At 51.7% G+C, this 55,309-nt stretch overlaps 1 protein-coding gene across 2 annotated transcripts; it reads right to left on the reverse strand.

Annotated features, from left to right (window-relative positions):
* Positions 1-2,209: 2,209 nt before the first annotated feature.
* On the reverse strand, positions 2,210-40,386 carry SCUBE3 (signal peptide, CUB domain and EGF like domain containing 3). Of its 2 annotated transcripts, XM_019660830.1 has the most exons (23): positions 40,302-40,386; positions 26,670-26,792; positions 25,492-25,617; positions 22,851-22,985; positions 21,742-21,867; positions 21,439-21,555; positions 19,378-19,425; positions 16,979-17,095; positions 15,181-15,303; positions 14,565-14,681; positions 13,959-14,084; positions 13,552-13,668; positions 13,306-13,410; positions 12,905-13,021; positions 12,412-12,570; positions 11,956-12,171; positions 11,437-11,598; positions 11,064-11,231; positions 10,399-10,560; positions 9,779-9,976; positions 9,153-9,305; positions 8,953-9,032; positions 5,149-6,337 (listed from the first exon to the last, which is right to left on the reverse strand). In XM_019660830.1, exons 1-23 carry the CDS (start codon positions 40,384-40,386, stop codon positions 6,188-6,190), a joined length of 3,030 nt encoding a protein of 1,009 aa, XP_019516375.1. In that variant the 3' UTR covers positions 5,149-6,187. The 2 variants fall into 2 exon arrangements, with proteins under 2 accessions (XP_019516376.1, XP_019516375.1); XM_019660831.1 differs by lacking the exon at positions 19,378-19,425 and having other exon boundaries at positions 2,210-6,337.
* Positions 40,387-55,309: the final 14,923 nt, after the last annotated feature.

A 55,309-nucleotide genomic window follows, 5' to 3' on the forward strand; every position in this document is an offset into this window, starting at 1 on the left:
ATATATATATATAGTTTATAAAAATTATAAAAATAAGATAGAACTTTTCTCATAAACTTTGGAATAATGCCATGTAGTGGTTAGCTATATCCATTAGTTAACTTATTAAGTGATAAGTAGGATAGAAGGCACGTTATCCCCTTGGCAAATGTAGGTATGTGCTTGTGTGGAACTCTGATGTTTGGCTTTTGGGAGTGATTAAATAACAATCGTGTATTAAAATCAGAAATAACTCCAATAATTGTTAGACTTCATGATTGAGCTTTTTCTTATGTATTTAATAGAAAAATAAAGGTATATTTACTAGGAGATAATGGGTTGAGCAGCTAACAGTTTCATTTTTCCTAGTAAGGGGTAGAAAATAGGAAACATAAGATGAAATACGTAAGAGGATTGATTATAATGGGAATATTTTGATATGAAGGGAAAAAACAATGCCTCCTCTTCCCCAGGTTTTTATGCCCTGGCCATGCATTAAGATACAGTGTAGGTGAGGGATATGCCTTTTTTGTATATAGTAGGGCAAGGACCCTGGTGAAAGAGGAGGTAGCATGTGCATGAATATGACGGCTGGCTCTCAGACAGATTAGTTTTAGGGAAGATTTCTTATAGATGTTGAGAATCTGGAAATGTATTCCCTTAAAACTCTCCTCAGAGTGATTTCCTTGCCTAGGTACCCCTTGGAAAGTCTTCACATACCCTTGGAAAGAATTCCTTGGAAAGTCTCTGTTCCATTTTAAAGACTGCTTGATATATTTGTAGGCAGACCCATACTTCACTGGCTCTGACTATACACGATTCTGGAATATCATTGCAAGTGTCCTAGGAAGAAGGAGGAAGATTGGGTATTTTGGGAATATAACAAGGTTAAGAGAGAAGTCAGAGAGGACGGCCCCAAGCTGGTGTAGTCACAGTGGTCCTGCTACCGTCCTCAGCTTTGTAGTTCTAGAAATGTGATTATGTCTGTCCACACAAAGGTGTTCATGTTTTATCACACTAAATCAAACTCACTGGAAAGTAATGTATAAAATGGAATGCCAGTGAATTAATGTATACTCAGAGCCACCAGGTAGACTGGATTCTCTCTCCTGTTGGGAAACCTATGTGGAAAGGTGAGCTGTAATCAGGATCTCACACAAGGAGTGAGGATCTTGGGCGTGGCTCTTGTCAAGCTGTGATAGCCTGACCGCAGGATGCCTGGCACATACCGGGAGCTCCATAATTGTGGGGTGAATGCACCTATCTCCTTCACAGACGCTAAAGGGGGCGGTTCAGGATTCTGGTAGGCCATCCCCCTATGTTTTTGATAAGGTCAGTTTTTCCTTGATCTTCTTAAACAGCTACATCATGTAGATGTTAAATCCAACAAAATTTTATGTCAGGGAATTATATAATTGCAACAATTAAGATTTATCTATCATTTCTGAGCCTAGAAATTGGGGCTGTTCATTTATTGGAGATTGGAGATTGCGTCCCCGTGCCCTGCAGTCATAATGGTGGTCGTGGCTGAGTGATCTGTGTTTTAGAATATTGCTTGATGGCTAAGAATGTCCTGCATAAAAAGAGCAACCTTGGGTGAGTCTCGGTGCTGGTACTTTGCTAGCCGTGGGACATCTTAACTAGGGGGGTGTCTGAGCCACTTGTTGCCTGGCCAGATTTTGAGAACTGTACTGTGGTGAGGAGCAACCACAGGATATTGAGGGGCAATATCCTAAATTGCCCCTACTCCCTATGTCCCCCTCAGGGGTAATTCTTGATACTGCTTTTAAAAATAGACAAAAGAGACAAGGCTTTTCAAATTCTAAAACCATCAGGAGGGGCTGCTAGTTAGCTCAGTTGGATAGAGCGCAGTGCTCATAACACCAAGATTGCTGGTTCGATTCCCACATGAGCCACTGAGCTGCGCCCTCCACAACTAGATTGAAACAGCTACTTGACTTGGAGCCTGATGGGTCCTGGAAAAACACACTGTTCCTCAATTTTAAAAAAAGGGTATGGTTAAAATAAATAAATAAAATCATCAGGAAGAAGATGGACAAATGAAAAATTTGGGTAAGTCCTATGTGGAAGTCAGAAGACACTTTGTCTCCTCAAAGTTTTTTTGCAGCTCTAGGTTAAGCAATTGAGACAGAGAAAAAGATCCACGCTGAGGAGTTTCATTAGTATTTTAATAATAATAATAAAAAAGACAATACAAAATCCAAACATTTCTTTTTACAAGTTAAGATACATTTTTCCCCCAAGTGCAAAATATTCTATGAACTGCATCACTTACTGTTTATTATTGATTGTGTAGGAGATGATTACTATATTGGCAGCAGTGGAAGGCAGATATAAATACAATATTTTGAGAATTATTCTGCATGAAAATAAAAAGCCTCCCACATGAGAATGATTATTCTCTGAAACTTCAGTTCGACTCACACAGAATAGTTTTCGGTTTGTCCATACTGCTAGTCTGTGTTGTCTAGATAAACTGATAACAGAACTGCGGATTCCCTCTAATCATGTATTTTCTTAAAGGGTTCCTAGTCCAAACACTGGCCCAAGGACAGGGTATGCCACCATTGAGACAGGTCGAATTTAAAGATATCCTTGTGTTGTTGGCTTCATTTTTTTCTTACTGTTCTTAAAAAAGCCAAGCAGATTAACATTGTTTTCTGCTTACAGTCATTATACTTTGTCTTCTTCCCCCTACTTTGAGCCTCTTATATTGAGGTTAAGCAGCAAATACAAAAGTCTGAATGCTTTACGTTTTCTGACATTTTGAGACATGACCTCCTAATCCACTCCAGTCACCTCAAACATGCATATGGAGAACATTTTTTGGGTATAAAGTTTCCTTAGGGCCAAAGACCAGAACTGTATTACTGAACTTTCAGCAATAAATCTGAGCCTCCACCACCTCAAACTAACCCAATCCTGAGGGAGTCAGAGCAGTCATAGCTCAACGTCAGCCTCTGAGGATTTATAGGCCTGGGGCTGGGCAGCTCTGGTCAGTTTTCTCCTGACTCTGAGAATTCTCTTGGGTTTGGGGAATGGGCCTGGCTTATCATACAGAAAGAGGGAGGCAGAGAAGTAAAAGAGATTGTGTGTTGCTGAGGATATAAGTGCCTTTCTGATATGTATCACTTGGTGCTCAGAGCTCTTGCAGAAATGGCTTCCCAATCCCAGACTCAGATCAGGGCAGGTTTTGTACTAGAATAAATGAAGCCTTACAGCACTGTGGCCCTGTCAACACCCGTCCTGCAGGGAGGCCTCTGGGCTGATTTCATGAAGGGTTCCCATTTATATCGTCTCTCCACTTCCCCACACTGGTAAAATCCTATTTTTCTGTCTGACCTGTATAAGGCCTAGAGAGTCCCTGAGTGTTGACTCCTCATTCAGTCCATTTAATCCCTAGTTTGATGCCCCAGGGAGGCTTCCTCTATAGGTTCAGCAGCAGCTTTGCCTGGGTTCTTAACCCCCAACTTGGACAACCTAAATCGAATTTGGTGGACATTAGCAGGCCTTCCACCTGCTCACCAAGATCCGTCCTGACATCAATGAAGACGCCTAGTGGTCTATACTTTCCATACTGTGGAAGTCACGTGCATGTCCCAGAAACCATGGAATAAGTGAATGGAAGAAATGTGTTTATGTGTGTATATGTAGGGGGTGACAGGAAAGGAAGAGAGCAAGGAGAAGCCAGACCCTGAAGGCATACATTGGGAAGCACTCCGACTGGCTAAGAGAGATGCAAAATGGTAGGGAGAGAGGAATCAGAAAGTTATCCTAGTTTCTGGTGGACAACAGGATGGTCAAAGTCAATTAAAGCAGTTTTCATGGAATTTCCTGGGAAGTGTGGATACTCCTACTAAATGACCATTTCCGTGCTTGGAAAGAGACATTTTGGGTCTTTATAGCAGCACCCCCTTTGACACAGAGAGACAAAGGCAGCCAGACACTCTACCCCATAAAGGCCATGGTGTTGGCTCATGGATGTCAGAGGATCTAGCTGTGACATTGGCTACCTGCTACCTAAGGCTGTTTTCACTGCTGAATGCTAATTGGGGAAAGGAGGGAGGTCAGGCTCCTTTATTTAGTGTTGAGTTTCCTGGGGGAGTTAATTGGTAGCCTTTGATTGAATAGGACTACAGCTTTGGGGGAACTAGACGGAGCAAATGGAAAATAATTTTATAGGCAGCAGTAGCTTGAAGGTGGAGTGCAGGATCTGGGCTTGGGCATGGACTTGATTCTTCATCCTTTTGAAAAGCAGTGCTTGAGGAAGCTAGGCTTGAAATCAATTCCCAGAGGGAATGGTGAACAGGTAGGGGTGGGCAGAACGGCCAGGGTCAGGCAGAACACTTCATGCCTGGCTAACTGTCCTATTCTTGGCTCCCCCAGCCTTGTCTCTGCCCTTAGGGCCCTGAGTTAGCCCATCCCCAGGGGGTTTGTCCTGGTCCTCTTCCATGTGCACAGCAGGGGAAAATACGATGAAAAGCAGGGGAAAGATGGAGGTTTTCCCTACTTGGGGTGGAGAATCACTGACCAGTTCCAATTCCATTGGCCTCTACAATCGTGAAGTCCATGCTGAGTCCATGGAGAGGCAAGGGATAGCAGGATTGGTTTAGCAAACACAGGTCCCTCTCCTTCCTGCTCCATAAAGTCCCCAGAATTACTGTCCTACACATCAGGTGCCTCTGAGCTACAGCCCTGGGTGACCCAAGCCAGGGGCTCTAGAGGTCTGGGGGGCCACTGGTGGGGAGTAGAGACAGATCAGATGCTCCTGCACTCAAAGTTCATGAGATTCAAAACCTTTTTTCTTCCACTCCAAACATATACTCTTCTCTTTTGGGCAGCTATAAATAGGGTTGTTCTAATAAAGGAGAAAGAAACAAACAAACAACAACAACAAAAAAAGAACAAAACCAGAAGACAAAAACCCCTCCCTCTAGACAACATAGAAAGACTCAAAATGATTGCACTTATTAGATGTGGACAGGGTGGGCAGAAGGCTTGCCAAGTGCACACACATTCCTCTTGCTGCCCACAGCCTGGGGCCAGAGGTAGGTGGCTTTGGGCTGGCTACCGAGCAGGGTCCTTTGGTGGAGCCCACAAGCCATCTGTGGCTACAAGGGAAAGACAGCTCTGGGGTAAGGCCCAGGCTGGCTTCCGCTCGGCAGCCATGTTTCTTTAAGCACAACACTTAGCACGGGGAGTAGGGCTCCCCCAGGGAGCACTCCGGTAGGGGTGAGAGGACGGCTGGGCCAGGGAAGACAAGAAAAGGGATGAGTGTTTGAGGCTGGCTTCCAACTGTTCTGTAGTCTAGTCCTTTAGATCATACGTTTTTGTTCCTTTTTTTTTCTTTCTTTCTTTCTTTCTTTCTCTTGGCGGTGCTTGGAAACCTGGTTTCTGTCCTGCAGAGCTCTAGTGTTTCTCTCCGGGAGTGACAGCAGTGCATTCAACATGGTAATACCTGCTGTGCTTCCGCAATCAGCGGTGTCCACGGGCCCAGTGCTGTGGGCCTTTTGTAAGCCCCTATGGATTGGACCCCAGGCAGATTGTGGGGGAAGAAGGAGAGGAACTGTATAGACAAGGAAGCCGTCTGTGTGGGCAGCCCAGGGCTCAAACCACGTGCCCCAGAGGACCAGTGCTGGCAGTAAGCCTGTAAGTCAAAGGCTTCTTTGGCAGAACCCTGGGCTATTAGAATCACCTGGGGGGCACAGCCAGGGGACATTTTGGCTCCTGACTAGCAAGGCACAACCCTATAATGGCAGAAGCCCCTCTTTCCCCTGCCCGTTCCCCACTAGACCCACTTCTTTTGGTGGGCCTCTAGCACCCGTCCAAGCTGATGGGGTCAGGGCTGTGAGCTGGTAGAATGGGCAGTGTGGCTGGGGAGGGGCGGGAAGGGGGGATACTGTTCTTTCACCCCTCGGGGGGAATAGAGCCAGCACTGAATGGCTTTTCCAGGGAGCTTGTAGGAAAAGGGAAAACAGGACAGAGGGAAAGACAGAGAGACAGAGAGGCAGAGAGGGACAAGGAAAGGCAGCTAGAGAGAAAGAAAGGGAGAGTTCTTGGTCTGTTATAGTGATATTTTTGTCTCCAAAGAGAGAGGAGAGAGTTCCTCGTCGGAGGATGGGGGCCGCTGGCTCTGAGGGCTAAGGCGTCTGGGGTCTTCAAAACCTGGGTCTTGGGCCTACGGGCACTATTTGTAGGGCCTCAGGAAGCTGGACACTTTGGAGCGCAGCAGCTTGATGAAGGACTTGGGCAGCATCTCCTTGTGCTTCTCCGTGTACTTGAAGTAGTTCTGAGGGTGGGCCAGCACCTCAAAGAAGGCCTTGATGAGCTTCTTGTCCTGCAGAGGGGGGTGGGTGGCAGTGTCAGCCTCAGCATTGGGGCTGACAGAGAGCAACCCCAGCTTCAGTTCAGCAGCAGCCCCTCTTGGTGTGGAACAGGCATACCCAGAGGGGAACCCCGGATTCCCACCCCCACCATCTGTTCCTCCTTTAGAACTCTACAGCTCAGGCCCCGGCCTCGGCACCACCCTTGCCTCCTCTCGTGTGCTCAAACCACAGCAAATCCTGTTGGTTCTACCTTCAAAATAGATCCAGGGTCTGACCACTTCTCGCTGTCTCCATAGCTACTGCTCCATCCAAGCCACCATCATCTCTCACTTGGACCATAGTAAGAGACTCCTGACTGGTCTCCATGCTGCTACCTGCCTACCCTGTGCTTCTAGACTGTTCTCCCCACAATAGCCAGTGACTTTTTCGGTTTTTAATTAGAGCCTGTCCTTTTGTCATTCAAAACACCTCTGTGGTTCTTTTCCCTCGGTAAAGCCAAGCGCCTTGCATGGCCCGTCCTGCTCTCTCTCTCCTCCATCCCCCCTTGCCTCTTCCTCACTCTGCTGAGCCACACTGGCCTTCTCAAGGTCAACGGGCCACAGCTTCGTGCCCCTTAGCTTGGAACGCTCCTGTCTTGATGATCGAATGGGTAGTCCTTTACCTCATTCGGGTCTCCTCTCCTCGGAGGCCTTTCCTGACCACTCTGTCTGAAATAGCAGCACGATGTGGGGGAGCCTTCTAGCGGCCAGGCCCTGCGCAATGGGACTCAGACCTCCTGGCTTCTAGGCTGGTGTTCTTTACATTGCATCAGTGGGTTTTTGAAATAAGAGGTGGGGTTTCCAGCCTCTCATCTCCACTTTAATCAAAACAGCTTTGCATTGGAGTTCCAGCACATTTAAAGTAAGAGTTCAGACCCTTTTAAAAATGTTTGAAAAGCACTGCTAAAAATACCATATTTTGCGTGTATAATGCACACTGTTTTTGCCCAAATTTGTGAGGGAAAAAGGATGTGCATTCATTATACATGGGTAGTACTAATTCCGTATCTATATAAATGTTTTTAATTCTTTTATTTATGCTTTGAGTTAAAAATGTAACTAGAAATCAGTAATGATACCTGTATGCAAAATAACACCCTGGAATACGATAATCGGCTTTGTTGAACTTATGACGAACTTGCAACGACGAAGAGTTCTTGGCCTTCTATGATGCATAAATATCGTAAATTTGTTACTGGTACATAAAATTTCTTGTACCAAGTATATCTGTCCTTGTGTTTTGTAATTATTTGTTACATAAAATTTCTTGTACCAGAGTATGTTAAAAAATAAATGCTAAAATTCCTTTATAATATGAAAAACAAGTACCTAAATGTAAGCAAATAATATTTTGAATTAAAAAATTGAAACGAAAAGATTTTTTTCCCTGAAAGTTTGGGCCAAAAACATGGGTGCACATTATACATGGCAAAATATAGTATATTCTTTGCAGCCTGCAAGTTGTAGGAGATTTATGTCATCATGTCTCTTAGCTTGATGACAATACAAAAATTATTAATCATAGAGATAAAACATTTTTTTGCAATAATTTATGAAGAATAATACTGTGATGGGGACTAATTTCTTCAGTAAGATTTTTTCAAACTGGGATCCACAGACCCAGGTGTCTAGTCCATTCTTCGATACTAAAAACATTTGGGGCTGGCCTAGTGGCTCAGTTGGTTAAGAGCTTGCTCAAGAGTGTGAGCTCTGAGCAACAGCGTCGCCGGTTTGATTACCACATGGGCCAGTGATGCTGCGCCTGAGCTGAACTGCCGCTGAGCTGCCAACAGGTGGCAGGATGGCTCAGCTGATGAGAGCACATGCTCCTAACAACAAGACTGCCTGTTCAAGGGGGTGGGCTATGCCCGCCTGCAACTAAGACTAAATTCGGCACCTTGAGCTGAGCTGCCACTCAGGTGGCTAAGTGGATAGAGCGTGCGCTCTTAACAAGGCTGCCAGTTCGAATCCCGCATGGGATGGTGGCTATGCCCACCCGCAACTAACTGAACACAGCACCTTGGGCTGAGCAGCACGACGGGACTTGGAGCTGAGCTTGCTGCGCCCTCCACAACTGAGATTGAAGGACGACAACTTGGCTGTTCCCCTCCCCCAACTCCCCAGTAAAAATCTCTTAAAAAACAAAACAAAAACAAAAACCATTTCATTTCCCTTAAGAGAGTCTATGCTGAATTAATAACTCTGAGAAACGCTGTGCTAATCTGCTTTTCTGCAGGAGCTGGGGGGCGGGGGGTAGGGAAGGAAGGGACTTACGCAAAAGCACCTTTCTACACCTCATTTCCCTGTGTGTTTGATGGAAGAGGTAGGGGACATTTCATCTCCTCATCTTCCCTTTCTCTTCCCCTAAGGTGTGGGTGACACTGCAGTCAGATGGGCTTAGGCTCAAATCCCACCTTCACCACCGGGCAGTTCTGTAATTGTCTGTGCCCCAGGTTTCTCATCTTTATACTGGGCATGATGAAAGTAGCTCCTTCATGGAGCTATTATGTGTGTTAAATGAGCATGCACATACACAATGTTGCACGTTCATTAAACGTTAGCTGTCGTTGTTGTGAATATTCACTTGCCTTTAAAATCTCCTGGTGGTTTTCAGAGGCATAGAGCCGGCCATCTCTCACAATGTCTTCCACCAGCTGCTCGTAGTCCTCTGCAAGGTCAACCAAGGGGAGGGCTTGGGGGTTGGGGCCTCTTCCGCTCCTCACGGCCTCCCAAGGCCCTGAGCCCGCCCCTGCTCACCCGCCGCCTGGGGTCTCCTGCCCTTGCTCACCGTCATAGGTGACATAGGGGATCTGGAAGCCACGGGCGCTGTTGGCCTCGCTTGTCTTGAAGTTGATCCAGAGCTTTCTGGAGCGGGCTGTGAATGCAATGGGGCGCTCGTAGGTCTGGCAGGTCTCGTAGGTGGTGATGGAGGATGGCGAGGCTGGGAAGGCAAGCAGCAGGTCAGGACAGCCATGGGCAGGCGACCCAAGCCCTCCTGTAGCGAGGGCTGTGGGGGTGATGGTGCTGACAGAGGCTCGCCCTCACCCCAGAACACACACACACACACACACACACACAGTCTTCCCCTGCCCTGGCTCGGTCCACAGCTCCTGTCTGACATTCAGGCACCCACAGAGTGTAAGAAATCTGACACTGACATGAATGGAGTGGCAAACATGCTAGACTGGTAAAGCGTCACCTGCAGCGCTACTGGAGTTCTAATCCAAGGGCCGCTTTCCCTAACTGCTCTCCAGGGAACATGGCGCCTTCACTGCCATTTTCCTTCGTTGGCGGCTGTCTGCCCAAGGCCTCCCTTGTCGCTGCCCCAATTCTTCCTGTTCTGATCTCTCTCTTTCCCACCCCCCCAACCACATTTGGGCTGCCCTTCCCTGGCCCAGCTCTGCAGCCACCCACAGTTCTTTCTCATGACGAGGACGTCCCCACACTCGTCCTCAGATGGCAGGAAGATCTCGGGCACCACGATGAGGATCTTGCGCTTGGGCGGGGGGTTGATATTCCAGACGCACTCCACTCCGGCCGGGTAGTTGCCTGGGTAGTTGGGGGACTCGATATAGCCAGTGAACTCACCCAGCTCCCCACCGCACTGGCGATCTGTAGCCAAGCGCCATGGACATGGCAAGAGAGAGAAGAGAAGTCAGTGGGGAAATGGGTTAGGCAGACTGGAGTTCTGAAGTGGAAATCAGACACATGGAGATAGCCGCCTTCCTAGCCCATCACCTCTTCTCCAAGTTCTGGGTGCACCCTCCTTCCTGCTCTTTTAGTGCCTTTTCATCTCACCTCACCTGCCTCTGCCCCGCCCCGTTAACCTGTCTTCAGGGAGAGGGTGAACAGGGCCCAGCCCAGAAACTAGTCTTGAGATGGAGTGGGTTGGGCAGAGATGGAGGGTGGGACTTTCCTGCCCATCCACATCCCAGCCCTGCTTCTTGTTGGTTTAATCCCCCCAACATGTTTCCTCCTGTGCCTCTTGCTCCCGGGCCGCTAACCCCTTTTCCACAGCCTGGCCTGCCACGTACTCTTGCACTGGGCCACGCTGGTGGAGCCATCAAAGTCAGTGCTCGTGTTTCCTGGACAGCGGGTGCAGAAGTTCTGGCGGAAGTCCGGCTGGTAGGACCCCATGGCACAGCGGATGCAGCGATGGGTACTGGTGTTGTAGTAGTGCCCAGGGGAGCACTGGACTGCAGACAAGTGGGAGGCGGGAGTTAAGATGGCGGGCACGGGGATGGGCGGGACACATGCACCCTGGAGAATCAGGAGGTAGAAGACACCAGGTTCCTTCCAGAGTGCCAACTTCTCCTAGTCAGGCCAGGGTTTAAGCCCAGGGAAAAACAAACTCGACAGAGTGGTTGGCAGTCCTTTTCTTTCAGGAACTGAACGCAGTGCCAAACCTGTCCAGAAACTCATTTGTAGTATCGAGGGGAAAGTGCCCCCAGCTCTCTGAAGCAGAGGGTAATTGGGACTACTGCTATTTATTCCCCAATTCCCATAAGGCTGTGGCTTATGGAGGGGCAGGATGGGTCCTGTGAGCAGGCTGGTGTGGTTGGTCAGGCAGCTGGGACCTTCCTAGTTTGGGGAAGATGGTGGGGCAACAAACTTGGGTCCACTCTGGGGATTTGGAGAGTTTTTTGGGGGAAGTAGTTGGGGTAGGAGAATCATCTCGCGGGGTGAGTAGCCCACTCACCTTTGGTGTCACAGTCTTGGAAGGAGATGGCCCCTTCATGCTTGGTGGTAAGGCCCCCACCACATGGGAAGCACAGAGTCCGTCCTGCTTCAGGTTGGTAGGTGCCACGTGGACATGGCTGGCAGGGCTTGAACCCATCTACAGAGTGTTGGCCAGGTGAGCACTGACCTGCAATGAACCAAGGGCCCAACTCTGATGGGGATGGTCCTGGCCATCCCTTTGGGGTCACCCAGTCTCAGGGGACAGAGGCACATAAACAGGATGTTGACTAGGAGAGTGGCCTGGAGCCTGGGCCTGCCCTTGGGAAATCCCATGCCCATGGGCGTCCCAGTGCCCACCCTACCCCACTCTGTATTGTTTGTTCCCCTGGCACCTGCACACGTGGTGACGTTGGTGGCTCCAAGAGGCCCGTGGGCATCACTCCCAGGGCAAAGGTCGCAGGAGAGCTGCCCTTCTCTCTCCTGGAAGGTGCCCGCTGGGCATGGCACACACTGCTCCGTCTGGCCGTGGTAATACGTTCCCTGCGGGCAGCTGACTGAGGGAGAGTCGGCCGCGCTAGCCACCCACCCCCCCTATTTCCCACCACCCAGGCCTGGTACTCCCCTTCCCACTCCCCCAGATTCAAGGAGAATCTCTGTGTCTAGAAACAGACAGAATCCTGTGTGGGAGAATCAGGGGCCAAAGCCATGTGCAGGACGACTGGCGGCCCCACCTGGTGTGCTTCTAGATTTCGGTCTGGGTCCGGGGAGGGGCGGATGTTGGGCAGGAGGGTTTTGGCTGCCTCACAATTTGAGAGATGCAGCTGAGGCCGTAAAGCATCCTGCTCTGAGCCAGGCCCGAGCTGGCCCTTCCCTACTCCCGTGCTCCCCTCTGTCCCAGCAAGCTGCCTTACCACACTTGGCCCCAGTGCGGTGCTGCCCAGGTCTACAGGCCTCCACCATCTCGGCGCGCTCCCCGGCGACTGGGCCCGGCTTGTGGGCCAGCTCATAATCAAGGCCAGCCAGGCGCAGGAGGAAGCGGTCCTGGTTAATGGACTTTCTAAGCATCTTCAGGGACCCTTTCAGCCGCCGTTCCATCCGCTGTCGGAGGCAGGGGAGCCCACAGCCAGCTGGTGGGGAATAGCGGTAGGAGTCACGGAAGGAAGAGAACGGAAAAGTGGCTATCAGCAGGGGGGCAATGGAGCCAAGGTAGGAGCTAGAAGTAAGAGGGACCGGCTCTGGGGCTTGGCATCAGGCAGGGTCTGCCCTTAATATAGGCTCGGCCCCTTCCTTTTGCCATTGAGACTTGGGTTTTCTCTACCTCTGCCCTCCCCTTTCCACCCTCCTTCCGACAGCGCCCCCAGTCCCACCTGTGGTTTCTTCAGCTCTGACCTCTGCCTCCAGTTCCAGGGTAAGCCGAGTGACCTCCTTGCCTGGAGGGGTCCGGGCCCGCCGGCCCTTGCCCTTCCGAGAGGAGTCACACTTGAGGTGGATGAAGGTGACCTGGCAGTCAGAGCAGGGGACACCACCTGGGGGAGAGGCCTTGTCAACTCCAAGTACACCCCCTGAGAACAGAGAAAGTTCTCACTCCTAGCTCTCACTTTTCCACCCCAAGCCGGACAGACCTCACCAGGTCTCTGACCGCAACTATCTCAGTTCTCTTTTAGTCTAGGATACTAATGAGTTGGTGTGAGAGTGTCCCAGGATTTCCTTGGGTCATGTGCCTGCAACTGCTTTTGCCCCTGCTCTTTCCAGAGTTCAGGGTGCCAGTGGGGTTTTGGAGATCATGCTAAGCAGAGGAGCTGAGAGGAGGGAAGGGTTTGGTGGCCAGACATCCCATTGGAGTGGGTCCCCAGTCCAGACCTGGCCCCAGGATTCTGCTGGCCTCCTCCATTTTGCCTTTGTTTCGCAGGTGCAAACGGCATTTGGCGTCCTTGATCTTGAAGGAGGCCCGCTGTTTAACGGACAGCACTGCAGCCTCTAGAGGGATGGGAGAAGCTCAGCACAGCCCAGGGGCCCCGTGGGGGTGAGGGCTGCTGTGGAGGGTGTTGAGAAGCTGGGCAATAAGCCAGGGACTTGGCTGGACAAGAGGGATTATGAAAGTCAAGGGAAGCAGATGTTAGTGGCAGAGGGAGCCAGGTGGCAGGGCTGGAGAAAAAGGGGGGTCCAGAAAAGAGCGAGGTCCGGGGGGGTTCATGAAGAAGAGAGATAGGGGTCAATGAGCAAGAGAGTGGGTGGGAAGAGGTCTCTGGGCTGGTGCTCACCATGGCAGTGGTTGGAGTTCGTGCCATTCCCGGTGTGGCCAGCTCGAGCTGGAGTGGCCCTGGGGCTGGGGGTGCCACAGCTCACGGTGAAGCCGTTTTCAGACTCTGAGAGAAGGGGGCTGTCACAGCTCTGACCTGCCCTCCACAACCCCCACAACCAGTTCATGACTCTAAGGGGAGCAGAGGAGCTGCCCGAACAGGCAGCCTTTCCTGCCCACCAGCCTTCCAGCAACCTCTTCCATGTACCTGGTGAAAACCGGGCGCGGGAGGGGCAGGTCAGGGCACAGGTGTCCTTCTTGCCAGACCGGTTGCAGCTGAGCATGGCTTTCGAGGCACCAGGACTGCTCTGACACTTTACTGGCTCTAGGAAGGGGAGAGAAGCCTGAGGAGGAGAAGGCCTTCCTCTCCCACCCTCTCCCTCAGCTGGGTAATTTGGAAGAAAAGAATTAGCTACAGGAAGAATTGTAATTGTACACAGAGACTGGTGAAAGGATGAAGGGATGACTTACAGGAAACTTCATGTTTCTAACTTACATGGCTACATTCTTCCCCCCTACTACCTCACACGCTCCTCAGTATAGAACTCCTTTCTTTTCAGGACACCCCCCCCAAAACTGCAGTGCCGGCGGTGGCCAGCAGAGGGCGATGCCCACCTGTGCAATCTTTGCCGTTCCAGTGGAGCCGGCCCTGGCCAGCTGGGCAGGTACACTGGTAGCTGCCAGGAGTATTGATGCAGCCGAAGCGGCAACCTCCCCGATTGATGCTGCACTCATCCACATCTGGGGGAAGAAGTGGGGAGACACAGACAAACGATGGTGGGTGAGAAGGAGCCAGGGAGTGGGCAGTGCGTGAGGACCTTGGGTTCAAGATGACTACTGGCCTGAGAAGAGCTCAAACCTACGACCTTCCCTTATCTCTGTCCACAGTCAAAAGAACGATTGAGAAGGGGCCAAGCTGATGAGTTTTTCAAAGCCTGCCCCGCTCCTAGCTACCAGTGGGGCTATAATTTGGGAGCTAAGGATGGGGGTCAAGGGGCAGCGATGGTGGTGGGAGATAAAAATTTTGGAGGCAGGACCGCTGTTCCCTGATACCTGATACCCAGTTGTCTTACTTCCTCCCATTTCATCACGATGGATGCGGCCATGGCACGTGTATCTGAGGACTGCCCAAAGCCTCGGGTCAACTCAGGGGTTTGTTCAATTGAAGGGTGAGGGGTTGAGAGGGGCCGGGTGGCTGAGGGTCCAAATTTGCTGGCTTACCCCCACAGTGGGTGACACCATATAGCAGATAGCCATGGTGGCAGAGGCACTGGAAGCTTCCCGGTGTGTTGACACATATGTGATCACAGGTTCGATCAAAGGAACACTCGTCTATATCTGGAAGAGCAAGAATTCAAGCCACTGAATCTGTCTTGGGGAACTTGATCCTGGGACCCCCTTGCTCAGCTGAAGGGCACAAGTGAGGGGCCTTGGCTCTCCCCCTTCAATTGAAAGCCCCCACTCATGGCCCAGCCCTAGGATCACCAATTCAGCAGTGCGTATCCCCTCCCTATACTCCTCCACTTGGAGTCCTCTGAGACAGGAACTGCGAGATCTGATGCCTGTGGATCAGGCAGGCCCACTACGCATATGTGTGGTTAGAAGGACCCTGCCAAGGATATGAATTGGGGTGAAATCCATCCCTCACTCCTTGCCACGCCGCCATGCGCCCCAGCGTAGAACTGGGCCGCCAAGAAGGCATACGTTTGCTCATTTGCAGAACGACATTGCTTATGGCAACTCCAGTTGTCTTGAGTTTCTCAGAGTCTGGCCTTCTTGAAGTTCTCCTGCCCCAAGCACCTCTCCAAGCCTTTTCCATTGGCCTCAGTCTGCTCACCCTGGCAGTTCCTCTCATTGATGAGAAGCTTATAGCCCTTCTTGCAGCTGCATTCAAAGCTGCCCACCGTGTTGCGGCAAATGTGGTCACAGCCCCCATTGTTCAGGCGGCACTCGTCTATGTCTGGTGAAGCAGGACAAAGGAGAGAAAATCGAAGGTAATGCAGAAGACGGAGGACAAATAAGGATACAAACTGGCTCCCTCACAGAGATGGGTAATCAAGGATAGCCCCGAGCCTGCGCCTTCGGACTCTCACTCTCCCGGCTCTGTTTCTTCCCTGTTCAGGGGACCTGTGCCATCAGTAACACCTTTCCTCAGGCTGAGTCCTCTTAGAAGGGGACATATGGGAACCAGTCAGGTCCTCGGGGGGGGAGGGGGGGTTGCCTAGAGCAGGAAGCAAGTGGGCATTTGACCTGCAGGGCTCTGCTGCTGATGGCCCTTCCCAAAAAGGCTGGTGGAGAAGGTTCATCCCTGTCCTGCTCCCCATCCCTGCCTGTCACAGGAGCCCAGGAGGGTGGGTGAGGAGGTGGCACAGAGAGGTGGAGATTCCAAGGGACAGCCCTTCCGAGAGGAGAAGCTGGGAGATGGGCCAGGCAGGGAGGACCTCCACAAGAGCCAGTGAGGCTGGGGAGCTGATGGGGGAGGGGTGTGGGCCAGGCAGGGGGCTGGACTGGGAGAGGTCTGGAGAGACTCAGGCCTGAGGCAGCTTTCAGCACTAGGAAGGGAAAGGGGGGCGGGGGTGAGCAGCTTCCTTCCTGAGGTCAAGTTCCCCAAGCTGGTGGCAGACAGGACCCAGGCTACTCACCCCTACTTGGGGGAGGGGACAGGGAGGGCAGCCTTCCACTTCACTCTTAGCATACCTGTCAACAGTCCTTCCCAGCAGGAAACCTCTCAACTCTGGCTGTCTGACCTGCTGCCCCAGCCCTCCCCCGTCCTCTCTGCCAGCTGTTGGGCCAAAAGACACAACGAATGAGCCCAGACCTCCTTCCAGTCCCTACTCCTTGTGACCAGGGAACACAGACCTGATGAATCATTTTCAGCATGGTTACCCTCCCGTCTCCTCCCCTCCCTCACTTTTCCCCTAGCCCTGGCTAATTAAAAGAGAGGAAATAGAATGGACTGTGTGGGAAATTATACCCTAATAAGAGCTAACACAAAGTGTTTATCATTTGTCAGGCACTGTTCTAAGTACTTTATAATTTATATATCACTCATTTAATCCTCACAGCATTTGGCAAGCACCACTGAGGTGACACTGAGGCACAGGGACACTAAGTAACTTGCCCAGAAACACAGAGCTAATAAGAGGTGGAGCTGGGATCTGAAGCCTGGTAGCCAGGCTCCAGCAACAGCACTCCCAGCTGCTACCTTATTCTGCCTCTGACCAGTATGATCTTTTCACAGGGAAGGTCTTGGGAATGTGGGTTAAGAAGGGAATGGAACACACTTGTGACCTCATGTACACACAGGGCTCAAATATCCTTCTAGGCTCAGAGACAAATGTAAATGGCATGTTCATTAGCCAAGAGGGTTAGGGACCCATAGGGGATAGGAATGAGAGTAGGGACAATAAGGTAGTATAGGGACAGGGGACCCTGAGGGACTGGCTGGACTTTTGCGCCCCTTGAACTGAGATGGGAAAGGTGGACAGGAGACAAGCCCGAGTTATGTCCTCAGTTCTGTATAAAGGGGATAGCCTCCAGGGGGTCCAGGAGGTGTGGTCCCATGCTAGGTACCCTGTCTCACAGTCCAGCCTCAGCCCCTGCCGCTTCTGCGCCTGTCCTCCGAAAGTCCTTACCTTTGCAGGTCTTCCTGTCTGGCTGCAGCATGAAGCCCACAGGGCAGCTGCAGTGGACGCCCGTGGCTGCATCGTGGCACTTACTGTCGCAGCCCCCGTTGTTGACAGCACAGGTCTCTGTTTAGGAGGGAGGCGGGGGATGGTAACCAGGTTATGGGCCTGGAGGAGTCCCAAACTGTAGGGCAGCCGAGAGCACAGAGGCCGAGAGCAAGGGAAGGCCTTCGCTGCCTCCCCGCACTTCAGAAGGAGCATCAGGCCGGGGCTCCCAGCCCCCATCCCCTCACAGTGCAGCCAAGCAGTCCACTTCCCTGCCCCCTACTTGATTGAAACAAGGTGGACAGCAGTGAGGCAGGTACAAGCCAGAGCTGTCAGGCAGGAATGTGCTGAGGGGGTGGAGGAGGTGGAGAGGGGAGGGCGCAGGGAGGGGTAGGAGTAATGGCTGCCAGGGAACAAGAAGGGACAGACAGGAGTTTCCTCCTCTTTCCACCAACCATCTCTGGTGGGTGGGGGATCATGGTGGGACAATCTCGGGTGGAGTGAGCCTGGTGATTCCTAAGACAGCTGAGGGATGCCCATCGATTCATCTTCCTCCCTGCCCAGCTTTCTGAAGAAAGATCCCGTTTCGAGGACTGACTGCTCGTCCTCAGAGGAGACAGCACATACTCAGTCATCTCCCAGCCCCTTCCAGGCTACCTCCAGCTCCTCCCAAGCCCTCCTGTCAGTATCAGATGGAGGTAAACTGGCCGTTCTGGTGCTTTACGTTCCTAATGGGGAGGTTGGTCTGGGGAGGGAAGAGAAGGAGAAGGGGCAAAAGAAGAAAGCTCAGAGCAGGAAGAGTGTAAGAACGTAGGTGAAAGAGAGAACCTCAGAGCTGTCTCTTCTGCTGTCCCCGCTCTTGACTGGTAAATGTTCCCTTCGCTGAGAGGTCAGAGTAGGGGGGTGTGGATAGGTCACTCAAGCTATTTTCTGAATTCAGAGCAGGAGAAAAACAGGTTTAAACTGCAGCTCAGGAGTGTCAGGTGAACTCAGGGAAAAGCCATCAGCTCAACTGGAGGAGGTAAGGGCCGTCTTCCAGGGGCCCTAGAGTTCTCCCATTAGACAAAATCCCAAGGCCTCCACTAGGGAAGAGAGGAGAGTTGTTCTTAGAATCAGGGGAACGGACTGAGACAGGTGTCACAGGGCACTATCATCTTGAATCTTTGATTCTGAAAATTCCAGCCCAACCCTTGTCACTGAGGAGACGAGCAAGGACCAAGAGCTCTGCCTCTGGGTCCCTGGTCACACGCCTGGGTCCCCAAATGGCCCGGTTTGGGAGCAGCCACAGTGGGCTCTCCTATGTGCCGTTCCCACTTCAGTCTCTCCTGAGGTTCCATCATGGAAGGCACCTGGGAGGGAACTTTGAGTGCAGGCTCCAAGCCCAGCCGTCTTCCTCCCCTCCCCTCCCCACGAACGTTCTTAGCATTCTAAGAAGAGGTCCGCCAAGCCCTGGAGCAGGGAGAGGGGAGCAGAGGTCTTGTGCCAAGTCTAGATAGATCCTAAGGGATCCAGGATGGTGGCAGCAGAGCTGGCACAGTGTCCATCCCAGCTTGAACAGAAAGCTGGGCATAGCTGCCACCCCTATAGGATAGCATTCTCCCGGGCAGAGTTGGGGTAGCAGGATGGCACGGCCTCAACCCTTTGTTCTTCAGGTCCCAGTATTAGGACTACAAGTTACTTTGTGCCAGGAGCTTCCTAGATGTTCTGTATCCACTATCTCAATCATCGCAGCTACCCTAAGGGAGGGTCATCTTCCCCATTTTACGGAAGAGGAAACTGAGGATCAGAGAGGACAGTAGCTTGCTTGAGGTCATACAGTTAGAAGGTGGCAGAGCCAGAATTCAAACTCAGGTCTGTCTGAACTCAAATGTCATGCTCTACACCATGATGGTGGGAGAGAATAGTGAGTGATGCTGGGACTGTGAGCTAATATGGGTAAGACGCCCCAAGGAGGGGATGGCATCTAACCCTACCCCACCCCTATCTCAGGTGGCACGGTGGACACGATGGGTAAGATGGAGCTGCCTGGGTCTTGAGCTGTGTAGAAGGCAGAGAGAGGGAGGGAGGCAGATGGCTGGGAAGAGGGGAGGTGTTAGAAGGTGGATGAGGGAGAAGGTGGAAGGAGCCAGTAGGAGAGGAGAGAGACAGGATCAGGGACAAAACCAACATGAAGGCTCCTGGGCCAGCTCTTGGGGACTCAGGAGACACTCAGTGGGCCCAGTACCCAGGCTGCCAGGGGAGCCCTGCTGGCAGGCTAGAGCCCAGTCAGGCTCCAGTGGGCATGCGGTTAGTGGGAGCCCCAGCGGGTTAGCCCTTCCCCTAGCAAGCCAGTGAGAGCAAGCGGAGAGAGCAGACATATTTACCATTAGAAACGGCCTGAGGGGGGATGTGCTGCTCTAGCCGCCTTTCCCCTGTTTGACATTGTAAAAAAGCTGTTTAGATGCTGGGCAGCAGCCACTGTGGCCCACCGTGCCCGGCCCTCTCCCCCGCCCCACCCGCCCTGCAGGCCCAAACCACTAGCCCCGCAGGACGAGCCCTGAGACTCCAAAACTTCACTCCCCAGCCTTGTCCTGCCTGGTAGCCTCAAAGAAGCTGGGTTCCTACCACGTGACTGATGGGAAACTGAGTATCAGAAAGGGGCCATCATGGGCCCAGTACCACACAGCATGCCAGAGGCAGAGCTGGGATCCAACCTCGAGTCTTATAAGCTGCCACCTCCCCCAGGGTGCCCGCCCTTTCTGCTCAACTGCAATGGCGCTCAGTCTCCCCACTAACTCTGAATATCCTGATGGCCCTGAACAATGAAGTTTCCTCCTACCAGGGCTGGGGAGGAACATGAGGTGCAGGGCAAGGTAAAATCAGTTCTGTGGGAGAAGAGGGAGAGGAACTCGGAAAGAACACAGCTGTGAGCCTTAGAACAGCCTCATGTGCTCTCTTCTACCTCACTTGGCCATGGCCGAGAAGGCAGAATGGGTCTTGCATTAGGGAAGAGCTCAAGCTTAATAGGGGTATTTTCAAAAGCAGCCATGCCCAGGATCATCTGAACAGAAAGAAACCTGAGAGGGGCCCGCGCCACATCCCCGGGCTTTTCCTTGGGGAATGCATGCAGCTTCTTTGGGGGGACTCTGGGGGATGTGTGAGTGTGTCCAGGGGATGGTGGGAGGTTTGGGAAGCAGAATTAGGTTTATAAGGGAGAAATGAAAGGAGCTGGGACAACCAGCCTAGAGAAGGCAACAGGAAGAAACCTAAGAACGTTCCAAGGTCTTTGAAGAGTTAGTTCAGAGGGAAACATGTAGCAGGTGAGATTTTAATTAGAGACCTTTAGAACCGTGTGTGCAAGTCTCTGGAGCAGGTCCCCAAGGGAGGCCTTTAAGAGCGTCACTGGCTGCCCTGTTCTTGTGTTTGGGAGAAAGACTGCTGTCAGCAGAGATGAAATGGGTCTCCGGAGTGAGTGGGGGAGAGTCTGGTTCTTAAGCTGAATGTCATGTCTCTGAGAGACACAGAGTGAGTGCATTCAGACCCTCCCCTCACCAGCATGATGTAGCCCAGGAGATGAATGGCCATCCGTAAATACTGCGCCCACAGAACAAGCGCGCCCCCTGCCTGGCTCAAGGCACAGCGGTCCCCGCTGCCCAAACTCTTCCCTTTCATCTCCCACTCCTCCAAGGGGGCGCCTGTCCCCTCATCTCGCGCTCAGCACGCTGTGAGCACACAGTAACTGGCCTTCGCGCAAGACCTAAAGACTTAGGGAATCAGGAATTAAACTCGTCTATGGTACCTGAAGATATGTGAGGTAAGGCGTAGGCATTCAGGAAAAGAGGAGCGAGAAGGAAATGGGGGGTGAGGGGGAGGAGGGTGGAAGGGGGATTTATAGGAGGACAGCGAGGAAAGAAAAGGATACAAAGGAGAAAAGATACCTGGAGTCAGGAAACCCCATTTGTCAGTTCAGGGCTGGTTGTTCCAGGAATGAGCACTCTATCCCACCCTTAGTTCCAGAGTGGGGACAGTGGGCTGTGCCAGTTCCCATCTTACCACACTAGTCAACCAGGGCCTCTGGTCAGGCTTAATCCTGCATTGCCCCAGCTCTCCTCCCCCTTGTCAACCACAGCCTTGGTCAACAAGCACCTCTGCTAATTATTCTCGGTTTGGCAACACTTTATCCTGGATAAAGAGGGTGGTGAGGCTCCCTGCAGTGGGGCAGTGGAACAAACGGGTGGGGGAGGAGGAGAGGGTCAGGTGAGCCCTTCAATCTCTCAGAGTTGCCCCTCACTAGACCTGGCATTGTTTGGGTCTTCAGTTCTCTCACTAGTCATTCTGTGCCCAGCACCGGGGCTCCATGTGCTCCCCGCCACCCCTGGTTCCCCAGGGCCCCTACCCCCTGTCCCCCTCACAGGTGAACTGAGTTCTCCACTGGCCTCACCCACCGATGCACGTCTTCCCGTCGGTATGGAGCACAAACTTGACATGGCAGCCGCACCGGGGACCCTGCTCTGTGTCATCGCACGTGTGCTGGCAGCCGCCGTTACCGTAGTTGCACGTCACTGTGCAGAGAGGGCAGGAGGCCTGTCAGCCTGCTTCTCCTGGGGTACCAGCGTTCTCCACCCGGCTCCCAGCCCTCTTACCTAGTTGCCTCGCCCATGCTCCCTTTTCCTGCCACCTCTTGCTTCTGAGGCCCCACACCCCTCCCTTGGTCTCCCTTGTCCCCACTGCCATCCTGGGTTTCTCACATTTACAGTCGCGCTGGTTCTTGGTGAGCTCAAAGCCCGGGCGGCATTCACAGGCGATGCCCCCTTTGGGCGTCTCCCGGCAGATGTGAGCACAGCCATGGTTCTTGTTCATGCAGTTCATTCCTTCTAAAAGGGAAGAGGAGCGGGGTGAAAACTCTCCTTCTGGGTGCCTAGAGGAAGAGGGACTAGAAGGGGCAGTTGGGGCCTAGGAAACAGAGAATTCCACCGAGGCCACCATACAGACCGGAGGGTGACTCTCCCCCCCACAGGCTCCCCGTGCTGCCCACAGAGCTGGGTGCGAATGAGCAGAGCTCAGGGCTGTTCTGAATGGCATACAGATATTGCTACTCAATGCCACATACCTGCACGGCCCCCTCTCCTTCAAACAACCAAAAGCTAGTGTCTGATAGTTGCCCAGTGCTGTGCTAGGTAGGTACTGAGAGGATTGAGGAAGGATAAAATATAAGATAACATATAAGACATGATTTCTTTCCTCAAAGAGTTTACCGTCAAACTGGGAGGAAGATAACGTAATGTGAACGGGGAGTAATTAGTACAGATAATTATCGTATGGTCTTATTTAACAAACATTTAGTAAGCTCCCACTACATGCGGGGCAGTGTATAAGGTCCTGGGGCTACAATGATGAATTATACATAGTCCCGGGCCTCAAAACTGTCACAGTCTAGGGGGAGGGAGCCACAGGAACAGACAGCACATACCCCACGATTCCCGCCTGACCTTCCCGGTCCAATCCAAGGAATAAGGCACTGGCGAGGCCCTCTCCGATAACAGCACTTAGAGCTCAGCTGTGTACGATTAATTAGGAATGACATCTGCCTCGGACCAGGACACAGAGGATGTCCCGTAGTAGCCTCAATCCCACACTGACTCCAACCCCAAATGAATTCTCCCAGATTTTGCCCTAAGACAAAGTGTCTATCCATGGAGCCCTTAGGATGTGATTGGACTGAGGGACGAGAGAAGAAGGAGCTAGTAGAGTTGAGAGTGGAGGCTGAGGCCTAGGGGATATTGAGGGAAAGCTTCCAAGCTGATGGAGAAAGGAGGCTGGGGGCGCAGGGCTGGGCCCTCCTAGGACATGGGCTGACCTTCTGGCCGCTGGATGCAGGTGTGCTGATTGTCGCTGAGGAAGAAGCCTTCCCGGCAGTGGCACTCATAGCTGCCCATCATGTTGACACAGCTCTGCTGACAGCCACCGTTGCCCTCGGCACACTCGTCCACATCTGTGCAGGATAGTGGTTGGTAAGGTTGTGGCATGCAGACCAAGGTCCAGGTTATGTCCTGAGACTTTAGCACCAAGGTCTGGGAGCAGTCCTAAGCATCCGGCACACATACCTCCCCCCCTCCCCCCAACCCAACGCCCAGCCTTAGGCCAGATGGTTCTCACTCACTGATCACCTCATGTTCTACTGCTTCTGAAGAAGCCACCCTAAGAGGGCAGAGCTGGAGAGCTAAGCAGGTGGGGAGGGGACATTAACATGGCTCACTCAGGTGAAGACTTGCCCCCTTTTCCCTAACCTATTGAAATTGGGTCTGAGGGCAGAGGGGATCAGGAAAGAAGACAGAGCAAGAGGGACATGGATGAAGGTAAGGATGGAGATTGGATGGTGAGAGGAGCTGGAGGCAGCTGGTTGTGATGAACAGCCAGGGAATCTAGAGAAGCTGAATAATGGCTCCGTGTACAGGAACAGCTGTGGCCATGGTGCTGAGGTCGGAGGGCAGGTGGAGAAAGGCAGCGAGTCTACTCCTTGCGGGGCAGGGACCATTTCTGTGGACAGGCCATGGCCCTGCCCTTCCTCCTCTCCCTCCATGCCTGGGCTTGCTGCCATAGTCCCTAGACTTTCTCCTATTTTGGTTTAACAAAACAAAGTCTGGTAGCTTGGGAGGGAGGGGTTGTGGGGGGAGCTGGCAGGTCATACCCTAATCACCACCCCAAATCAACACCCCCAGGTCCCAGAGCCAAGCTCATCCTGGAGCTCCCACTTGAGTGTTTCGACTCTGTCTCTGTGCTACCTACCGCCCTCTCATGTCCACAGCCCATCTCAGTTTTCCTTGGCTCAGGAGGCATGAGGGAGGGAGATTGGTCCCCAAATGGAGCAGCTAGTTCCTGAGGACTTCATCTGCCCTTCTTTTCCCATCCTCTCTGCTGATCCCCCAAACCCTGACCTTGCCCCTTCTGGCCAAGGGTCAAGGGGCTTGGACCCAGCAGGCCCCTGCCTGAGAAATGCACCTGTTAGGAAAGCTGAGAAGGTATCCCTTCCTTTGCCTCATTCCTGTCCCTCACCTCTGTCGCTACACTCCCGACTTCTCCCCATCCCTGTCTTCCCACTCTTGCCCCATCCTACCTTCTGTTCTTCTTTGTTCCCTTCTAGTCCAACCTTGTGACTTTGCTACTCTAGTAGCAAAAAGTTCTTTCTTCCAATGCTCAGTGGGAAAACTGAGGCTTACGTGGGACATGGATGACTTACTCAAGGTTCCCCTAAAAGCCAAAAGTAGGGTTGAGACTTTGAACCCTATTCATTCTCTTATCCTTCTTCTGGTTTTATAAGGAAACCAGACTTGATGAGAATCAGGGGCCTAGAGAGAGGTCAAAGGCAACCAAAGAACTCAGAAGCTGATGTTTGAAGTCCTGTAGGCAACTCACTGTCCTGGTCCTTCCCTGGTAGCTACAGTGGTAAGAGAGGTGGCCAGGGCTGCAGGTAAGGGCCCAGCAGGAATCGGGGTTTAGAGGCCTGGGTTAGGAGTGGAAACCTGTAAGCCTGGTCCAAGGATGGAATGTGACTGGGTTTAGAGGCAGCTCTGTGGTAAGAAGGCTCTCCTAGGCCAGTGGGACCTCAGGTAACTGGTCTGTGTGGTCAGGTGGAGGGTAGGAGAGCAGCCTAGCCTGCTCTTCTCGCTTCTCTTCCTTTCCTGGTCTTCTATTCTTCCAGTCTCCTATGTCTGTTTTGGCACCAGAGAGAAAGAATTTGGGGAAGGACGCCTGGGTTCACATCTCAAATCCTTTTCTACTATGGGCTTCAGTTTTTCTACTTGAGGAAACATCCGACATGGTCCCAGTAATTTTCCAAATGACAGAAACCAAAGTTGAGTTTAGTTCCCTCTCTGATCCAGTTCTCCTCTTTCTGATCCAGCTCCCAGGACAGAAAAGATCAGGTCAGACTGAGGTCCCAGAAGTGAGGAGCAGGAAGAGCTAGAAAACCAACCTTTAAGGGTCAAAGGTCCCCCGGGCACCGGAAAGCAGCAGCAGCATGGATGACATTCTTCCTGTTTATTGAGCACCCGCTATGTGCTAAGGATTGTACATGGCTCTTTGCACGTGTCCTCATGGTGATTCACCCAGAAGCCCTTTGAGTGGGACATTACCATCCCCACTTGAGAGATGAGGAAGCTGCGATTCCCAGAGATAGCTGATTTGCCCAAGGCCCCACAGATGCTGAGCAGCAGAGCCAGGGTCTGTCTGCAGCCAAATCACCTTCCCACCACGCTCCACCCCGTGGCTGAACCCACTGCTGTCATCTCCTGGTCTTTGCCCTGGGAGCATTTCTGGCAGCATCTCCTCTGATGTTTTTCATCCTCCAGCATGATTATCTCAGCCCTTAAAGGGGAGGCTGACCTTGTTCTCTGTTTTGTGGGAATGCAGCTCTTGGGTCACTTTCCACTCCTTGCCTGGGAAATGGGAAACGCTGAAAACAACTCTTTCCCCACAAGACCCCCCTCTCCCTTGCTCACCCAGGCAGTTGTGTCCGTCATGTGCCAGGTGGAATCCGTCATAGCAGGTACATCGGTAATTGCCAGGGATGTTGACACAGTCGTGCACACAACCTGCATTATCCTCTCGTTCGCACTCATCCACATCTGTGGGTAAAGGGGAGCTGAGGCAGCTGGACCCACCTGGGGGCCCCCCCCGCACTGTCCTCCCCAGAGCTCAGCCTTGTGGTGGTTTTAAGAAATACATCACTTCTCTGTGTGTGTGTGTGTGTGTGTGTGTGTGTGTGTGTGTGTGTGTTTAGTTACTTTCATAGCCTACAAGCCATTTCGCATTTCATCCAAACTTAAGTCATAAACATTTTCACGTTTCCACCCAGTCTTTCTAATTATAATACCACCATCCACGCTTGCAGACTATCCCATTGCGTTGCTATGTCATAATTTTTCTCTATTGTTAGATTCCTTCCATTTATTTCCCTGTCATAAATAATGCACCAGAGAACACCTTCTCCCATATATTACTTTGTTTCTTTGAATTTCCTTTGAGTAAGTTCCTAAGAGTAAAAGTTCCTGGGTCAAAGGATATATATATATATATATATATATATATATATATATATATATATATATATTTAAATGCCTTTTCGGATTCCTGCTAGCTATGACAAAATCACTTTTCAATTTATAACATCACCCGGAATTAACCAGTGTACCTTGTCCACTGAATTCTTATCAACGCTGAAGGTCATAAACTTAAAATAACATCTCAACACTGCTTTCGTTTGTTGCATTGCTTTAATTATGAGGGAAAGATGTGTTTGTTTACAGTATAAATTTCCCCTGGGATAAATGGTCTGTTATCATCCTTTGTGGGCATGGTGCAAGAGTCTAAAGATGGAGGTTCCAACGTCAGGGAACCTCAGGCCATCGTTCCATGATTCTGATCTCCCCACCCAGCCTGGTTTGTCTGGCTGTGAACTCTTCCAACCAGGGTCTCCCTCCGCTAACCTATACGGTGCCTTTGTGCAAATTAGAAAATGGCGTCCTCTCTGGGAAGAAAGAGTGCCACCCCCAACCTCCTTCCCCAAGCCAGCAGGGACTGCAGGCCTTAATGCAGCGCACAGTGTGGCCAACTGCGGGCAGTGGCAGGGCTTCTCCTCTCCGCAGCCCCCCTTCTCCAGATGCCCGCCCAGCCTCACCTTTGCAGTGTTTGCCATCTCCCGTGTAGCCAGACTTGCAGATGCACTTGTAGGACCGTGGGGTGTTCTGGCAGATAGCATCAATGTGGCAGTTGTCAGTCCCCTCCACACACTCATCCACATCTGGCAGGGGCAGAGGGAGTACATGAGACCCTCTGTTGGTGCCTCCCAAAGAGCGTCTTGAAGGCGGTTCCCCAGGGGCAAAATCCCCTCTCCTCTAAAGCAGAGACAGCGACCCCTCCAGAAGCAGGGGCCCGCCTCTGTAATTTCAGGAATTCAGAAAGTACCCCCCACTTCCCTCAAAAATACTTAATCCACAATGACAGCTAAAATTCCATCATTTGAAACACTCCTCTTTGATTTAAAAACAAACAAAAACCCTGAGCCTGGGTAGCACACTTAACTTGATTAGAAATATTCAACTTAATGTGAATTAGTTTACCTTTCTTAGGAGCAAGCTTAGAGGGAGGGGAAAAGAAAAGGCATGGGGGACCGTGGCCTCTGGGAAAGGGGCCACGGTCCAGTGGCCACCGGTAATTAAGGGAGGAAGGAAGGGAGATGGCCTCTGAGGAATCCTCATCTGCTTCACGGTTCTGCCTGAGACCAGGCCTGCTTCCACTTGCCCACCACGGCGCCAAAATCTTCACAGGAAAGAAGTTCCATCCTGGGAGATTTCCCTCAGCCTCTGTGCTGTCAACACCGGGGACCAGGAGCTGGCGGGGACTGGCACCAACAGCCTGCAGTCCGATAAGTGCAGCCCTTGGCTCTCCAGCTGACTCAGGCAGGCCCATCCACCCCACCACCCTGAGCTCTTCCATCTCACGTCAGGTGCTCCACTCTCTCCTGGCCCCCACTCTGACATGAGGTGCCTCTCTCCCAGCTGTGCAAAAAGGAAGAGGCCACCCAAGATCGAGCCAAAAGAGCATGGTTCAGAAGGGACAGAGGAACAAGAATCATTTATCGCCTTTGGGCAAAAGACTCCAACTTCTGGGGCAATGTTATGGTGCCCCTAAAGCTGAACTGAAATAGAGGGAAATGTTTCCTTCGGTTGAAAATGCTGTGTAAGGTGGTTGTGAAAGGCCGGGGAGGCTCAGAGGTGACCCAGCCCACCCAAAAGGAGACACAAGTAAGTAACACGAAGCAGGATGTGGCTGGATGCCACGAAGGCATTAGAGGTGAGCTGAAGGGGTCCTCGACCCTGGCTGCACGTCAGAGTCAACTCCCCCAAGAGATATCCGAGTGCCACCCCAAGGACGCTGGTCAACTAGTCTGGGCTGAGGCCTGTACACCAGCAGTTTTCTAAAGCTCTTCAGATGAGTCTAGGATGCAGCCAGGCTTGAGAATCTCTGCTAAAGGGAAGATCAGAGGAAGAAGAGACTATTTCTAGCTGTGAACTGGCAAACCCAAGATAGTGTATAAGTAGCAAACTGCAAGTAAAAGAAAGATTTGAAATCAAGACTAACTTCCAGGTGTGATCTGCGGAACGTGGAATTGCCTGGATTTTGTTAAAATGCAGATTCTCAGGCCTTATCCATGACTTATGGAATCCAAATCCTAAGGTACTTCATCTGTTTTTTACTGAATGAATGAGTGGACCAGTAATCATGCCAAAGTCTAGACACCCGTGAGTCCTGGCTTGAAACAGTTAACTGTCCTCTGCTTTCATATTTCAAGAAGTACTTTGAGAGGCAGGGCTGAGGAGACGTCCTGGGGCTAAGAAGAGAAGTAAAATTTGGAAGAGTGCCCCCAAACACCCTGCCTCCAATCTGTAGGCTTCTTTTCAGCTCTGCACTCTACCCTCCAGCTCTCTTGGACTCCTTTGCCGCAGTCCAGCAGTCTACTGTGGCCAGTGACTCTAATTGCATAATTCACACTTCTTCTGCAGCTCACTCAGGCCCTGCAGTCATGGTGTCTGCCTGCTGGCCCCCCCACCCCCGGGAAGTCATCCCAAAGTGAGAGAATGGAGAAGGGGGATCAGGGCAGATTAGTTCACAAGAGAGGCATGAGGACCCTCTGTAGAGAGGGAGAGGTTGTGTGGAGAATCACTCTGTCCAACTGATGAAGAGAAAATGGTACTAAGAAATGTACTATTGGGCCGGCCGAGCGGCGCGTTGGTTAACAGTTGGCTTGGGACACCAGCTCTGAGCAGCAGGGCCCCAGTTTGGATCCCACATATGACGGCCAGTGACGCTGCGCCCTCTACAGCTACCATGGCAAACAACAGCTCAACCTGGAGCTGGGCTGCCGTGAATTGCCTGCGACGGCGTAGGCTGCAGTGGGCTGGCGGGCAGCTGGCATGAGCTTTCGTGAGCCGCCGTGAGTGGCCGTCCAATGGCTGGCGAGCAACTGCCTCAGCCGGGAAGAGCGCAATGATAATACCAACATGGGCCAGTGAAGCAACGTCCTCCACAACTAGACTGAAGAACAAAAAGGACAGCAACTTGTCTGTTCCCCTTCCCCGATTCCCCAGTGCTGTTCCCTGCCCGCAATTCCCTAATAAAATCTTAAAAAGAAATGTACTATCATAAGAAGAGCCTCCACTCTTGAACCAGTCAGGCCCAGATCCAAGTCCAGCTGTACCACTCTTTAGGGAGGTTTTTCTGATTCTTTGACTTCTTTCTCCTTAAACTGGGGATGATGATACCTCTTCACGAGAGGCTGTGAACAGGCGTGAGACAATTTGTGTAAAGGACCTAATCGAGTGCCTGGTGGACAGTAGGTCCCCAATATATGGAAGCTTGAGATGGTAAGTATAAAATCACTGGTTCAGACAACAGATGCTCGGGGGCTATGCTGTGTAAGATGGCAGCCACTAGGCACATGTGGCTATTTCAATTTAATTTCAAATTCAGTTCCTCAGTTGCATCAGCCACAGGCCAAGTTCTAAATCGCCACATGTGGCCTAACGGCTACCACAGCGGACAGCGCAGATATGGGATAGTCTCAGCGTCACAGGAAGTCCTATGGGACGAAACTGCTCTAGGAGCTCTGGAAAAGGGGTACCCCTGGGCCTGGGTGGACCAAAGAAACTTCCCGAGGAGTGGGGTTCAAGTTGAGTTTTGGAGTCTGGATAAACACTAGACAGAAGAGGAAATACCAAGTGTGGTTAAATGTGCAAAGAAAGGCAAGGCACCTAGAGCTGGGCCTTATTCAGTGTCCCCACATTTAAACATGTTCTCCATGGTGGGGGAAAATATGTTTTAACAACGAATTCCAAACTTTGCATGGCTTTAGGCTTAGTCTTATATGCTCTTGTTGGATCTCTGGAGGAGGAGGGACTGGATGATGACCCCCCCCTTCCCTGCGGTAACCCTTGGGAGTCTCAGGGGCAGGCACGGAGCCCTGGACAATCCCAGTGACTCATAATCACCCTGTTCATCCTGCCTGGCGCTCTCCTCTGTGTCTCTCCATCCCTCCCCCAGCAGCCCGCAGGGTGACTGGGACTCATCTGCAAGCTCCTCTTCTGGGGCCATCTCAGAGGTACCCCCCGTCTCGGAACAGCTGGTGCTTCATTAGTGTCAGCATCGGGCTACCCTGGCTCCTAGCTCTTTCTTTTCTTTTTTTTTTTTTTAACCCAGACATCATAACAGGAGATAATCAACAAGTGTCATTTTGAGAGTTCACAAACTCTCATACAGGACTGTGATAGATAGAAAGGTACTTTTGAGAAGTCAGGGGCAGCATAGACACCGTTTGTAACTAATAAAGTGCCTGGCACAGTGAATGTGCTCAGTTATTATTTGCTGGATAAGTAGACGGGGTGCATGTTTTATTGGTTCCAAAGAGGATAAATGACACAATATACTGTCTTGGTCTTTTCATTTTATTTTGCAGGGTATAATCAGGTGAGTAAAATAAAAATAAATGTGATAGCAAATTGATTTGTAATACTGGCTTAGAAATCTAGGAGTTTCTGGGTCATAAAGTGATAGTTAAGGTTGAATATATATAATCTATATTAACTGCTCGTTTGTCCCTGAAAACTTGTCCGGGGCTCGCTGACATTAAAGAGAGCAAGAATTATGCACTGCAGCCTTCCTGGACACATAATTCATCTCTTTTTATANATCCTGCTACCTGTTGGCAGCTCAGTGGCTGCTCAGCTTGGGCTGGACTCGAACCGCTGTTGCTCAGAGCTCAAACTCTTAAGCGAGCTCTTAACCAACTGAGCCACTCGGCCGGCCCTCCTAGCTCTTTCTTTTGCTCCCAATTCAATGCTCACCAGTACTAAAGTGGATCCTGATGCTGACTGCAGCCGACCCAGGCTCCTGGCAGAGCCTTTAGGCCTTTCCAGCAACTGGGCTTTCAGCGCCATCATGTTTCTCTCCCTTATCTCCCTGGTCATAATGTTCATCCCTCTCCAGCAGTCTTTCTGCTCTGGGAGACTTTATCTTCCCCCTATTCCTTCTATAACCTCTACAACAACTAACCATTCCACCTCTTTCGACACGTTCACACACATTGCATTCGTCACATCTGAGATGCAGTCCTTTTCTCTTCTAGTCACACTGTGAACAGCTTCCCAAATCTGGCTCAAAACTGTCTTCCCCAAAGCTCTCCCTGGCAAGCCCTATTCCTGGTGGGTTCCTGGCCCCAGAGGGCTCGGTTTGCCTCGGCTCACTTACAGCTACTGCTGAGTTGCTCTGCTAAGGCTTTAAAGTCTTCTCGCGTGGCATGGCCCACCTTCCTCATTTGGCTGGTCACTCACTGTGGAAGGGACCCTTCGACTGTTTGGTTGGAAACTTTTGAAGCAGAGCAGGCCTAAAACAGGGCTCTGAAATAGGGCCCCAAATTACATCCAGCGTCTCCTCCTTTTGCCAGTTTGTTCTTTCAGACCTCCTTCGCACAATTGGTCCGTACAGGAATCCCACCAGCACCCACGGGCATGGCCTCATCTCAGCCTGTTCTCTCAGGGGGCAGGTGTTTATTGGCTGGCCTGACAAGCCAGCTGATGGTGCTGGGCATGGGTTGGCTTAGACCTGTGGTTCTCAACACTGGCTGCACGCTGGGACTCCCTGGGGACCTTTCAGAAGTGTGACCGTCCAGGCACTTTCCTCAGCCGGTTGCATGAGGACCTCTAGGATAAGGCTGGGCTGCTGTCTGTTTTCCTTTTCCCAGTTCAGGAAATGTGAATAGATTGCTCATGCTGGGAAGACAGCCAGGCAGCGACATGACAGGCTGTTTGAGAAAAGGGGTTCTGGAGTGATACTGTGTCAGTTCCAATGCCAGCTCCACCCATGGCGGCGTGGTCCTGGGCCAGTCTCTGAACTCTCCGGCTCCCTCCTCTGTAAATGGGAATCATAAAAATAGCACCTCCTTGTGGGGCTGCCGTGAGCATCAAATGAGTTAATACTTATCAGGTACTTAGCACGGCAGTGCAGGTATATAGTAAGTGCTCAGTAAAGGTTCACTATTTTTAGTCCTCCTCTCCAACATTCTTCCCAGTATCCTTTCTGAACCCCACTCTTCTCCCCACTTCTCCTTATCAGAGCCCCATTTCAGGCCTGGTGTGGGAAAATGTAGCACCAGGGGAGGCATGAACAGGGACTCTGGGGGAGACAGATCCCTGAAGATACCTGCTCCACTGCCTACCTCACTCCATGCTGAGTGAGGAGGAAGGTGAAGTGGGTGAGGGGCCAGCTGGGAACCGAAAGGCTGCCATCCAGCATTCTTTGTGGAGGCTATCCTTTCACGCCTGTACCCCCACCCCCGGCACTGGGCTAGATCAGAAGCTGAACTTGGGGAGAGTGGCGGCTGCAGACACTACAGATGAGCCATGACCTCCCTGCCTCACCCTCTCCTGGCATGAACGCACAGGCCTGTCACTGCAGTAGCTTTTCCCAGCGCCATCCTGCATGTCCTCTGGATCTGCTTCAGTGCCTGGCAGAGCACTCCTGAAACTCGGCTACACGGAGGGAGGAGGGGTAGGACGTGGGTGGGGTGTGCGGGTGAGAGGGCTCACCAGAAAAGGGGGATTATGATAACACAGGTAGGCCTAAGGTTCCTGTCTGAGGATGGGGAAGTAGACCCCAAAAGGGAAACACGGGGACCTCCAAGGAAACACTTCATCTACTTTAAGATTTTGCTCAGGTCCAGCTCAGGAATAACAGCAAAAGGAAATGAGCAGGAATGCAGGCTGAGCAGGGTAAGCAGACACCCCTAGGTAGGGTCTCCTGCCCTTAAACATTACCACGGTAGTTACCTAACCACTCCCAGGGGGTGGGGGAGTTATGGGCAAATATGCTGGAGATAGACCTTCCCAGTGAGAAGGTCCAAAGCAGCCTGCCTGGTGTCCTCATGTGCCCACATGGCTGTGACATCCTTCTGGCCCCAGGTTAGCCCAAAAATGTCTGGTGTGCCACCTCACTCTATTTTCCTCTCCTTCGGCGCCTTCAAATCTCACCCATCATTGAGGACCCAGCACAGGTGCCACTGCTGGGAAGCTACCTGTGGCTGTTCCAGCGTTCTCTGCTCTGCTCTTTCTTTTAACTCCTTACTGTCAGGCTCTCTGAGTGCCTGACCAATCACTATCTTGTGATGCTTCTTATATGCAAGCTTGTGCCATCACTTAACTTTTAGTGTACGTGTATTATCTTCCTACGGAAGCGGTACGCTCCCCAAGGCCATGGCTTCTGAGTCCTTGAAACCTGAACAGCAGCTGGGATAAGCTGGGCAGCACGTACCTGCGAACTCGCACGCCTGCTCTACCTCCAGACCAAAGGGCAAGTAGGGGGAGCCCACCTTCCCAACTCTGGCTTCTCAACGAGTCGTCTTGATTTTGAACTGGGCTAAGACTCTGTCACCTCAGCTGGAGCCTGGGCCCCTCCTCAGCCTGGACAAAGCCCAGGCAGGGCTGAGGGAGGCCTAGAGAGTCCAGGAAACCACACAGATGACCCCAAGGAGAGGAGACAGAGCACTTCCTTCTTTTAAAAAAAGTACCCTTCCCGCTTACACAAGCTTGGCCTGTTCAACTGAAGAGCCAGGAAAAGCAACTGCGGCTTGGTGATTGGAAGGGAGTGGGGCTGAAACTGAGAGCCTCATCACCCATCAGGGGGCCCTGATGAGCTTCTCTCTGAAGTCCTACCTTATCCTTAATCCAGCTCTTGGCTCATTTGAATGTACTTTTAAATGGACAAGAACTTTCTCCCTCTCAGGGTGGACTAAACCAACAACCCTGAGTCAAAGGCCTTTAGAGAATGGGTAGGGTGGGGGTAGTGGATGGAGGCAGGGAGGAAAGAACAGAAAGCATTGGAGAAGGAGGGGCAGGGAGGCAGGCCCTGGACAGAGGCAGCTTCCAGCTTCATAAGTATCAGTCTTACTCTCTAAATTGATGGGCAGAATAACAACATAAAGAATGGATGGACTCAAGTCTTGTTAGGGAGACCACTTCATAGTCAGTGTAGAGGCCTGACCACTGCACTGTATTTCTGAAGCTGATGTTGAATAATATTGTATGTCAACTATAATTATATATACATATAGTCACGGGACATGGAGTAGAGTGTGGGAATGGAGTCAATGGAATTGTAATAGATAATCATGATATCGGGGGTGGGAGGGCAGTAGATGGGGGAGGGGGGTTGTTTCTGTGTGAGGGGTGAAAAGGATAACTATTGCATTGTTCTGTACACCTGAAACAAACAACAAAAACAAACAAACAAAAAACAAACAAACAAACAAAAAACAACATAAAGGATGATGATGTCAGACGATGATGTATAATTCCATTAAGGGTGCAAGGCTGTTTCACATGTTACTTCATTTGGTCTTTAAACGGTCCTGCCTCTCATTATATAGATGAAGAACAAGCCCGGAGAGTGTATCCCGGGAAAGAGCAAACAGCTAGTGCAGTCAGGACCGGTGCTCCCAGTCCAGGGCTCCCTCCGACACACGGTCTTCTTAAACACCTGAGGGAGGAACCCATGCCTTCACTGTTGTTGTGCCCCCTCCCACCCCGACTCCACGACTCCACGAGAAGCCAACATCCCTGCATAGCCATGGGCCGGCCTGGTGGGGAATTAGCAGCAGGCACGGGTGCTCTGAGGCTGTGGCATGGGGCAGCAGGAAGGAAGGCAGGGCTGAGTGGTGCAGCGCGGTGGGTGCAGACAGGGCTGCAGTGAGGAAGGGGTGGGCAGTGCGGCAGTGGGCAGGTGTCTCCAGCCCTTGGATTCACTGAGCTGGGCCAAGCAGCTGGTTAGAAACAAAAACAAACACCAGGGATACAGGTTCCTGCTGTTAACAGCTTCAAACCGCCAGAGGAAAACTCCAAATAAATATAATTAGAAACTTGTAAAAACGTCCTCTCTGTAAACCTGCTTCCCAGGGTCTACCCTGTAAGCGCCCCCCTTCTCCCACCCCACCCCCATGCCCACATCTCCTGACAAACCACCTTCACCCAGGGATTCCTGAGATCTGGTTCCTTATTCTGGATCTCCCCTCTCGCCCAGCAGCTCCTGCCCAGGTCTTTCCTCCGCTTGTCACCAGTGACCAGATGTCGACAGCCCCTGGCCTGGGGCTCAGAAATCCAAACCCCCAGCTCTCTAGGGCTATGGTTACAGCCACAGGGAAACCATAGGTAAGAGTGGGAGCCACCGCGCCCTGTTAAGTCATCATCCCGCCTGTGGGGCCAAATCGAAGCATCCTGGGGCAACTAGGAAACAGTGCCTTGGTCTGTAAAGGGGAGATGTCTAGTTTGGAGCGGAAGGCAGAGAGCTAGCCTTTGAGCTGAGAATATATGGTGTGGGAGCAAGGCCTGGGGCCCTGGGGCCTCACCCAGGTAATATTCAGTTCCCGGAACACAAACACTTAAGCTCCACTTCCCAACGCTGTTGGATGCTCACACATTCACACACACAGAAACACTTGTTCTGCAGAGGCTATTTCCAGGGGGAAATACCCCATTTAAGGACAGAGCAAGGACTATCAGGTTTTGGGGGCCCCAGGAAACTGGGGTAGGGGAAGAAAGGAAGAGGAGCCAAGCAACACAGACTTGGGCAGGGAGCAGTGGGGCAAGGCCCAGGGAGAAGAGGGCCTGAGAGTCGGGGAGGAGCCTGGGGAGGCGGCCACAGGACTGAGGCTCGCTATAGTCTCTTCTGCCTTCAGCAGGAAGGATTCTGAAGAGATGTGCAGCATCTCAGCGCTGACAGGGACCCTACTGATGCTCTAGTCTATTTTATAAGAGAGCAAGAGACTTTCAATTACTTCCTCAGAAGCTCCAATCCTTAGGCTCTGTCTGCATTTACGTAAACCCACGGGCACCATACTCTCCACCCCATGCCATTTGGGGCTAGTGATACGTAGGTATAGGAGGACAGCAGCCAGTCTGGGGACAGAGGGACCATTGGGGGAGAGGTTGAGGATCCAGGTCCCCTCTTAGCCCAGGTGACTAGCGCCCCTGCCCCTCAAACATCCCTGGGTTGTCAGTTGCATCACTTTCCGCAGCCCTCCCCCGCCCCCCCACCCCAAAGACCAGCAGTCTCTCTGTTTCCGACTCCTGTCTTATGACTGAGCCTGAAGAGGCTGTCCCCAGGTCTGGGCCTCTTTCCGGCACTGCCAGCCTCAGAGCAGCTCCACCGTTTCCAGCCCTGACAGGGACTCTTTCTTATAAGCGGTCATGTGCTAGGGGTACAGGACATCAGAGGAGGCCCACACCCTGACACTGGGGGATCAGAGCCCGGGGGCAGGGACTGAGGTGAGTTTAGGCAGCAAAGCTCCTCCACCTCCATCTTTTCAAGAGGGTCTGAAGCCATCCAGTCCCTTCCCCCACACCAGGACAAGGCACTGGACCAAGCCATTCCACTTCCTTACTTCTCCAACGAAAATAAAATGCACATTGCCTCGCTTCCTTTTTCCCCTCACAGGAGCCTTGCGTGTGTGCGTGTGCATACACACACACACACACACACACACACACACACACCCTGAGTCATGCACACGCACGCTCACACACCCGTGAATGCACACCTCACATTCCCAAACTCACATCCAGGGCCGGCTCCTTTTACAACAGGTCCCAGCCGCTCACATCTCAAACCGGTTCTCATGCTCTCAGATTCCTGAAGGTTTCAGAAAACAATCTCATTTGGGGGTTGCTGATAACTTTCTTCTTTCTCTGCCTGTAATAATTCTGGCTCTCGTGTCTTCTAGTCCCCTCTCTCTCATTTCGCCCTGTAGAGACTCAAGGAGATGAGGGGTAAGAAGTGAAAAGCCCCCCCCCCCAACATCAACCAGGTTCCCTCCCCCAGGGGACATATCACTGAGAGAAGAGAGGTCAGAGGGATTCCTGAGGAATTTCTGAGGAGTCCACCCCCTTCTCTACCCTCTGGAAAAGGGGGGTGGGCGGGCTTAGCGGGAACTGATTGAAGATCATCAGGCTCCAAGAGTGGGGACTGACTCTCTCCCCAGTGTGGCCTGAATGGGGCATGGGCAATACCCGGCTGCCCATGGGGCCACCCTCACCCGCTGACACGGTTATGGTTTTCATTTCATATTTTGGAGGGAGGGGCTAAAAGGAACAGTCCCCTCACTGTAAGAGCTGGCCACAGGAGCCCAGGGAAGCGGGGAGGAGAGGAAACAGCCACATTAAAGAGGAAAAGAGGGGTGGGGGAAAGAAAGAGAGAGACACACATACACCCAGACAGAGACCCGGAGAGACGCACGGAGACAGAGAGACACTGTTTGCAGCCAGATGAACGCTCTCAGTCCCAGGGATGGTGTTACTTGGAAACTCTAAATACACGACTTTATCAAAAGTCTATCCCTAATGAGGAGAGAAAACAACCAGGTAAACGAAACGGCCAGGCTGGCTCTCCCGGAGCCCCTCCTGGGGACAAGTTTTCCCCGGAGGCCAGGAGACCTTTTCATTCAGCTGTAACCTGAGCCCTACACCAGGATTAGGCCTTTTTAACCACTGCTGCTTGTCCCCCCGCCCCCCCCCCCAAAAAAAAGCAAATTAATGCTTTTAAGTTAACTATTATCTTGGTTATCCAGTCTGTCTACTTTAAAATACACAGACAGGCACTTAGAAAAACACTCAAAACCATGTACCCTCATGCTTGCTTACTCCCAGTCACACAAGCTTACCCACCCACTCATCCACACACAGTTCTCGAAGACACTAAAAACATCCGTATTCACACTTAACGACTAAGTCACAATAGACACAGATTCCCAGCTGTGTCACCTGTGGTGACCCTGTGAAACACACACACACACTCACTCACCTGCACACTCAGGGCTCCCTCCCTGATCCCTCCCCTCTTCCCCATTCCACACCAATTTGGTCCCCCGCCTCCAATATCTGGAGAAAAGAAACAGAGTACCAGATACCCCAGAGATATAGTAACTGTGATAGATACTTGCCAAGGGTTTATATTTTAAAGAATTGCTAGAGCCTCGTGTAAATGCATGTGGCATTACAGGCAACCCTTCTGGTACTGGGGATGCCGAGGAGGTGTGTTTGGGAGCGAGGGATGTCCACGGCACTCTGTAAGGCTGCCCTGCCTGGTCAGTACTTGTCTTTCCTGTGGCACTGGCCTGCGGATTGTGCCCAGAGACATTCCAGGAAACCTGTTGTTTGGCAAGCTCTGGCAGACCATGTTGATAAATTTCCTGAATAGCAGTCAAAAGTAGCTGAAATGACAGGCCTTCAATTCCATGTCCGGTGAACTCGGGGATCAGGAAGAAGGAAGATGCAAAGCTAATGACAGCCAGGTCAGAGGAAGTGTGGCCTGAATGTGAGATAAGCAGTGGACGAAACTACTCTTATTAAACTGTAAGTTCCTTGAGGGCAGGGGCCTTCACTCCAGCTTCATTTTCCACAGCACCCAGCAGCATCTGATGAAAGAGGGAGGCCTGGAGTACCTTGGAGGGATTCTGAGTCCTTTCTTCCCTGATGATGGGCTCATCTCCAAGGCTTGAAAGCCTTGGCTTGATGGTACCTGTCCCTTCTAGGAGTCTTCATCTGCTGCGGGAACCCCCTTGAATATGCTGCTTGCTCCCCCATTTGCCCCCAGCTCCCCAGTCTCATTAGGCCACTACAGATACTGGCTCTAACTTGAAAGAGGTCCTTATCTTGTCTCTAGATTCCTGCATGAAATCTGTTCCTTCCTTCAGACTAAACTCCCTAGCTAATTCCATGTTATGAGTAAGTCAGCATGCACCACAAAAGCCAGCTTTGTTTATGAAAACACAAGCAAATCCACAGTGGGAGAGGGGCTGCGTCCAGGCTGGGGGTGGCAGTGGTAGTGGGCTGTCTGGAACCAGGACTGGAGAAGCAGCAGTTTGGGGTTGGAATGGGGCGGGGGTGAGGTCTGGTATTTGACAGCTGAGGGTCTCTAGTGTTTTGGTTCTGTGAAAGGACAGGTTGGAGGAGGAAGGGGGTATTTGAAGAGGCCGTGTTTTGGGAGAAGGGGATGGCACAGATATAGCACCTTCTTTTTAACAGAGTGGGAGACCCTCCAGCACAAAGTGCAGCTTAAGAGCCAAGTGCTCCGGCCTCAGGACACAGCGACCTGACTGTCAGAGACTCAGGCTTTCCCAACTCCCAAGTTCAACTTTCCCTTCTGGCCCAGCCACCTCCACACCCCAGCTTGGTTTCAGGAGCCCCTGGGATACTAGACAGAACCATACCCTCCGGGGCAAAGCCTCGCCAGGAGGAATTTTCTTTTTGTCCATATAAATCTCTTTCTGGGTGAGGACACGGTGGGGGAAGGGTGCAGCAAGAGGTCAAGGGGGAGGGGAGGCTGTCCCCAAGAGAACTGTAGCCCACCAGCCTGGTTTCTGCCAGCACAGCCTTGGGACTGGCTGAGCGAGAGCCTGGGGTCAGCGATGGGGGCGGGAGGGCCTCCCTGTCTCTCTCTTTAATTCCTAGAGGGATCTGTCAGAGCTCCCCAGCCAGGAATTTTACTTTGTTATTTCAATGCAATTCTGACCTGGATTTAAATGGAATTGGAAACCCGAGGCCTTAATAAATAAATATTATGATAAGAAATGAAAGCCATGCAAGAGGAAAGATTTCCCCCCAAAGAGGCAGAAGTGCAACATTCTTGCAGGAAGCCAGTCACAGAAATTTTCTTCTCTCCTTCAGCTGACTACCATGATATGAGAGGCGAGCCAGTTTTTCCACAAAAAAATCCTATTTTTCTTTATCATTTTTCTACTGATAAGACAACAACTTCGACATTTCTGTCTAACTCTGCGTGAGGGTTTGGGGTGAGAGGAAGAAACCTATAGCGTGGCTTTAAACTTTTCATTCTCAGTTTCTCCAGGCCACAACTTATGTTTCTGGCAGTTTGAGAGAACAGAAGACTCTCTCGTACTTTTGGAGGACAAGAAGTCTTTCGAGGATGCTAGGGTGGCAGTGAAGTAGGCAGAATTCTGAGGTGCGCGGTCACTTCTGCCCAAGGCCCCCCAAACTTCTCACTCATCCGTGCCTCCCCTGGCTCCTCCAGTCTTTCTCCCGGGACGCAGCGCCCAAAGGTCTGGTCCTCAGCCGCGGAGTGCCGGTGCATAGTGCCCGGTCCTGACAGCAGCACGCTTCCCAGCACCTGCCCTGCCCCTAGGAAATCGCACTCCCGCCCTCGGGCCCCGCAGCCCCGGCAGCCCCGCGGCCGCGCGTCCCTCTTTCCTTACCTTGCGCGGCTTTGCTGTGCTGGGCGGCACGGGCGTGGACCAGCAGGACGATCAGGCAGAGCCCAGGCACGCGCCCCGAGCCCATGGCTGGAGCTACCCGCGGCCGGGCGGCCGGGGCCGGTCTCGCAGCCCCGGGAGGGCGGAAACGGGCCGGGCCCCCGCGCGCCGAAGGGGGGAGGGGAGGGGGCGCCCCTCCGGGGCCGGGCTGGGGGCTGCGGGCGCGGGGCGCGGACCACGGCGCCCTGAACGGGAAGCTCCCGATGCTGCCGGCGTCTCCCGGCCCCACGCCGGGGAGAGCGAGGCGGAGAGCGCGACGAGGCTGGGGGCGCCCGGCGCTGCTGACGGAGGGGAACCCCCGCCCTCTCCAAGCCGGGCTCTGCGAGCGGCAGCGGCGGGGCTGCTCGGTATAATCCCACCCAATTCCCAGCTTCGCCCGGAGAGAGCTGCAGCCGAAGAGCGCGCAGAGCCGGAGCGAGGGACCTGAGAAAGGGGAGGGGAAACGCAGAGCCAGAAACACGCCCTTTCTGCCTCTCTTTCTTCCTCTCTCGCTTTCTCCGTCTCTCAGGCTCCGTCTCTTTTTCTTCGCCTTTCTCCTCCTCCTCTTCTTTCTCCTCCTCTCCTTGCTCCTTTTCGTTTTCTTCCTCCTCCCCCTCCTCCTCCTCCTCCTCCTCCTCCTCCTCCTCCTTTTTCGTGCCCTTTTTTTCTTTCAAATGGGGCCTCGGCGCAGCAGCCGCTCCCCCTGCGCGCCCGGGCGCGGCGGCCCCCTCCCCAGGCTGCCGGGCCGCTGCCTGCAGGAATTTACAATCCGGCGCTGGGGGAGCGGGCCCGGTCTCCATGGAGACGGCTTCCCCGGGAGCAGGGAGGTCAGGCGCAGACCGCGCACAATCAATGGATCAATGCAAGTCCCGCTCCGCTCCAGACCAGACAGCACCGGGCTCTGGCTAGTCCTCTCTCCCCGCGCAAAGAGTGGGGGTTTAGGGTGCGCCCCCGCGCTCGCACGCGATGAGGGCCCTGCGACGCAGGTTTGCACACACACCTCCACGAGGAGACAAAGAGAGCGCGGGGTGTCGGGGAGGCTGGGGCGGACAGGATCGCACGGGCACTCAGGCGTACCCGTCGACACAGCCCGACACATGGGACACAGCCACATAGGACCTCGGAAACACAGCGGCTCGAGACAACCGGCCGGCCGAGTAACGCCCTCCCAACTCCACCACACCCCTCACCCTCAGGACTCAATTCCCCTCTCCTACTGCTGAGTCCACTTTAGTTGAGGAGCAAGAAGAAAGTAGCCTTCCCTCCAGCCCAAACTGCCAGCTCCAGAGCTGACTGCCCTGCAGTTAAGGCCTTGGAGTAGCCACTGAGCCACCCTACCCAGATAGATCTGGGCTCACGAATAAAACACTCTAATGCGCTCAGCATAGGGGTGAAAGCTAGCCTGCAGAGGTAAGCCTATGTGTGTAAATACAAAGACGCACAAATATACACAACACAACCTCTAAACCTGCCCTGGAAGCTTCACGATGTCCTGACCAGTCCATTAACCCTTCAGCCATCCAACTTCAGGGGCAAAAGAAAGATAAACAAGATTTTTAAAACTAGGGGTAAAGTGTCCCGGGACCACGGACACCGCCTCCTGACGCGTTTACCAGCTTTGCATCTTCTCTCCTTCCATCCTAGGGGAAAGAGGAAAGACCTCTTGAAAGGTCATGAGGACTTTCTTGGAGTATGGGGCTTCAGTCTGAGTCTGTGTCAGGGTTTGGAGCCAATTTTCTGCAAGGAAGAGACCATTGGGACCCAGACTAACATCACAGAGCCCTCAGGGTACCCAGCAGGAAGGGACAATGACCAGGACCTCTCTGAAAATAACTCAGTTCTTAGACCCTTGACACTGGCAGCCCACATCAGGTGGGGTGACAAGCAGCCTTTGTCAGAGGCCTTCTTTGTCAGAGTGCTGAGCCCTTCCATTCCTAGGGATTGAGTGAAAAAGTAGAATGGAAACAGGCTCAAGCATTTGGGTTTCTTGTCCCTGCTCTACTCTGGGACGAAGAGTACCTCTGGGCAAGTCGCGTGTCAATGGGCCTCAGTGTCCTCATCTAGAAAACAAGACAATAGATTAGCTCAGTGGTGGAAAGGAGACAGTGCCCTTTGGAAGCCTGAGGGAGGAGGCTGGAGAACCCTTGGGTGGCATGAAAGATGATGGTTGGGATGGGAGCACATAGATCATGGAGGCCACAAAAAGGTTGGGTCAGATCTCCAAGGTCCCTTCCGGCCCTGTCATTTTAGGACTTCCCTCCTTCATTCCATTGGCAAACCCCTCCCCTTGAAGCAGCTTTGCCTGCTGCCACCAATTATGTGTAGGGCTGGAGGACAAGTGCAAACTTGCCATCCTCTCTGCCCCAAACAAGAGAGTGGTTTAAAAAAAAAAAAGACAAAAAAGAAAGAAAGAATTGGAAGGTGCCAGATGGTGCCTGATCCACATGGGGGAACAGGGAGAGAGCTGAGGAGCCCCCCAAAACAGGGAAGAGAGAGTACGCTGTGCCTTGCTTTGGGCACTGGTGTAAGCTCCTGTGGGTCCCTGAGGAGGAGGGCTCCAGCCCACCCTGTAAACCACAGATGAGGTGGCCATGGCGGATTCTTCAGGAGCAGATCAATAGGTTATGTCAGACTTTCTCTCCAGTTCAGTGCAATTTCTTGGTCCTCTGAATGTGGACATTGCCCTGGCTTGGGGGGTTATCCCACCTTAGCTGCAATGTCTCTGGGAGGCTTGGTATGTTTTACTCCAGTTTCCTTTTCTTCTTCTTCTCATTTTGCCAGCTTTTCCTCGGCCCCTCTAGGACCAGGTGAGTTTCTTCCACATCTGGGCAGAAGAGGCAGTTCCTGCCCTGTTCCCCACCATCCAACCTGGTTTCAGCCTACCAGAGGATTCTACAGGAGCAGAAACAGGACTGCTATCACTGGGGTACTGTGAATTGGGGTGCTGGTCATATTGCCCTCTGCCCTGCCCACTTCTGCAGGGACTCACAGCTGGATAGTGACTCAGGAAGATGACAAGGAAGGAATAACGAGATGGCTCTTGAAAGTGGTACTACGAAAGCAGCAGCACATGCCATACCCTCACTGGCAGACTGTCCCTGGGGCCTTTGGGCCTCCCACACTCACCTCTCGGGCTGCAGTTTGCTTTTGGGCTTCGTTTTCCTTCAGGGAAACTTCTGACATTCGTTTCATTCTAGCTTTTCCTGCAAATGTCTAGGTAGAGGACTGCGCTAGGGGGCCTATAGCTGACATATCTCGGTTCTGATTCTGCTTAGAGATGCCTCTGCCAGGGCTCCACCATGTTTGGGGACTTCCCTCCCCCTGCCAAGCCTCCTCGCTCTTTCTCTCTGCTCCTCTGCTGTCCCGTCTGTGAAACAAGTCTAGTGACCCTACCTTGACAGGCAGTATAGTCTAATGGAGAACATGTACAGGTTGGAACCACGAGTAGACTCCACCAAGGTCAATGTCGGGCCCTACCATTTCCCAGCCATCTATCTGTTCTTGGTGCATTATTTCACTTCTGTGAGTCTCAGCGTCATCATCTAGAAAATGGGTATGGTCCAACAACCTCAAAGGTGAGGCATACATCATGATCTAACTACACGGGCTCTAGAGGAAAGTAAGCCTGTGGTTCAAATATCAGCTCTGTTACTTTCTAGCTGTGTGACATCAGGTAAATTACTCACTCTCAGTGAGCTTCAGTTTTCTCTTCTGACAGTGGGGATAAAAATATCTGCCTCATAGGGTTATGGTGTTAATTAAATGAGATAATGAATGGAAACCCCCTCGCACACAGTGAGTCTTCAATAGGTGGTGGACATTGTTGTTATTTCCCCTATTTCTCGGAAGGAACTAAGTCCATAGTGTTTGATAGTAAAGGTTTAGTAGCACCTGGGAAGAAGCAGTTTTATCCCAGGCCAAACTTGGATGTCACTGAGTATGAGTGCAGCTTGTCACTGGGCTTGATTCTCACCATCCCCAATTGGTTCCTGTTTGCCACACATTCCTGCTGAGAAGGTTCCAAAAATGCCATGCATTCCAGCACACTGTCCTTGTTTGCAGCACTTCTAAGTTAGAGCGTGAGGAGGAAGCTCACCTGCCAGGAAGGACAGTTCCAGAAGTTCTCTTTCCCAGCCATCTTGCACCTCCTATGCTGCCTTATAAAGGCACACAAGTTCTGAGACACACATTAGAGCTCATAGCTACCATCTACTAACTACTTTCTATGTGCCAGGCACTGTACCAGGCACTCCACCACAAGCCTATCCAGCAAGAATTGTCATCCCCATTTTGTTGATGGGAAAACTGAGGCTTAGGTGGGTCAACCTGCCCAGATGACTGACTTAGAAGGAACAAAGCCAGGACTTGGTCCCAGGCCTGACTCTGAAGCTTGCATACCTCCTCTATTCTCTATATTGCCTTCTCTGAACCCGCAGACACCTAACACATTTTTTTGCCACTGTCATGGGTTAATCATTTGGGTCAGGCCGAGGGTCCCAGACTAGCCCCTTCACACACAAGAGGTAGTAGAGTAGTACCCTTGCTCTGGAGGGTCATACAGGAGGAGGACTTCAGAAGACTTGAGCCATCACTTTTGTCTGATGATGAAAGGTCACACCACATATTTAAAAGACAAAGCCAGGAGCAGAATCCATGTCTCCCATGACTTCTGACTCCTGGATCAGTGCTCCTTAGCCTGTACCCTTAGAGCTGCCAGTACTTACTTGCCTTTCAGTTCTCATTCTTTTTCTAATGATTTGATCAATCATGAACTCTTCTGTCAAATGGCATAGGGTATTTATCTCATACCTTCCTCCTGACACACACGGTCTGAGGCCCTCTAAGATATACAAAAGACATAGGAAATGTGACCCTTGCTCAAAGAGCTACATTGACAGCAGTGTTCGGTTCCAGGCCCCCCTGCATCACAAGGCAAGCCCCCGGAATGCCAAGTCTTACCAGGAAGACAAGGTCTATATATGCAAAACAGTCTATCTGCCTGTGCTATCAAGCAATTCAAACAGTGCCACAGAGTCAGAGGAAACAAGTGCTCATCTAGAAGGCTTACTGACGAGGAGGGATTTGAGGTGAATCTTGATGATACTTACACAGAAAGAAATCAATGGACAAGATATAAATACAAAGAGAAATCAGTGATTGACAGATGGAGAGAGAAAAAAATAGAATAGTCAGAACCACAACAAAAGAAATAGAAGAAAGGAAGGAGGAGGGACTCATACTAGCTCAGGTTAACCCTGCTTGGCCCTGTTTCCCACCTGTCCAGGATGGCTCAGGGGCCATTTGGCCAGATAGGCAGAGGATTGGAAATGACGCCCTCGCAAAGTCAGTTTTGGCCCTGGGATTTCGGGAGTAACTTACTCCAAGGCCCTTAGTCTTGCCTTTACGGAAAGGTCCCTTGGCATCCCTGCCAGGATTTGGGGTGGGGTAGCCTGGTTCGAGCTGCCCACACCTGTTTTAGCCTCTCCTTTGGCCACTTGGGTGGCCTCTTTGGTCCCTCCTTGGCCCCTCATCCCAGTATTCTCCCAGCCCTTCCTCCCTGCCCACCCCCACACCTGAGACACTTTGCCACCTGCTTCCTCCCCACCTGCTCCTTGGCTGCTTCCACGAAGGAAACAAAAATCTCCAACCTGCCAATTGGCATCAATACCCATGTGTTGTTCCAGACCCCTCCACATCACAAGGCAAGTCTCCAAACTGCTCTGAGCCTATGCCCTGTCCCCTTCCACACAGCTGCTCTTCCAAACTTCGGTTCCCCCTCTGCCAGCCTCCACCCCCTTACCTCTCCAATCACCCCTCTCAACTCCTGTTTCATTGAGAAGCCAGAAGCCATCTGCCATAAACTTCCTGTTCACCACCCCCCTTTCCCTCCACTGCTGGGAGAGGGGTCCCTCTTTCTGGCCAAGGCTGATCCCTCATATATGTGCAAAGATCCCATCCCTTCTTGCCCCTACAGGGAGCCAGCGCTGTCAGTCATCCCCGCCCTCTCCTGAGCCTCTCACCTCAGCTTCCCCTCCTCCTATGAACACAGTACAACCCGCAGCATCCTACAGCAGCAACAACCAGCTTCCCCAGCGCCTGAACTTCTAGGAGGAGCACGCCTGCTCTGTCTCCGCTTCCCTGCTTCCCTGCACCCCTCACCCTAGTGCAGCCTGGCCCAGGCGCCCTCTGACACCCCTCTGCTAGGTCTCCAGCGACTTCCACATCTCCATTTCAGGGCCGCCTGCCAGTCCTTATCTCGCCTGACCTCCCTGCGTCTTCAGAAGCCCCTGAACATTTTCCTTTCCGTTCTTGGAGTCCGTTCTTTCCCCGAATCTCCTACTGGCTGCTCTCCCCCGACTGGCCTCTGAAGTGCTTCTAGCTTGGCTCTTCTAACTTCTCACACTATGTGACCTCCCTAGGGACTCTCACCCGGCGGCGACAGCAAGGGTGATGGAAAGACTATTGGCTTTGTGGTCAGAAAGTTCCAAGTTTGGGTTCCAGCCTCATCAGTAGATAAGGCTGAGCAAGTTTCTTCACCTCTCTGAGCTTCCACTGCCTCATCTAGAAAATAGGGAGGATAAAATCCCGAGCTTGCAGGTTGTTGGAGGGTTATGGCTGGTAAGTCGTGTGGAAGGCCCAGTACAAAGCATCTGGACAGTTTTTCCCACCTTGTGGGGAGTTACGGCTCCAGCTGCCACCAATGTGCTTCTGACTCTCAGATCTCTAGCCCCCACTTTTCTTCTAGCTCTAATTCTATAATACATGCCCGATTTTCAGATCTATACCTCTAGCTCCCTGTTCTCTTTTTCTATTTAGTCCTATATTTCTGTCTACTTTATAGGTATTGACAACAGTATTTTTCAAGACCTCAAGCTGAACCGACCCCCAGCCAAACTCTGTTCCTCTCAACACTCTGTCCTGACCTGTCCTCTTCCTGTGATTGCCATCTTGGGGATAATGGCTCCATCACCCACTCAGTGGCCCCTGCTGGATTTCTGAGTCTATAAGAGCTTTTTCCTCCTCCCCATCTAAGAGGCCACCAGGTCCTGCAGGTGAAACTCCTGGAACCTCCCTCAGACCTACGCTTCCTCTCACTCCCACTGCTGCTGCCTGGTCCAGGCACTCGGCGTGTCTCCTGTGGACCACTGCCTGACACGGTTAAGTTCCAGCTCGTTAGCATGGCATACATGGCCCTCCATTCCAGTCCCATACCCGTCTCTCCCATGACATTTCATCTTTCTCTTCTGATCTCACCATCTCTACACCCAAGCCACACATACTGTGTTGTTGCCATCTGGAAAACCATGACTACCCTTCAAGAGCCACCTTAAATGTACCTTGTTTGTGAAGCCTTACTACCGCTACAGGCTTTGGGCTCTGTGGTCCTTGAAACCCAGCCCTGTCCATGCTGTATTGTATGTAATGATCTGTTACCCTTCACTAGGCGAGACCCATATTGGTCATGCTGTATCCCCAGCCCCAAGCATATGCCTGGCCCTTAGTTATACTCAATGAATGTTTGTTGAACGAATGAAAGAATGAAGGAATGGTGAACTCCTGGGAATCCCAAGGAAAAGGAGAGCATCCCCTGACCTGTCTCCCAGCCTCCCACCAACCTAAGAGTGGCAGGAGAGGGTGTAAAAAGGAGGGTCAGTGTGGAGATGCCCAGCTGAAGAAAAACCACAGAGAGGCAGGGGGCCTAGGAGGGGACTCTGGCTAGGGACTCGCAGATTCTCAAAGACAAAGAAGTGGAGCTGGAACCTTACAAGCCAGAGCTCAGGATCTCCCCAAAGGTTTGGAGCCCTGGGTGATGGCAGCCTGCATAAAGCAGCCAGAGGAAGGAGAGTGGGGAGAGAAGCAGTGACAGAGGCCTGGGGCCAAGGTGGATGGGGTGGGGTCCATGGGCAGCTAAGCTAGCTACCGTCTGATCCATGGGGAAGTCGACTCAGGAGTTAGAGCCTTCATCATCTCCACCCCTTCATCAAAGATCTTTCCTACCCGATGTTTAAAATCCCACCATGAGAGGATCACTCCTTTGAGCTAAACCTTGTGTTCCTTGGGTCCCAAATACACATAACCCTGTGAGAGAGAGAGAGTGACAGGATTAAGCCTTTGCCAGTCAGAACTTTAGTTATCAGGTGAAGACTTAACAAAAGTAGGAACACTCATAAGGAACCCCCTAACTTTGCTGAGACCTGGCTTCGCTCCTCTGGCCCGGCTTCTTTATGACTCTCCTCCCCCAGGTCCCCACTGAGCTCCCTCTCCTGAGGAAAAGACAGACAGAGGGAGGAGGAACTCTCCACCTAACAGTGTAATTAATTCCTATAAGCATCCTGGATTAAAGAAAGGATGGGCAGAGGTGTTGGGGCAAGTTCAAGGTCTTCATGAACCAGTTCATACAGTGAATTGCTGTAAACCAAATCTCAGTTCCCCAATGGCTTCTATTATGTTTCCCCGAGAAGGGCTCGCATAGGACTGAGAATTCTTTTAGACCAGCGGTTCTCAACCTTTCTTATGCCGCGACCCCTTAATACAGTTCCTCATGTTGTGGTGACCCCCAACCATAAAATTATCTTCGTTGCTACTCTATAACTGTAATTTTGCTACTGTTATGAATCGTCATGTAAATATCTTTTTGTTTTCCGATGGTCTTAGGCGACCCCTGTGAAAGGGTCATTCGACCCCCAAAGGGGTCGCGACCCACAGGTTGAGAACCGCTATTTTAGAAGAAGCTGAAAACGTGCAGCAAATAAGGGGTCAGGATGTTTGCCAGCTGTGTGCTTATGCTGAGTGTCGATAGCCTTACAAAAGTGTGCCTCCCTTGTTTGGCAAGAGACACTCTCCTCTTCATGCCACCTCTCCCCCTCTGTCATGGATGGAGGGCTGTCCTAGGCGTCATGCTGATCTGGCTAGGGAAAGCGGAGGGCCGCTGTCACAGCCAGACTGGGATTCCTTGGTGTCCTATCCTGGTCCTGAAAAACTCAGTCTGCCAGAGGCTGCAGTGGGCTGGAGGAGGACAGGCCCTGACTGGGACTCAGGGATATGCCTCCCCTTGGTCAGCCTAAGGGCTACGGAGGAGAAAGAGAAGCTCATTCTAGTCCTCTGTGCCCACACCCGCCCCTCCACGCCCTGGTCCAGTCCTGCTGGGATTGATTGAGAAATTCAGTGGCTTCTCTTTGGCGACCCCAAGCTGTCATGTCACCATTCACCAGTAGGTGCCGCCGTCTAACATACCATTCTCTAGCCCTTGGTGTAAGTCAAGTCCCGAAATCAGACCTGGGGGAGCCTCCTCAAGGAACCCAGTGCCACAAACAAATTTGCAGATGAAATTATCATAAGTGAGATACACCCACATTGGTGAAGTTAAGATGTACAATTAATTGTATGTGAGTCTCTTTATAACCATACATTCAGTAGTTAATGGGTTTGACATGTCTCGTGTACTTACCATGTGCCAGGAACTTAAAGGATACGGGAATTCAAAGATGACATGGTTTCTCCCCTCAAGTTCATAATTAGGCAGGAGAGAGAAATTTGCATCTAAATAATTAGAATATAAGGAAGAACATGGTAAATGCCCAAATACGGAGGTGCCAACATAAGATTCTAATGAGGGCGTAAAGGAGACAGATTAATTCCAGCTGGAAGCTTGGGGACTCGGAGGAGGAGAGGGTTTAAAAGACAACCTCAAAGAATACATAGAATACTCGCACATGGAGTTGGGTGAAGAGGGTGAGGGCTTTCCAGGTGGTGGAAATGAGGTGAACAAGGACTTGGAGGGGTGAGTGTCTCCGGGTGGTTGAACCAGAGACAAATAGTTAAGGGGGTGGGGCGGAAGATCTAAAAAGCGGGATGGGTCAGATGATGAAGAGCCTGTTGCCATCCGATGCTAAGGGGTTGACATTGTCACAGAGGTTCCAGAACCACTGATGACTTTAAAGCAAGGCGGCGGCATGGCCGGCTCACATCACGCATTGGCTTTATGTAGTCTGGGCTTTACGTACTCTGCAGGATTTCTTCAGTGTTTAGTGGATTTATTTCATCCTGGAAGCAGGAAGAGAACATAAAGGGGCAAGGGAGGAAGGGGATGCAAAAAGCAGTGAACAGGAGAGAAATAATGGATGGAAGGGAAAGAAAGACGGAGAAGGAAAAGAGGGAAAAGGAGAAGGAGGCGGCAGGCAGGCAGACCCTGCCCTGGGAGGGTTTGGGCTTTTCCAGCCCAGCAGCCTCTTGCTCCAGGCCCTGGACCACAGAGGACAATGTGAGGCGGTTTTGTTTGGTGATGTTTTCTGCTGGTCCTGTTTGTTTGTTTTCTGCTTTTCTGGCAGTGGACATGTCTGTGGTGGAGAAGAAGGAGGGGGTCAGGGGTGTGGCTGGCAGTGACAATGGTCCCTGGGCCGGCTGAGCTGGTGGGATCCTTTAGGGGGGCTTGTGGGCATTGGAGCTGGACTTTTGATGTCCCCGGGAGGGGGGCTCTATGTGGGCGTCCAAAGCCAGGTGGCCAGCCCAAGCCCAGGGATGGTGTGCCCCAAGCTTTTTGTCCCTGTCTTCCCCCACCCTGGAATTAGTCCTTGAGGCCTGGGCTCCTTGCCTGTGAAGCCAGGATGTCATGCTGGGCTGGGGAGCCTGTGGGGGTAGAGCAGCCACGTCCAGTCCAGTGCTGGGGGCCTTAGTGGGGAGTCCACAGGAGCCAGCCTGCTCCCCAGCTCTGATGATGAGTCTGGCTTTCTCCTGTCCCACAGCCCTTGGAAGCCAACCTAACGAGCACTATTAAAGTTAATGAAACGCAATGATTCCTCCGTTTGCTCAGTTACGCTCTTTACGAGATTGCTCCCTTTTGCAGAAGAGATTCATTTGAGCTGCCGGGGCTTGGCCTTTGTCCCCCTAATTTTTATTGGCCCATTAACAAGATCAGATGCTCTGGGCTGACTAGGAATATCTGGTACTGGGGTCCCAACAAGCCCCAGTGGGTCAAGTCTCAGGTGGGTTTTTGAGTCCAAATTAACCTGAAAAATAGCCTCTGTTTCCCTCCCGCCCTCCGTTGCTTCCCTACCTCCAAACCCAGGGATGTGGGAACACTTCAGAACTTATGAGATGCTTTCCATCCCATTTAGAATGTGCCTCAACTCACTGATGAAGTAGTTCCCTCAGTAAGAACTCTAGTTCCTTTGGCTTAATGGCTTTATTCACCATCAAAATGGAAATACACTGAGCTTTCTTGGTCATTTACATGTTGGTGTGAATTCATTCATAAGGTCATAGGTTGGCTTCCTGGGGATCTGGTAATCTCCTAAATTGTATACTAACGTTTGTCTCCAGTATTCACTTTTCCAGAGAGAGGTTTTCCATAGCTTTCTTCAAGGTTTCCATGACACAACTGCCCCACCCCCCGTCAAAAAAAAAAAAAGTTAAAAACAAAACAAAACCCTCTCTAGAACTGGAAGAAGAATGATCCCTATCTGGGGCATAGAAGACACACTCTTTCACCTGCACCATTTGCTTGACCAGCCCCACCCTGAGGAGGTGGCAGTCCCCCCTCCTCTAGAGACATTTCCTCCACAGACCTCCCATTGTCACCAGAGCTCAACCATAGCTTTCCTAAATCTTATAACTAACCTCAAGTTGGGGGTCAGGGGCAAGAGGAGAGCCACTTAACACTGTATTGATTCACATGGCAAGGCTGTAAATGATCGGTTTACATGCTGGTGTAAATACTCATAAACTCTTGGGCATCGGGCATCGCATGCCTCCCGGTGCCCAGATCCTCTGCAGCCCCACACAGGCCTGGCATTCATAAGGTCAGAGAGGAGGGGATTGCTGCGCAGCAGCCATGACAAGGTCACAGGTGTGACAATGGAGGTGGGGCGGGCACACTAGAGCTGTGACCCCGTGTCCTCCCTCACAGAGCAGGTAGCGTCTGCATGATGACGCCTTAGAATGGCTCCTCCCTGCTCAGCCAGTCTGACTGTTTCTATGGGCTATGGCATTGTCACCAGAAGTCCCCTGTTAAAATGCAAAAGGGTCTCTTGGGAAGATGAGTTGGGCCTAAGAGTCCATTCTTCACATGGCAGCCAGAGTTATCTTTAAAGCAGGGTGTCACAACCTCAGCACTATTGACCTATGTCGTGGGGGCTGCCCCGCACATTGTAGGATATTTAGCAGCATTCCTGGTCATTACCCACAGGATGCCAGTAGCACTCCCCACCCCACCCCCCGCCAAGTTGTGACAACCAAAAATGTCTCTAGACATCATCAAATGTCTCCTGGGAGAGGGGTGCAAAATTGCACCTGCCCCACCTCCCACCCCATTGAGAATCTCTGTCATAAAGTATAAATCAAATCATATCGCTCCCTGGTAAAAAATCCCGTGATGTTTCCCCATTGCCTGAGCCTGAAATCCAGCTGCCTGGTGTGTCCCTGTGTGGGCTAGCCTTGTCATCCTCTCCAGCCCCACGGGTCTCATCTGTCATCACCCTTTAGCCACACAAAACGTTTTCGTTTTGTTTTTAATTGGGGAACAGTGTGTTTTTCCAGGATCTAAGTCAAGTAATTGTTTTAGTCTAGTTGTGGCGGGCGCAGCTCAGTGGCCCATGTGGGTATCGAACCGGCAACCTTGGTGTTATGAGCACTGCACTCTAACCAACTGAGCTAACCGGCCACCCCGACACCCGAACCTTTTTTTTTTTTCTTAGCCGAGCCATCCTGCCACCTGTTGGCAGCTCAGCGGCTGCTCAGCTTGGGCCGGGACTCTAACCGCTGTTGCTCAGAGCTCAAACTCTTGAGTGAGCTCTTAACCAACTGAGCCACTCAGCCGGCCCCACCCGAACCTTTTTGATGTACCTAGACAAACCAAGCTTTTTCTTGGACAGAGTGGAAAATGAAGAGACATAAACAGATTTGGAATATGCTTTGGAGGCCTCTTCATACGCATTTATGACAACTCATAAATATTTGACTTATTGTATTGCTTACCTTTGTTTTTATCTCCCCCACTAAAATGTACACTCCATGAGAGTAGGGACCTTGTCTGGCTTGTTCACTATTGTACCCCCATCATCTCCCATAGTGCCTGCCCCACACAGTAGGTCCTGAGTAATTATCTATGGAACAAATGAATAAGGGTGGCAGGAGTTCAGAGAGGGAGAGGGACTCTTCTGGAAGGTCAAGGGACGGTTTCCTGGGCACACTGAGGCTGGAAGCTTGGGTAAGAAGGGTGGAGGGTAGGAAGGATAAAATGTGTTTTGGAACAGGGCTTAGGAGATGGCAGAAGTGAAGGCCCAAAGAAAACGCAGTGGCCAAAATGCAGTGCAATTGACCCAAGAGACAAGCAGGCAGCAGAAACTCCTCCTTGAGCAGAAGAAAGAATGTGGTGTGAATATAATTTTCAGCTGGAGTGGGTCCAGGGGGGAAGTACTTGAGTCCCTTGATCAGGAAGGAGGGAGAGAAGTCGGCCAGGTTGGAGCGGAGTGAAACTGGGGCTAAACCAGGGAGGGTTTTGATTGCTGAGCCTTAAGCCTGGTCCGGGCTGAGCCTCTGAAAAGTAATGATTATTCCTCTCGGGGTGTCTGATGTTGGTGATTCTGCCTGCTCTGATCTCCTTGGATCCCTGGAACCAATTCTGTGGCCATCATGGAAGTCAAGGGACTCACCAGACAAGTGAGCCTAGACCAGTGCCGAGAGCCCTGGGGCCTGAATGGAAGAGGCCTGGGCCTGGTTCCATCTTCCCTCCCTCTCTTGATGTGTGGCCTTGCTCAAGGCATTGGACTGCAATGGACCTCCGCGTCCTTCTTTTGGAAAACAGAGTTAACAATACCTGCCCCATTCAGAGGAGAAATGAGGTCATGTTTGTGCAGCACTGTGAGCTCACTGGAGACAATGAGTGTATTCTTCTTAACAATAACAATAATAATCATTACTGCAAATCTAACCAGTAAATATATCTCCTCAAAGCTGGAGCTGGGCCCCTCAGTTGAATAGCAATTAGAGTTAAAAGAAAATCTCTAGATGGGGGAATTTTCTCGCCCCATTTTGATCTTTGGGGTTTGCAGAGTTGATATCGTTGTGGGAGGGAGAGAGGCCTGAAGCAATAATTCATTTCAATCCTATTCAATTGTACTTACTGTATCTCTTGTGTCCTTGAGTTATCCCCGGTGGGATTTGCAGCTTCTCACCTTCCTTCAGTTTGAGGAGAAAGAGGGCCCTCAGACTATTCTTCTCCATACCCACCCAGTGTCCCATTCGCTCATGGAAACAGTGATCTGGCTATTTGAGACCCTGGACATTTGGGTATTGACCACAAACTAGCCTGCAAAGTAGGTGACTAGCTTGAGTACTTGAGTCTCTTTTTCACCCATCCCACGAAGTAGGCTGATGGTCCCCAAACTGAACTGTGCATTCAAAGTCCCAAGGAGTGGGGCCCATAGATTCTCAGGTGATTCTTATGCAGCCAGCCAGCACCTGTCTGAATATGGGACTCACCAGGTTTAGTGAAATGTTAGCTATGATTCCAAGGAGCAGAACAATGCTTGTACAAAGCTGGCAGAAGACCCTCTCTCCTGCCCCAATCCACAAAATGACAGAATAAATTTAGAAAAAAAAAATGTACAGGGTGAGAAAACAAGAGAGAACCATCAGCATATCAGAAGCACTGGATCTCAGAAAGATAAAGAACAAAGAACATCAAAGCTATAAAGAAGTCAGCCTGTAGGAAACCATAGCTAAAACATATGAAAGAGAAGATTGGTATGGAGGGCAGAGTGGTTTGGGGGCCTCCAAGCCTGAGACAACAGACTCAAAATAACCAGAGGAGGTCCCAGGGGTATTCCTTGCTGCTTCCTCATCTGTGTCTGGTAGTGGGCAGTAGTGGATTTGGTCCCCAGGTGCTGAGGATAGAGTGGCAGAGCAATGTTCCAAATAGGAAGAGAGAGACAGGGACCCCTCTCCAGTAGGTCACTATCTCCCTCTCACCCTCA

The sequence above is a fragment of the Hipposideros armiger genome, unplaced genomic scaffold, assembly GCF_001890085.2.
Source record: "Hipposideros armiger isolate ML-2016 unplaced genomic scaffold, ASM189008v1 scaffold_331, whole genome shotgun sequence".
Lineage (NCBI taxonomy): Eukaryota > Metazoa > Chordata > Mammalia > Chiroptera > Hipposideridae > Hipposideros > Hipposideros armiger.

Bases quoted from the DNA above. Each gene is read 5' to 3' on its own strand.
- SCUBE3 (XM_019660830.1), bottom strand. From the start codon at position 40,386: ATGGGCTCGGGGCGCGTGCCTGGGCTCTGCCTGATCGTCCTGCTGGTC. The intron at 13,411-13,551 runs GTACATGGAAGA...CCCTTCTCTCAG, and splicing joins CCGCGCCCGGTTTTCACCAG to AGTCTGAAAACGGCTTCACC. The intron at 11,232-11,436 runs GTGCCAGGGGAA...GGTTCATTGCAG, and splicing joins CAACGTCACCACGTGTGCAG to GTCAGTGCTCACCTGGCCAA.